This window comes from Gossypium arboreum, chromosome 6, assembly GCF_025698485.1.
Source record: "Gossypium arboreum isolate Shixiya-1 chromosome 6, ASM2569848v2, whole genome shotgun sequence".
In the NCBI taxonomy this organism is placed as follows: Eukaryota; Viridiplantae; Streptophyta; class Magnoliopsida; order Malvales; family Malvaceae; genus Gossypium; species Gossypium arboreum.
The window spans coordinates 65385727-65457815 of record NC_069075.1 but is presented as its reverse complement, the minus strand read 5'-3'; the positions used below and the strand labels follow the sequence as shown (position 1 = coordinate 65457815).

At 32.1% G+C, this 72089-nt stretch overlaps 1 protein-coding gene across 2 annotated transcripts; it reads right to left on the bottom strand.

Annotated features, from left to right (window-relative positions):
• Nucleotides 1-14933: 14933 nt before the first annotated feature.
• On the bottom strand, nt 14934-54561 carry LOC108486066 (uncharacterized). 2 transcript variants are annotated; one of them, XM_017789879.2, is made up of 15 exons: nt 54096-54561; nt 53981-54021; nt 53210-53247; nt 52258-52348; nt 51661-51766; nt 51525-51592; nt 41427-41496; nt 40836-40898; nt 34028-34099; nt 33830-33931; nt 32223-32297; nt 29571-29690; nt 24304-24420; nt 24078-24134; nt 14934-15319 (listed from the first exon to the last, which is right to left on the bottom strand). In XM_017789879.2, exons 1-15 carry the CDS (start codon nt 54204-54206, stop codon nt 15269-15271), a joined length of 1182 nt encoding a protein of 393 aa, XP_017645368.1. In that variant the 5' UTR covers nt 54207-54561; the 3' UTR covers nt 14934-15268. The 2 variants fall into 2 exon arrangements, with proteins under 2 accessions (XP_017645368.1, XP_017645367.1); XM_017789878.2 differs by having other exon boundaries at nt 14934-15297; nt 54096-54556.
• Between the last annotated feature and the right edge of the window lie 17528 nt (nt 54562-72089).

Genomic DNA, 72089 nt, shown 5'->3' with positions numbered 1-72089 from the left:
ATCCATACATATATAGTATGACTCCTAATTAATTGTTTACAATTTTTAATGATTTTTACAAATCAGAACAGGGGAGTTCAAAATCACTCTGACCTTGTCTCACAAAAATTCAAATATCTCCTGATATGAAAGCCTTTTGCTTACACTGTTTCTTCTATGTGAAACTAGATTCAATAAGATTTAATTTCATATTTTATTCAACCTCTAATTAGATTTTCATGATTTATGGTAAATTTTCAAACTCAAACTACTGCTACTAACCAAAAACTGTTTTAGTACAAAATGTTGTTAACTAGTTTATAACATCTTTTCTTCACTTCATTTAAACTCTATACATGCCATATAAATCTTCAAACATAAAACAAAAGCTACCGGAATTGATCTGGATAGTGTGCTTTGTTGTGTTGATTCGATCTACCCACTTCACTTCAAGTCAATCTACATAAAAATATTAAACACACACAAGTAAGCTTATTGAAGCTTAGTAAGTTCATAGGTTAAAAGTAATGCTTACCAAACATAATATTTCCAAACAATACCAAAACATTTACTAAAGTTTCTGCGATTCACAACCATTGTTATAATAATTCACATAGTTGAGCTCAACAAGAATAACTACTCAATCTCTTTCATTTGGATCACTTCTCTTTATTTCTTATAATCAAATTAGGAAACGGCTTACGAAATTGAGTACGTCGTTGCTCAATGCCACGATTCACAACTCAGTATGGTTTTCCTCATTGAAATACCATACCTACATTTTTCAACTCGGTATGGGAAATGCCATACCTACATTTCTTAACTCAAGATGGATTTGATAATACCATACCTACATTTCACACTCAAGATGGATAATACCATACCTACATTTCACAACTCAGTATGGATGATACCATACCTACATTTCACACTTTGCCATGGAACAACCATGGTCTTATCCGTCAATTCATCACACGTCACGATACTAACGTACTCAATCCTGCTTTTCCTAATTTGCATTTCTACATTTATTCTTTCATTAACAAAATTTACACAATTCCACAAAATTTCATATATAATAACACATTATATACTTCAATCATTCACAAATAAACATCTAAATTCAACCATATGAACTTACCGCTAATTTGTAGAAGATATTGAAATTTAGGGACTATTCGCAACTTTTTCTTTTCCTCGTTCTTCTTTGGATTCTTGATCTATAATATAAAATATTTCTACTCATTAGCATTTATTTGATTTCTATTTCACTTCAAAATTTATGCTGTTCAAATTTCGAAATTGCACTTTTACCCCAAAATTTACAGTTTTCACAATTTAGTCCCTGCTCAATTCACCCATCAATTGAACTAATTTTTCTCAATTAACACTTTATTTTATCATTATAAACTATTTCAAAACCTTTTATATTCTGAATTTCAACAGCAACCTTCAATTCACAACTTTTTCACAATTAGGTCCTAAATATCATTTCCTATCAAAATCACTTAATAAAACCACCTTAATATGAAATTAGAACTTAAATTTCATAATAATTCATCATAAAATTCCCTTATCCATCCATGGTAACTTCCAATTTCACCCATAAAATCAAAAACTAATGAATTCTACAAGTGGACCTAATTGTAAAAGTCATAAAAACATAAAAATTATCAAGAAAAAGCAAGAATTAAACTCACATGATGTAAAAATATGAAAACCAGCTTTCTCCAGACCTTCTATGGCGTTTTGGCTGAGAAAATATGAAGAAATGTCTGGATTTTTCAATTACATCATTATTTAACTATTAACTTTTATGCTATTTCCAATTTTGCCCCTTGTTCACATTGTTTTCTTGCTTATTTCATACCCAAACCGTCCAGACATTAACCTTTGGGTCTAATTTCTCTTTAAATCCATCTTTTAAATACTTAAGCTATTTACTCACAATTTAACAAATTTTATGCTATTTTCAATTTAGTCCTTTTAATTAATTAGCCATCCAAACGTTAAAATTTTCTAACTAAACTTTAATACTAACTCAATGACACTCCATAAATATTTATAAAAATATTTATAGCTCGATTTTCAACTTTGAGGTCTCGATACCTCGTTTTTGACCCGTTTGACCTAATAAATTCTTTTAATTCACTAATTTCACCATTTCACAAATTCTTCTAAATTCTTACTTGACTCATAAATATTAAATTACTATCTTGTTCAATATTATTTGTCGAATTTGGTGATCTCAAATCACCATTTCCGACACCACTGAAAATTAGGCCGTTACATAGAAGGTGCAATCTGAATCAAGTATCCATTCCTCGCTTACTTTAGAATCATTGATAGAAGCAACTAGAAGTTCACCATCGCTGTAATCTTCTACAACATCAGCTTTACTGGAATTTTCTGGTTGTTTTCCCTTTTGATTCGCAGCCTCCCTTTTAATCTTATTTTGTAGCTTATAGCACTCAGATTTAATGTGCCCTTTCTTATTGCAGAAGTTACAAGTTTTACCTCTGTTTGAAGACTTCGATCTACCTTTAGATTTACCACGAGGATTTTGTTCCTGTGTCCTACCACGATCATCATTAGCATTCCGATCTTGTCTCCCACGAACAATGAGACCCTCTCCCTGAGAGTCGGGTTTAACCACAAGATACTTCATCTTATCATACGAGGTTAAAGAATCATAAACCTCATCAACTGTGAGAGACTCGCAGCTATATAAAATCGTGTCTCTAAAGGTTGAATAAGACGGGGGCAACGAACATAGTAGAATCAACCCTAGATCTTCCTTATCATACTGAACCTCCATGGCCTCCAAGTTTGAGAGAATTTCTTTCAACACTATTAAGTGTTCGTGTACAGACGCACCTTCCTCCAAACGATGAGCATAAAGATGCTGCTTCATATGCAACTTGCTTGTTAGAGTTTTCGACATACATATTTGTTCTAGCCTCTTCCATAATGCAGCGGCAGTCTTCTCTTTCATCACATCCTGCAAAATTTCGTTGGACAAATGCAGATGTAATTGTGTTAACGCCTTTCGATCCTTACGCTTCTTTTCTTCATCTGTTAATGTCGAAGGCATCTTATCTATCCCTAACAGGCATCCTCCAGATCCATTTGTGCAAGAACTGCTTGCATCTTAATTTGTCACAACGCAAATCTGGTGTTGCAATCCAACAGCGAAATTTCATACTTCAAAGATGTCATTACCGTGATCGAGATGAATAACCCAGAAGCTCTGATACCAATTTGAGAAAAATAAAATAAAATAAAATAAAATAAAAAACACACAAATTTTACGTAAAAACTCTTTCGGGAAAAAACCATGGGCAGAGGAGAAGAAAATTCACTATGTCGAAAAATTGAATCGATACAAGAGGAATAGACTATGTCTATTTATAGGCTTGTAAAGCCACATTCTAGTAGGATTGAAACACCTTATCCTAATCAATATAAAATAGATGAAGTTTAATAAGGTTTAAAAACCTTATTCTAAAATAAAATAAAAGAAGTCTAGTTCTATATGGATTTTACTTTTATTTTATTTTTCATCGTATTTTATTTAAATAAGAATTTGGGTCACTTAATTCTAACATATTTCATTCCATCCAAATTGACCAAATAAAGTAATATGATATACCTAATTATGTGTTAAATAATCTTGCATTCCGTTAATTGTTTTACTAAAATGTAATCTAATAAAAGAATTATAGGATTAATGAAAATGAAACATTGCCACAAAAAATTTGACCACTTACTAGATGGATGATGATTTTCATGGAAGTATAATAAATCTTTAAAATAAAACGATGAAATTAGATAAACAAATAAAACTTTAAGAGTAAAAATTGGAAGTTCAATTTGGTTTTAGTAGTATGACTCCGACATTATTAACTATGTAATTAATATAATACACTTGCTCCCAGCTTAATCACATAAATTATTATAGCCAAAATTATGTCCAATTGATTTCCAATTATCTCAATACATAACTCTTCAATGCATTACATCCGATACGAACAAGTAGTTGAATTAGAAGTGGAATATTTGACACTCTTTATTAGAGTAGAGGATGATTTCGTGAATTAATGATTGAATATGAACTATGCTTATTTAATTATTTCAAAAATTATTTATATTAGTAAATATTTATTTTAAATTAAATAATTAATCCAAAGTCATTTATTAGTTCCTTCCTTATGTATTTTATGATCCATGTTTGAGATTTATAATTGTCCTCCGAAAAATATCATTTTCAAGGTTCAGTATCTATATTCTCTAATTGAGAATACAATTTACTTTATCACTACACTCAACACTTATAAGTTAATTCTAAGTGATTTTAAATTAAGTGATGATTTTACTTAAACCATTTTCGAACTTGAGAAGCACAAATTGAATAATAAAATTATATATTGAGTTTTATTTCACTAAACTTATGATGATTTTATTTGATTTAAAATTGAGTTATGTAAATTATTTAATTTAACATATTAAAATTAAATTTTGATTCAATAACACTAGTTAGAATACAGTAAGTTGGCTCCAATGATTCTATCCTAGGTAGGGTTGTAAATGAATCTTGCTTAAACGAACAAACCTCTGTTCATGTTCGTTTGCTTATTTTTAAGCTTGTTCATGTTCAGTTTGTGTTCGTTAAGAATTTTAAATTTTTGTTCATTTTCGTTTATTTAAAATTATGTTTGTTTGTTTATTTTTAAGCTTGTTCATGTTCAGTTTGTGTTCATTAAAAATTTCAAATTTTTGTTTATGTTCGTTTATTTAAATTTATGTGTATTTATGTTCATTTGTTTAATATTCACGAATATGTTCATTGAACTTAATCGAACATGTTCACGAACATTAAACGAACATGTACATGAATATATAATTGAATGATTCACGAACAATGTTAATAAATAATAAACAAACAATAAATACATACATGCATACATACATACATACATTATTTTATATTATAAATATTAATATATACTAATAAAAAATAAAAAATAAAAAATACTAATGAAACAATAAACGAGTTTTATTAATATTATAAATAATAGTATAAAATAGTCAAATATAAATTTAATAATTATATTATAAATGAAAAAATACAAACCAAGATAGTTTTATTAATATATACTAATGGAACAATAAAAGAATTTTGTTATGAATATCTTATTAAGTGGATGCCCATCAAGATCAAGATAAGTTTTGATATACTTCAAATTCTAATAGTCATTAGAAGTAGATCTCTACTTCATTTATACTTCCTATGTCTATAAATAGAAATTTTGGAGAAGCTTTGTAAATAATCCGATTGATCAATAAAATACGCTCTGTATTGCTTTCCATATTTTCTTTGTTCTTTACTCTTTACCTATTTATTTTATAACACGTTATAACCATGATTCTCTTTTAATTGTTTTTCTCAATAAGTCACAAAAAATTTTCCATTTCACCAAGCCTTAACCCTTTCAAGCAACAACCAATGCAATAGTTTGTCACTCAAATTTACTACTCAAGCTGTTCTCAATTGCCTTCTATAGCTACTATTATTTCAATATTCAATTAAGGTCTACGCATTATGGGTAATCATTATGAAAAGAAATTTATATAATCCTTACGTGGTATGTTTTTTATCCTTTGTTGAATGATTTTTGGTAAAATTATTTTATGAAAAATATTATTACTTTAAGGTTTCTTTTAAACTAAGATTCTTTTATTAAATTATAGTATGTATGATATTTGAATGATTAAAATTTTTATGATTAAATTATTTTATTAAATATGCTTGAAATTATTGTATTATATCTTTTAAATTAAATTTATAAACATTTGATTAGAGCATCATAAGATTTTATAACATATAAATTTGATACAATGTTTATCGGATAACTTTTAAGCATCGTATACGAAAATTTTAATTTTATTTATTAAATGATTTTTATACTATTAGATGTTATTATGAAAATAAAGTTGTTTTACTACTTGTAATAATGCTCGTGATAATCGCTGTGGTGATAACAATGATATTAAAGAATCTCGTATATTTTACTATGATTTATTTATTATATAATTTTTATTATAATTGGAGACTAATCATGACAACATGAATAGATAGATTTTGATTTGAAATCCACGCATGTTTTGTGATAGTGAGGATTAAATAATGAATCAATAGAGGCATTTAGAAGTCTATCCTACCAGATTTGTTGCAATCCCTGAAGTAAATGCAAATATAAAGAAAATAAAAGATATAATCATGGACCACTAAAAGTGGGAACATAGTAATAAATAAGAGAACAATGAGAGTTCTCAATATAACTCTTTAAAGGGTAAAAATAACATATGTTATTAATGTGATATGAAATATTATTGACCACATATGTGGCGTATGCCCAAAAATTTTTTTAATATTCTTTAAGGAAGGATATGATAATGTAGTAATGAATTCTATCATTACAGATAGAAAATATTTATCTTATTTGGTACTAAAACAAACAAATATTATTTCAATATTTGATAGTACAAAATTAGTTGAAAGCTCTAGAAGAGCTAATATATCAATATCCAAAAGCACAAAATTTATTATGGTTAATGCATTAGTTTTATAATATATTCATTATAATGAATATTATATTGGATTGTAAATGAGAAAAATTATATTTCATATGAATCAAAAGAGGATTGCATTATTGATTTATATTTATTACTCTTGTTATAAATTGAATTGATCGTGACTATATTTGTGATCTTCTTTTGTTATCATCCCCATTAAGGGGTTAAAAGCAAAATATTTGACTCTGAAAAATCTACTTATGAACAATAGAATATGGTAATTCTATCTAAAGCTCGTTATGGTTGGATGCACCTGAAGTTGCAAATTTTTTAAAACTGTGAGTATAACTTTACAGTATTCAGAATAAGTTCTCGATTAAAATTACATAAAAATATTACTAATGAGAGCCTTTCAAGAGAGAACTTATTCAACTTTTCATGATTCAAATGTTCTTCTATGATAGCAATATCATGAAAAAAATTTACTTATGATAGAACAAAAAATTTTAACCACGAAACCTAACCATTCCCTGAAGAGAATGTAACGATATATACTAATTTCGAAAGGCATAATCTTTAACGTGGATGGAGTAAATTAGACTATAATAATAGTCATGGGGAATTGTCGTAATAAATTTTCTCAGCACCAAAAGTGGAAAAATGAAAAAAAGTAAGAAAAGAACAAGAATTTTGTAACATCCTGAATTTGGGGCCTAGAAGAGTTGGGTTTTGAGTCTGGGATTCGAATAGAAGAAAACCTGAATATTTAGGAAGTTTTAAATATTATCGTTTCAGAAAAAAATTTATTTTATTAAATTACCACTAGAAAATTTTTACTTGTATTTATTATTACGGATATTTTAAATTTTATAAAATTTTAATTAGTATTATGAGATAAAATTATTATTATTAGAAAAATATTACTGTATGTATGTTTGAAAATTTTATGAAAATTATTATTATTTACTGTATTATTGATATTTGAAATTTTATTATTAGATATATTTATAAAATTATTATTATTATCGGAAAGGAAAAAAAATATTAGTTGTAACATACGATTTTCGGATTTTTTTGGGTTTTGTGATTTTAGTAAATCTTGAAATTTTCATATTCTAAATATTGGAATTATGTTTAAATGTGTTAGTAGACCTTTAGAAGGCCCAAGACTAAGCTAAACACGGTAAAATATCAAGGTGGGATTTTTAAGTGAATAGGAGATTTGGTTAAGTGGGCTTTTAAGAAGAACTTCGTAAGTTATGACACAAATAAGGCCTTGGTAAAGTGGCAAGGTGACGCCACTAAGTTCCTAAAAAAGTGGCGCTGGGAAGGAATTGGAGGTCCAGGTTCAAGTTGTAAGGTAGGCATATTGTTTTTCTTTTAATTTTAGGCATGTACTAGGCATGTGATCACACAAGTAAATTTCGACAAGGGCCTTAGAGAGATGGGCCGATTGCTCTAATTTAATATTAGGGTTAGGTTCTTTTCTTTTCTATCTTGGAGAATTAGGTTAGCCACCAAAGCTTTCTTTCATCTTTTCTCAATTCTCACAAAAGCCGAAAACACAAGTCTATTTCTCATTGTGCCGAATTTTCTTCTTCTCTTTTCCTCCATGTTTTCTCTTCCTTTATGCTTCTCCTTCTAGCGAAACCTTCGACCATCTTATTCACCTTCTTTGTCGATCCCATCTTCCATTAAACCTTCATCACCAATCGCCATTAAAAGGTCAAATCACGAAAACTCACTACTTGTGCCGATTTCTCCAAAGCCAAATCCTTCAGTATTTTTGTTCCTTGTGATCAACATTCATCTTCTCTAAACCCTTAATATCTGTCGACAACGTTACTCCAAGGTTATAGCCTCAAACCATCATCTTCTTCATCACCTAAAAAGCCAAATACCATAGATTTAGGGACTTATAGCGAAACTTCAGATCTTCTAGATTCGAGCTCTACCATCATTTAGAGGATAAATCGCATCGATCTGCGTAGAAATCAAAGAGGAACAAGTGGTAAGTGCTCATCACTTGATCTAGTCTTATTTTACAACTTCAAAAGCCAAGTCCCTAAAATCTAGGGAGGTCATCGATTTGGGCATGTGGCTCTAAAGGCTTTTAACTGATGTTTTCTGTCAATGATTAGTGTCTTCTTAAGTGTTGGATTGAAGGCGTGGGAGTTGGAGCAAACGGATTCGGAGCTAGCTATCGATTTTGGCATAAAGGTAAGGTTTCAAAGGCTTTTAGGGACATGGTTCGGTCATGGATAAGTAGGTTTTGGGTTTAGTGATTATGGTTTGTAAATAAGAACTGTGCTAATAAATTGTAGGACATCGAAAGAGATCTCAAGAGCGATCGTCATGAATCGTGTGTACCGAACACCCTTTCTTAGTTCAATTCGGCAAAAGCCGAAATGCCGAAATTCCGGCATTTCATGGTCATGTGAGTATGCGAATGCTCTCAAGGCATAGAGTAATTGTTAGATCTGGCACCGCAAAGTGGTAAGCAAGTTCGTGTGACGTTTTAGCATATTTCGGAAAAAGGGGCTCGATGGGCCAAAACTGGGCCCAATGGGCTTACGGACCAATATGGGTAAGAGATGGGCAAATTAGCCTGTTAGGTAGATGGTGGAATCAAATTGCATAAAACTGATAAAAATTATTGAATTAGCTTGTGTAGTAGCGTAGATCACGAAATTACCCCTAAAGAGTAAAATTACCGATATACCCCTAGGGTTTTAAATTGGCTGAACTGCTTGATTGATTACTATTTATTAATATCTGTTGCATGGGATTGGGGTATTAATGGAGGAAGTACTGAAAGTGGTTCATCCATATACTGGAGGCTTTGCCTCAATCGATCTGAATTTGAGTGCTGTTGTTTAACTGTGGTGTGTGTAAATTTGGGTGGGTTGAGATATTCCCACATGGTGTGTAGGGTTGGTGCAGGCGGGTAGCGGTTGGTGGGTTGAGTAGTCTCCCGGATGGGCTTGCATTCATTATTACTTGTTGTTACACATGTTATCGAATCGGGCCTATGGGCCACATGTTATGTAAAAAGGGGCTAAGGCCTTGCTATCAGATTCGGAAAGGGCTTCGCCATCTGTGTCTTCGTTATCTGAATAGGGCTTAGGCCCAATGGGCTCGAGCTGAATTGGGCTTTGGATGGGTTTCAGATACATTGAGTTTTCCCAAACTCACCCCTTCCTCTTTCATCCTTGCAGTGAGCCCTAGAATTGGTGGACTTGGAGTCAAGGGATTCAGAGTGGCCATGAAGATTGATTGCCGATTTTAAATAAGTTTAGCATTTATTTTGGATTATTTTTATTATGCTTAAAGTTGTAATAAGGTCGCTCTTTTTAATTACTTATATTTTGGGGATTATTAAACTGGCTAGCACTAGGGTTCGTTTTATAAAATCTACTTGTTTTAAAAAGAATCACGATGACGCGCAAAGTTTCCGCAAAGTAAATGTTTTCCCAAGAAAAATAAATATTTTTAAGCAAACGATTTGCAACCTTAATCATTTTCTTAAGCTGGTCATAATCAAACGGTTTTCTCAAAATTATACGAGATGTTAGAGTGTGGCAATGGCGGTGTGCATGTCTAGGATTGGATCCGAAGAGAGCTTGGTACTTAAGCAGTCCGACGGACTCACCTCCTCTTCTTCCTGGTTTTCCTACCTGGTGCGCAGCTTCCATTCACTTTAACTTACTTTTAAAAGTGTCTTTTACAAAACCAACTCAGCTTTTCCAAACTAAGTGTTTTGAACGCATCAATGTGGCGCATCAGATCCGGTCATAACATCCAGGCCGAGTTTGGGGTGTTACAACCAAGAACTTTTTAAGAGAGATAATTTATTTATGAAGAGTCATTGGTTATGTACATATTACACACTTGAAAAATAAGATCTAGTCTTAAAGTTTGTTATTAATAGCTTTTGATTAGATTCGACGTCTACTACTGAAATTTAATTTGCTTATTTCTTATCGTCAAGATTCAACGTAGAACAAAAAAAAAATGTACATCTTTAAATATTAAATCAAGTTTATATATGATCTAAATATTTTAAGATGGCCTTCTTTTAAGTTTTGATTACATGTGTTACATCTAGCATACAAATTTATGTTAACAAACCAATGAGTTTTATGGTTATTTGGATTTTATATAGTTCAAAGAATTGTTAAAGCTAATATTCTTATGTTTTATATTATCCCATTTGTTAATTGTTTAGAGAAATGACATGAGCAATTGTAAATGAAAAATTCTATGAGCTTCAATGGTTGGATTTTGAATTAAATTTCATGCATATTTGTAATAATGATTAAGAAAAAAATAACTAGTTTTTTCATTATGTCATAATTTTATATTTGAGATGTGACGTTTATTGATATATTTAATATAGGCTTGTTTCTATACATGACCTAGGCAGTTATTCTTGATCGTTAACTAATTATGCAAAACTCTTGTTAAAAGAGTAAAAAGTATTTTGAATCGAATTTGGGACTTCTCGCATTTGAAGCGAGACCCAATGCCCTGCATTTGAAGATTTTGGTATATTTTCTGAAGCGAATATTGCATATAATTATTTAGAAATTATATGTATTGACTTAGTAGCATTATAGGCTTCGCATTGATTTAGACATTTTCAACAGTAAATATTACAATAGTACTTATATGTGGATACAAAGTAAAATGACTAATAGTAAAATTATCAATTTAGTACAATTGAAATACATGTTAAAATAAACTAGAAGTTTACTGATACAAATGCATTTACTACTTGGTGTGACCAGTTAAACCGTCATGGATCATATAGACTTTCATTAAAAAACCAGAAGATTATTTAATTTAAAAAATTCTCATTTGTTACTTGTTCTCAATGAAAATTGATTGTTAGAAACCCACTAGCTAAAGTTGAGATTTAATGTCTTACATTTTTGAAATAAATATGGACTCAGTCATCCAACATGTGGATGGTTTTGACATTATATGATTTTGATAGATACATCTACAAAATAATCACGTATGTGTTATCAACATGTAACTTGTCGTTTGCAAGATTGCCTGTTTAAATAATTAATTTCAGATCATACAATTAAGACAATTCATCTTGCTAATACTGATAAGTCTATATCTCAATTTTTTATTGATTGAGTTTGAAAAACTTTTAACTTTTGTAAAGGTTTATTATTTATGCACGTAATGGTTTAGAGAAATTATTGATTGAACGCCTCTAATTAATGTCTAAATCATTACTTATGAGAACTAACTTCCTATTTCAACATGAGATTATGTTGATTTATGTGTTGTACGTATCAAGCCAATAAGTTATAAATACTCCCCATTACAATTGATTTTTGATCAAGTGTTAAATATTTCTCATCTTGAAATTTTTGTTTATGCGTATATGTTCCAATTGCTCCACCACAATGCACAAAGATGAGTGAATCCTCAAATAAAATTGGGAATATATATCAATTAAAGTCTCTTTGTATTATTAGATGTTTTGAATGTATTGGAGATTCAATTATAACATGATTTGTGATCACAATTTTGATTTGGTAGTTTTCCCGACATTAGGGGAGAGAAATAATAACTTGTAATGAATTAAAGGGATAGTAATTTGAACCAGAAGTTCAATAAGGATAATTTTATTAGATGTATTTACAAATTTAATGAGAATAACCAAGGTAGTATTTTAATTTGAATCAAAGTCCCAGTAGGACAATCAATTAGAATAAATAAAAGATTAATCGGTTTCAATGATGAAAACTCTTCTAGATAGTCATATAGTGGAGGCGGATGCTCAAGAATAAACTCAAGACGTAACTAATAAGTAAAATTCCAGAAGAGATTCAGGTACTTGAAACTGAATTTTAAAATAATAAAAATAAGAGATCTCGATAAGTTATGTCAATTCAAAAAAATATGGAACCGAATAATAAAAGTGGTCGACAATGATTTTGCATGCAATATTATTATTGAAATAATGAAATAAAGGAGGATCTTGAATAAATCTATTGAGAAATATATATATATATATATATATATATATATGACAAATTGATCAAAACAGAAAGATACAACTCAAGTACAATTAAATTCGTAGAGTTTTTGGACCAATAATCTAAATATCTAAAGGTATAAAGACAATGAGAGTGCAAATGAAGTAGTTTTGCAAAAGCGAAATAAAATATGAAAATTTTTGCTAATTCCTGGCATTAATTATGAAAAGATATAATATTCTTTTGTGGTAGATGTAATAACTTTTAGATATATTATTTTGACAATTCATAAAATATTTAACTTGAGTCTAATGGTTGTTGTTACAACCTTTTATGAACCACTATATTGTAAAGTGCATATTAAAATCCTTGGGGATTTAGTATGCTAGAAGCATATTGAAATTCTCGAGAAATTGTTCATTTATATTAATTGAAATAATTTGAACATATGTAGTAAATGGTAGTTGAAGGAAGATTATAAAATAATCCAAAATACCTATTTGTGTTTCTATAGAAGACTCATGATTAAAGTTTATAATTATTGTTGAAACTCCTGAAGAAATCAAAATATATTTCCCCAAATTTTCCCTCACTCATGATTTTCAGTAGAATGGCGATATAAATGCTTAGTAAATACATTTAAATAGTCATTTGAAAAACTAGTATTCATGATTGAATACATAGAATATGAGAAAGTATGTGATATTTTCATGAGAGAGAGTACATACGTACTGTACTCTTTTTCCGTTAACTGAGGTTTGTCCCATTGGATTTTTCTAGTAAGGTTTTGAATGAGGCAACATATTATGCGTATTATAGATATATGTACTATTTTTCCTTCATTAGGATTTTTTTCCCATAGAGTTTTTATCTTAGTAAAGTTTTAACGAGACACATTATCTACCAATAAGCATCCAAGAGGAGTGTTATGAATATCTTATTAAGTAAGTGTCTATCAAGATCAAGATAAGTTTTGATCCACTTTAAATTCTAATAGTCATTAGAAGTAAATCTCTACTTCATTTATACTTCTTATGTCTATAAATTAAGATTTTGGAGAAGCTTTATCAATATTTCGATTAATCAATAAAATACGCTCTCTATTGCTTCCCATATTTTCTTTGTTCTTTACTCTTTGTCTATTGAACTTAATCAAATATGTTCATGAACATTAAACTAACATGTTAATAAATAATAAACAAACAATAAATAAATAAATACATACATACACACATATATTGTTGAGATATAAAATAGTCAAATATAAATATTAATAATCATATTATAAATGAAAAAATACAAACTAAGATATTTTATTAATATATACTAATGGAATAATAAACAAGTTTTAAGATAATTTTATTAATATATACTAAGGGAATTTTTATAAGAAAATATTATTAATAAATAAACGAGTCATAAACGAATCAATAAACGGGTCAATAAATGAACTTTTAAACGAGCTTGTTCATGAACATAAATGAACCAAATACACCTCTGTTCGTGTTCGTTTATTAAACAAGCATAAAAATTTTGTTTATACTCGTTTATTTAGCTTAATAAACGAACGTTATACGAACGATTCACGAACAGTTCATCGAAGGTTCTATTCATTGACACCCCTAACCCTAGGTGGCATGTGAGTTTAGTATTTTGGTGGAATTATTCTTAAAGCTGGAAAAAAAAGCCCGAGCTTGAAAGTCTATCAATGTCGAGTCGAGTTCATAACGATTCAAGTTCAAGAAAACTAGAGCCAATAACAGATTCAAGTTCGAGAAAATTCGAGTTCGAAAAAGCTTGAGCTTGAGAAACCCAAGCTCAAGAAAACCCAAGCCCAAAATAAATCCGACTCAAAGCCCAAAAAAACCGGACTTTATAACTAAACAATCATAATAGACAAAATTAATATAAATAAATGATAATTATTTATTTTTCTTGAAAATGTATTTGTAAGCATTACATATTTATATTGAAATTTTATTAATAGAAAAATAATTAATACTTTTTATGTTAAATTATAAAGTGAAGTAAACTTTTAAAACATTAATTTAAAATAAAATATTTTTAGTATTATTTATATATGTATAATAAATATATAAAATTAATAATTATTAAAATCTATAAAATTAAACTTTTATGGTAATATAATATTATATTATATAACTATTACCAAAATCAAAACCGATTACTTAACCTAACCTTATATACTAAATTAGTATATTACTAATACATAAAAGAATACTATAATATATAACTATAACTTAAAATATTAATACAAACTATTATAATATAGATTACAATAAAAGCTATACGTCCACCGACTTTTAATATCCTTCTTCTCTTCACAGAGATGAATTAGTATGTGATTTGGTTCGGTTTTGTGAAAATTTCACTGCTTATGATTTCCGGTTTTTCCAACATACAACAGCTACTTGAAAGCGCTGGGCAACACATAACTTCTTTTAGGAGTGCTAAGTCATTCTAAATTAGCTAGAAGAAAGCTATGTGTACAAACTATTTGCTATGAATGTGGCTGTCACCTATCCTACATTGTTTGCCTATGAAATGTTGATGTGGATATAAGAGAATGAAACATGTCGGTCCTACGATTGAAAGTGGAAAAAAAGAAAAATCTTTAAACCAAAAACTCCATCATATCATAAGACTGCCACATGAACTTTCATTGTCTTGAATAGCGATCTACAAGTGCTTTAGCTTTCTCCGGGGCAAAAAATCGAGCCTGCACAACACCGACGTTTTGCCTAAAAAGATGTTTGATTCATAACCATCTTCAAAATGATATGGAAACAAAGACAATGGCTTCTCAAACAGATAAATAATGTTCAAATATGCAACTCTTTTTATTTTTTTCAACCAATAACATGGGTTTAGACTACTCCAAGTTGGGATAATTTTAAATTCAGATATAAACATTTGAACATAGTTTTCAAGGATATCAAATCCATTCAACAATTTTGGATTCCAACTTGTCACCTTTAACCAAAATAACTAGCCACTGAAAATGAAAATTTTCAAAATTAATTTTTAATATGTTTGATAAACCTACTAATTTTTATCACTAAGAATTGTGAAAATGTTTAAGTTATTTTTATTTAAAATAAATTATCTCCCTTTTTTGTTAAAAGTTAGATATCTAAGTTATTATATTTTAACTTTTATCCAAAATTATCCAAAATAAAATTATATATCATATTAATAAGATTAAATTTAAGAGAAATATTTTTTAAAATTAATTTTAATTTATCAAACAACATAATTACATTCAATACTTAATTTTCTTAATACACTAAACAACTTTCTAATATCAATTCAATACTTGTAAAATTTAGCACTCAACTTTTTTTTTTAATTTATCAAACATCTTAGTAACTGTATTTTACATCTTTTAAAATTTATATTACATGTTAAAATTATTATTTATGCCCTCCTTGAAAATAATTTTTTTGATTTAGTTCTAAATTTGTAAAGCAAAGCAAAGAGTAGAAAGATATAAGTAGATAGGAAAAAGAAATATTTTGCTTTCATAGATCCGAACTGTTTGCTAATTTTGGTTTTATTATAATATTTGATGCATCATGGCTGTATATTTCATGCATCATCATTAAATTAATAACATTACATTAAATAATTAAATTAAATAAAAATATAGAAGACTTATAAATAAATACTAATAATTTTATTTAAACATAATTATATGTTAATTGTAACTATTATAAATAGAATAGATTTAGAATCTTGAGTTTAGTGTCTAAGGTCTTTGGTTTAGAATATAGGGTTTTAACATTTATTTATAATTAATTATTATAAAGTTATTAATATTTATTTATAAGTTCCCAACTTTTTTTGTTTTATTTAATGATAAGGTGTCATGTTATCATTAATCAATGCCGCATGAGACTAATCATCAGTGTTTAATTATATTTTTAATAAATACTATGAAGTAATATATTGTTGTTTTATTAATAACAAATTTCTTTTCCACTCGATTCTTCGTGCGATTAAAGCAGGAAGAAAATTTCTCGCTGTTTATGGTTGAATCGGTTGTTTCTAAAAGTAGTAGACTAGCGGCAACAAAAGAGAGCACCATGAGTCAGAAAGGAGATTCATTTCATCAATTATTGCAGCTGACCCTTCATAAGCTTGATGGAACAAGCGACCTAGAATGGGCACGAACCATGAAGTTGGCCATTGAAGGAAGGGGGAAGCTATCTGACCAGAGATATGAAGAAACTGGAAGATGACAAACGGCTAGGTGTATGATAGTCTAAGAGTTCTATGATCATTGCTTGGCTAATTAACTCCATGGGAGGCTGTGAGAAACCTATTTAGATGTTCAAATTTTATCTCAAATATTTGGATTAAATACCAAGCTATTGAAGGCTAGACAAGGAGATAGCGAAGTAATGCAACGACGTTGTGTCACTATTGCAAAAATTGGATCATTATTATAATGATAAATGGGACTAGTCATCCGATAGTGTAAAGTTCATGAATAAAGAAGAAAATGATAGTCTATAAGTTCTTAGCAAGGTTAAATCAAGAATTTAATGAAGTGAGAGCCAGGATCCTTGGAAAAAAAACTGTTACTGTTTATTAGAAAAGCCTTATCTGAAATTAGAAGACAAGAATCTAGGAGAAAAGTCGCGTTAAAACATGATCTTGATCAAAATTCTGCACTAGCTATAGTGAGAAATGACTCTAAATATGATAGGGAAAAAATGCCATGGTGTGACCATTATTAAAAACCGTGGCATACACGTGAAACTTGATGAAATATTCATGGAAAACCACCAAATTTAAGGAAAATGCTAAAAACAGATCTGCTCCAAGTACTGACATCCAAGCCCACCAAAAGGCAGGGGCAAAATAGGAGCAACAATCTACTCGGGAGATGCCTCCCTTTACGAAGGATTAGTTAGAACTCCCATATAGACTTTTCCAAACTCCACAATTTCGAGTTGTGAATCCTCCAAACCAACCAACTCCCTTTAGCTCTTTTGCTCAAGCAAGTAACGTTGCTTCAGTTTTCCTCAGTGAGTATAAGCCCGATTGCTATTAGATAATCAGTTCAAGTGCATCTGATCATATGAAAAGTTGTTCTCAATTCCTTTAACTTACGCACATTATGCAGGAAATAAAAAATTTTGAATTGCAGATGGTTCATTCTCGGCAATGCCGGAATAGAAACTATTAAACTCTAAGAGAAGATCATGAACGGATGATCGTGGAAGGACACATGAACGAAATCCTCGCGGTAAATCTAATGGTAGATCAAAGTCTTTAAATAGAGGTAAAACTTGCAACTTCTGTAAGAAAAAAGGGCACTTAAATCTGAGTGCTTTAAGCTACAGAACAAGATTAAAAGGGGGCTGCGAATCAAAAGGGAAAACAACCAGAAAATTCCGGTGAAACTAATGTTGTAGAAGACTACAGCGATGGTCAACTTCTAATCGCTTCAGTCAACAATTCTAAAATGAGCGAGGAGTAGATACTTGATTCAAGTTGCACCTTTCACATGAATCCCAATCGGGATTGGTTTACAACTTACGAAACAGTGTCTGAAGGTGTTGTTTTGATGTGAAATAATGCTTCGTGTAAAATCACAGGTGTTGGAACAATTAAAGTTAAGATGTTTGATGGAGTTGTCAGAACACTTAGTGACGTGCGACATGTTCCAGAATTGAAGAGAAATTTAATTTCGTTTAGTACTCTTGATTCAAAAAAGTACAGATACACAGCTGAAAGTGGGGTTTTAAATATTTCCAAATGTTCCCTTATTGTAATGAAAGGGCAAAGAAAAACTGTTAAGTTATATGTTTTACAGGATTCTACTACTACTGGTGATGCAGATGCAGCTGTCGCTTCCTCTTCCTTGTCAGATGATATTACTAAACTTTGGCATATGCGCCTAGGGCATATGAGTGAGAATGACATGGCAGAATTGAGCAAAAGAAGACTTCTTAATGGGTAAGAAATTCGCAAACTGAATTTTTGTGAGTACTGTATTTTTGGGAAGCAAAAAAGAGTTCGATTCACCAGAGGAATCCATAACACGAAGGAAATATTAGAATATATTCATTCTGATATGATCTGTGAGGGCCATCTAGAGTGCCTTCGAGAGGTAGAGTTAATTATATGCTAATATTTACTGATGATTTTTTCAGAAAATTTTGGGCGTTCTTCCTGAAACAGAAAAGCGATATGTTTTTCGCATTTAAGTCTTGAAAAATTATGATTGAAAAATAGATGAAAAAATAAATAAAATACCTTCGCACAGACAATGACTTAGAGTTCTGTTCTGATGAGTTTAATAGATTATGCAAGTCAGAAGGGATCGTGAGACGCTTGACAGTTCGCCATACTCCACAGCAAAATGGCGTTACAGAATGAATAAACAGAACGATTATGGAGATGGTTCGATTTATGTTGTCAAATGCCAACTTACCAAAGTCGTTTTGGGCAGAAGCAGCCTCTACTGCATGTTTTTTGATCAATCAATCTCCATCTATTTCCATTAAGAAAAAGACTTCACAAGAGGTATAGTCTGGTAATCCTGCTAATTATTCTAATTTAAAGATCTTTGAGTGTCCTACGTATGCTCATGTTGATAATGGAAAATTGGAACCGAGATCCATCAAATTTGTTTTTCTTGGTTATAAAGCTGGTGTAAAAAGGTATAAGTTATGGTGTCTTGCAAATAGAAAAGTTATGATTAGCAGAGATGTTTTTGATGAAACTACTATGCTATCTAACTTATCTCTTAAAAACTCTTCCAATAAAGAAAATCAAAAGCAGGTGGAGCATCAGATTAATACAAAATCGAATCCTCAAGCCAGTACAAAAATTGAGAATAGAGTTGTTTCTTCACCGCAATACTCTATCATCAAAAACAGATCTAGAACAGAAATTAAACATCCAAAGAAGTATGCCGAGGATGATCTAGTTGCTTATGTTTTAAATGTAGTTGAAGATATAGATGCGAAATCAAGAACCATCTAATTATTCTGAGGCGATTAGTTGTGAAGACTCAAAAAAATGGATGTTTACTATGCAAGAGGAGATAGAATCACTTCATAAAAACAAAACATGGAATCTTGTGAAACTTCCTAAAGGTAAGAAGACTGTTCGTTGTAAATGGGTATTTAAAAAGAAAGAAGGGACTCTAGGAGTTGAAGAACCCAAATATAAAGCAAGGCTTGTTACAAAGGCTTACAGTCAAATTCCAAGAGTGGACTTCACAAATGTATTCTCCCCAGTTGAAAAGCATAGTTCGATTCGAGCTTTGCTTGGTATTGTAGCCATGCATGATTTGGAGCTTGAGCAGTTAGATGTAAAAACTGCATTTTTGCATGGAGAGCTTGAAGAAGATATTTACATGCAACAACTAGAGGGTTTTACAGTCTAAAAAAAAAAGACTATGTTTGCTTGCTGAAAAAGTCCCTTTACGGTTTGAAACAGTCACCAAGACAGTAGTATAAGAGGTTTGATTCCTTTATGACTTCTTATGATTTCAAAAGAAATATTTTTGACAGTTGTGTTTACTTTAAGAAAAATAGTAATGGTTCTTTTGTGTTTCTACTTTTTTATGTTGATGACATTTTGATAGCAACAAAAGATAAAGGAGATATAAGAAAGGTTAAAGCCCAACTAAGTGAAGAATTTGAGATGAAAGATTTAAGACCAGTAAAAAAGATACATGGTATGAAGATTCTCAGAGATAGAAAAACAAGTAAATTGTACCTAAGTCAGAAGGGGTACATTGAGAAAGTTCTTTGCAGGTTCAATATGTAGAGTGCTCAGCCTGTTAATACTCCTTTAGCAGCCTATTTCAGAATTTCATCGGCTTTGTCTCCACAATCAGATGATGAGATTGAGTACATGTCATATATTTCATACTCTAGTGCAGTGGGATCTCTTATGTATGTTATGGTTTGTTCACGTCCAGATTTATCATATGCAGTTAGTGTAGTTAACAGATATATGTCGAATCCCGGTAAAGAACATTGGAAAGCAATTCAGTGGATTTTAAAATACTTACGAGGTACTACTGATGTTTGCTTACAGTTTGGAAGAACTAGAAATAGAGTTATTGGGTATGTTGATACTGATTTTGCTGGAGACCTTGATAGAAGAAGATCTCTCACAGGTTATGTCTTTACAATCGGAGGTTGTACAATTAGTTGGAAAGACACTTTGCAAACTACAATCACTTTATCTACCACTGAAGCTGAGTACATGGCGATTACTAAGGCTTGTAAAAAAGCTATTTGGTTGAAGGGGGCTCTTTAGTGAACTCAATGAAGACCTTCAAATCAGCACAGTATTTTGTGACAGTCAGAGTGCCATTTTTCTTACAAAAGATCAAATGTTTCATGAGAGAACAAAACACATTGATGTGCGGTATCGTTTTGTTCGTGATATTATTGCTCGTAGTGATATTGTTGTGAGCAAAATTAGTATTCGTTGGTGTTCATTATTGAAGTTAAACCCTTAAGGGGTTTTATGGAAGAGGTGGAGAACTTATTCGTTGAGAATTCGCGATGAAGAACTTGTTCATTGAGAATTCGTGTCAAGGTGGAGATTGTTAGTATTAAGTGACCCGAATCCTTATTTAAATAAAATACAGTGGTAAAATAAAAAAAAAAGAAAAATCCATATAAAATTACACTTCTTTTATTTTATTTTAGAATAAAGTTTTTTAAACCTTATTAAATTCTATCTATTTGATATTGATTAAAATAAGGTGTTTTAGTCTTACTAGAATATGGCTTTACAAGCCTATATAAATAGACATAGTCTATTCCTCTTGTAATTAATTCGAATTCGACATAGTAAATTTTCTTCTCCTCTGCCCGTGATTTTTTCCCGAAAGGGTTTCCACGTAAATCTTTGTGTCTTATTTTTTATTTTATTTTTTTTCATATAAACATTTGATTCCAAGTTTATTTTTTAATAAATATTTACCTTCTTTCCTATGTGAGTTTTGCAAATTAGCTAAGCATCATTGCTCTTCTTTTCCATATAGGCCTTACCAAACATAAAAATCTCTCTTAATGATTCATAGCAATGTTTGGGGACAATCTAGGACACCAACTTTGTTTGGAAAAAAATGGTTTGTTATTTTTATTGATGATCACACATAGGTTAGTTGGGTTTATCTATTAAGGGAAAGATCTGAGGTTTAGTATTTAGAATCTTTTAAAGAATGATTGAGACAATTTCAAGAATTCAGATTTTTCGAAATGATAATGGTAGAGAGTATTTTAATGAAATATTAGGAGATTTTTCAATGAAAATGGCATCATCATCCACCAAAGCACATGTCCTGCAATCCCAACAAAATGGGCTAGTTGAGAAAAATACGCATATTTTAGAGATTACGAGGGCTTTACTTTTTATTTCTAATGTACCTAAGCACCCTTATGGAGAGGCTTTTTTAACATAAACCTACCTAATAAATCAAATTCTTGCAAAAACTTTAAATTTTAAGACACTTCTAAGTGTTCTATGAGTTCCATACCCTATGCTTAGGATAAAAAATGATTTACCTTTGAGGGTATTTGGGTGTAGTGCCTTTGTTCATGTCCATGATAAAAATTGTTCAAAGTTAGATCCTAGGGCTCAAAAATTTGCTTTTGTAGGATATGCACCAACACAAAAGGGATAGAAGTGGTATGATCCACAAACAAAGAGAATACTCGTCTTGAGACTTATATGAAAAATAATTGTTGGAAAACTAAACGTCTTAAGACCTAATAGGGGAGTATCGGGACTTCATGAACATGTCTCAAAACTTGATGAATAGATCTCGAGATTATGCTCCCTGAAGCAAACTTTGGTTACTAACTTCGCTAGTCTCCAAGACTTATAGTCCTTATCTCCAGCTAAGTCTCGAGACTTGGTTACTAAAATATCTTAAAAACATTTTAAGATCTTAGAACACTTTGGTATTAACTAAAAAACATTTGGACAAGTTGAAACATATATTAAACATGTTTTTAAGTACTTTGAATTATTTCAAAATGCGACTTAAGAAATAAATAACTAAAATTTATCTTACATGTTTTTATATCACTTGAGAAATAAATAACATTTGGACATCAGAACTAATATAAGAATTACAATGCATCTAAAAAGCATTCACTTGAAGCTTCATCAGGTTCACAAAGTGATTTGGGTTCAATGAAAGATACAACTCCAGTTAATGAGACTGATACTTTTAGATAAACTTTGATTGACTATTGTAATTTGGAATTTGGTAGCAGTGAAGTTAAATGGGACTCTATATTGCAATATGTTCTCTCTATTACAACCAAATCTACAAATATAAAGCTTGTTCCCCAAGATGTGGGGTCATGTAAGACCAGTGTGGTTAAAGATGGGGAAGGTAATGTTATAAAGATTCACGATATGGTAGTAGAGACCTTTGGGATAGGATTGTGTTCTTTGTAAGATTGTAAAGCTGAATCGCCCAATAGGATTCATGATTAGAGATCTTCATGGGTTGGGTCGGGTTAAGGCAGGGACTAAGTATGATATTATCACACTTTATGTTTGCCCAAGTTTGGCTTGACCCGAAATATGAGTCTAAAAATTTGTCCAAGCCCACTCATATTTGTAAATAGCTAGTCTAAACCCATTTTCGCCCGTATTATTTTTTGAAAATATATTTTATATTTATTTTTAATTAATATTTAATAATTTTATATATTTTTATTTATTATAGTTTATATATAGTCATCTTAAATATTTTTTAATGTTTACATTATATTATTATATATTACTATAGATTCCATTTTTATGTGTTATAATTATATAAAAATAGTATAATATTAAACATTACAAACTTGAAAAACGAGTCGGGTCAAGCTCGAGCCTTAAATGTTCAAGCCCGAGCCCAATCCATATTTTAAATGGGCCTAATATTTTTTCCTGAACCCTACTAAATTCTGAGCAAGCCTTTGAGTCTAGACAGATTGCTCGACCCATGAACAGGTTTATTCATGATCTAGATATTATGTTAAAGTGGTAAAAGTTTTCTCTCCGAAGTCGAATTTTCCAAGCCAAGGAGAATGACGAGAGAGCTTTGTTTATTTTATAATATTTCATTACTTCAATTTTATTTTATAATACTTATTTTATGTATTAGATATATTTAGGACGTCTAAGATGATTAGTTATCTTTCGGGTTTAAATTTAAGGCTATGAATAAAACTTTGTTTACAAGAAAACCTAGTAATAAGAAAGTTTATATAAATAAGTTGCAAGCTTATTTGTCAACATTATTATTCTTATTATATCTTTTGATTAATATAAAGTATTTAGATGTTTTTACAACTCTACATTTTCTTGAGTTCCAACTTTTTCTTACTCATTTGTTCAACCCTACTCTATTGATTGTTATTGCTTTCTCCTTTAAACAATACCAACCAAGCCAATCACATTCTTTAAGTCAAGAAAGTAAAAATTTAAGTAAGCTATTAGACATGATAGACTTACTTGTATAAACATCCTCTCTGCATCACCAACATTGCCATTTTCTTTCAAAATAATTCCCTATAAAAACATAATTATCGGCCAACAAAAAGTAAACAAAAAAATGAAAATAGATGAAAAATCATGGAGAAGACATCTAAAGAAAATATATAACAAAAATACAAAATATATATATAAATGTTTCACCACTAAATGAACAAGAGGGAAAGGAGAGAAGAATAAATAGAACCTTGGCTAAGTAACCTCGGAAGTCATTCGGATTGCTAGAAATTAGTTGATCATAAATAGCTACTGCATCGCTAACATGGCCCCAGTCTGAATAAGCTTTCCCAAGAAGTAAATCAACCTGAGAGAAATCTCATAAACAAAGTCAAAGAATCAAATGTTATCTGTTAAGATCAAGAAGAAACATATCTATCAACAACTCTAATCCATCAAAATTGATAAAGTGAATGATCCAAACCAAAGTTATTTGACTCAACATGCTAATGTCACATACCGCATTTAAAACCCATGTTGAATACGCAAAGAGCGTCGCATGGAGGTTAATTAATGAAATAAGGCTCATTCGACCTACTTGAACTGATCCAATTCATGGAACATGTGGAGAAACCCATATACTTGAAGTTTTGGTGGCCCAATGAAACACTTGAGGAATTAAGATTGTCATGAATATGGAAACTTATCTTAACAGATGTGTAATCTTAAACATTTGATTGTATAATCTTAGAGAATTGTGTCAACTTCTTATAAATCTTAATTTTAGATTGATTTAATCCCATTGAGTCTTATTACATCTCATTGTACTCCATAGTACTCCATATTAATTGAATACTATTGAGGCCATTTACTTAAACACTTGGCGTGCTTTTGCTTTCTTGTGGCTTCTTTTGGTTTTTCGTTTTATTTTTGATGCCTTAAAGAATTTCTATCGAGAATTATCACTTTATTATAGTTAGGTAGATTTTAAACCAAGAAATCTTCAAAGGGCACACGATTGCGACACTAAAATTTTAGCCTTGTGACAGTTTGTATTCGAGCTAAGGTTCAAAAGCGTCGATCGAGATGAAAAATAGATTAGAAGATCAGATTAATCCAATAGAGACCCACGAAAGGGCCAAGAAAGCTAGTCGATTGAGGGAAATGCTGTTAGCTATAAAAAATCGAATGGCCAATCTTAAAGAATCCATGAGAGATGTGAAAGAGACGCTTGAGGTAGACGAAGGACGCATCGCAGAGTTGGACTTGATGGAAGAGCAACTCAGGGAATTTGTGGTGTAGTCTCTCAATTCCAATGTGGAAGCGATGCGACGAGTGCTCAATTCCATTGTAGATAAGCTAACAGTAAGAGACTACACTCGAGGTCATGATGATAACTTTGAATGAGGAAAATAAAACTATGACAAGTGCTTTAAGAAAAGAATTGAGAAGCAAAGAAGGAGAGCTCGTTGTGTGCCAAGCCGCCATAGGTAAAAAGGTGTTGGCTGCAACACTAAACCACAAGTTGAATGTCTCCAAACCAAAGAAGTTTAAGGGGTAAGGTACACGAGGGATGTGTACAATTCGTGTGGGATAAAATAATACTTCTTTGTCATGGGCATCAAGGATAAATACTACTGCTAGATATTTTACTGATTTTGCTCTATCATAGTATTAACGTAGGTCCACAGATGAAAGACATGGCTAGGCCAGAATTGAGACTTGGGAAGAGTTCCAAAAGAAGTTTCAAAAAGTAGTTTTACCCACAATATGCCAATGAGGCTTGGGCTAAATTGCGTTGATTCTCACAACAAGACACAATTCGAGAATATGTGAAGGAGTTCAACGAATTAATACTCCAAATCATGGATTTGAATGAGAAAGAAACATTCTTCCATTTTATGGATGGGTTGAAGTCCTAGGTTAAACATAAATGGGAACATTGAGGGTCCAAGAACTGTTGGAAGTCATGATCGTGCTAAAGCCCTTAATCAAGCTTGTTCTGAAGCAAGACAAGTTCAAGTCTCTCAAGCTCAAGGAGAAAAGCAATGGTGAGAGAGATGAACATGTTGAGTATAGCAACGACGATTGTGGCAATGCGAAACCATGAAATGTCAGATACAATGCTTCTTATGTTGAGGTCTGCATAGGGTGCGAGACTACTAAAGGCGATCCGAGTTCACCACGATCAACAAAGAAAAGAATGCAGAGCCCAATAAAGATAGGCTATTGAAGCTTAGATTGATGATACTCATTTCTGCTATTGCAAGCAGAAATGGTTGATGTTTGTAAACATCAACATCACAGGCTAAAGGTGGAGTGTTGTTATTGATACAGGAGCATCTAACTTGTTTATATCGAAGAAAGTCATGGTAAAGTTGGTCTCTCAATTAGCAAATCAACTAAGAGGATCAAAACAGTTAATTCCTAAAAGGTTCCAATTGTAGGAGTATCACAAAGAGTGAAACTACAAATCGATGAATGGGAAGATAAGGAAAACTTTGAGGTAATTCACTTAAACAATTACGACTTTGTTCTTGGCTTGAACATCCTCAACCAAATTAATGCTCTTCTGGTTCATTTTGTTGATTGTATATGTATGTTGGATATTGGACAAAAACAATGCATTATGCCGGTGATTCGAGACATGAAGGGTGGAACCAATGTATTATTGGCAATCCAACTAGCTAAAAATGGTTATGAATGAAAGATGATTGCCAAAAAAAAAAAAAAGTTGCAACAATGAAGGCCACAAAAAATGTTGTTATTGGAGCAAGAGAAAAACTGATGGAAGAAGAAAAAAGCGTGGCAATTAAGGCCACAAGCAAGCTGTCTTATATATTCCCTTAGTTACACATCTATTTTATAGACTAAAGAGTGCAAAAGATAAATGGAAGGAAATAAAATCTACCTAAAAATCAATGATCTAATCCCTAAATTTCAAGAACAAGATATTTACAAAATATATTCGATAAATAAAAAAGTATTTTCCACAAAAGATAACTTCCTCGAGAGTGATTAGCATTAATATGATGCTAGCATATCCATCAATCATCATTGTAGTTGAACCAAAGGCCATTTTATTAGATAAAGTGACCAATATCACACCATTATTCATTCTTATTACCAAGAATCGAAACCTGTAGTGATCATACTTCTCACTAGTAGTAACAATTTTAGGCTTTGTTCAGCATTGCTTCTCAAAATTACTTTTGGGGTCAAAAGCACTTTTGAAACCATAAACAACACTAAATAGACATCTTTTGGAATCCGAGGTGCTTTTGAACCCAAAAGCAAAAGCAATTTTTTTTAGCTTCCACTTTTGGCAAAAACGCTTTTTAGAATAAAAGACAATTAGCCCTTATAAAGTATTTTATATAATATATATATTGGATATGTAATTACTTTCCTATTGAAATTTATTTTAAATATATAATATTATATATTTAAATTTTATTGGTTATATTTTAATATTTAAAATATAGTTTATATATTCAATTAAATTTTATAAATAATTAATATTAATCGCTTAAAATATTTAAAATTTATATTTTATATATTAAAATATTAACAAATTCTAATAAATTATTTTTGTATTCTTACTAAAATATCATAATATTAACTAATTTGAACATTATTTAAATACATATTTGTTACTTTATAACATCATGTCTAAAATGAATATTTTATTTCTCAAAAGCATTTTTTTGACAGTAATACTAAACACTTCAATCTTAAACCAAACTTTTTAAAAATACTTCCCAAAAACACTTTTCCGTTGCACCTTTTAAAAGTATTTCTCAAAAGTAATGGTAAACTAACCCTTAGAAAATGACCAAACTAAGCTTTTGTTAAAACCAGAGGTCAACAAAAAAGAGAATTAGAAAAAAATTGAACTTTTCACTTGTATAAAAAATTAGAAATTCACAAGTCTAAGGAAAGGACATTGTAAAATCCTAAAAATTAGTCATTATTAATAATCTAATCCCATAAAATCAGTTTTGGAGATCATGCTAAACTATTACTATCATAAGCTATCAACAATCCCCCTTAGTTTGATGTACAAATATCACAAATGTTCAACTTACAAACCAAATAATGACTAGTCTTGTAGCTCAATCTTTTGGTGAATAAATGCCTAGTAGGTCCCCATACATCCAAATGAATAGTCATGAATGGAATGCTACTTCTATTATTTCTCAAAGGATAAGAGTTTCTAGTATGCTAAGCATACTCACAAGCTTAACAAAACAACAATCAAATTGATTCTTTATTAATGAAAAAACTCACATTTGTAGCAATAAAGTGACCAACAACAGGGTATACTTTTCATATATAAAGTTGGAGGTCTTTTGGGTAGTGAAAAGGACAGGTTGTGGGATATGAGTTTAAAAAGAGTTAATGAATAAGACAAAGGAGGAAGTTGGTAGTGATTGCCATGGTTTTTGTCGATATGGGCTTAGGAGGGTTTGATATATAGGATAGGGAAGGTTGATCAACAGAGGTTGCAATGGTTTTGTTTTCTTCAATTAAAGGGTCTACCTTCATATCTATCATAACGTTACCAAACTGTATACTAACAATGTTTTATCCATTAATTGATGCATTTGATCGAACACTTGGGTTTTGTTTTCTACAATAATTCCATGAAAATGCTACAACATACAATCAAGCATCTATTCTATCTTTGTTCACATATGCTCAAGCTCCTTGCGTATTTTTGCTTGCCACTCTATTGACCACTGTTCTGACATTGCAAAAGACCATTGGATATAATGCCAAATTGTTACCAATACATGAATAGGATAATGTCATTGAGTAATTGACAAGGAGAATGAAATCGTCTTTCCTTTACCTTGGTTCCTAAAACGACCTATTGTAATTGATAGCTTAGTTCGTCAAAAGGAGACTAAACCCTTAGGACTCATTTGAGAGAGACCCAAATCCTTTAGGGTTTTGGTAAAATTCCACTTGCCTTTGTTTTATTCATCATCCCTTTAAACAGAATTATAAAAATTAAAGTATATCAAACTAAATATAGTCCTACCAGACTATTTAATTTTAAGAGTCCTAAAACAACTTCCTTTATTCTAAGAGTCCTACTTAACAACTACTGACATCCATAACAAGGACATTTTATGAAAAATGCCATGTATCTTTAGCGAGCAAGATTGTTATGTTGAAAGCAGTATTCCATTAAAAAATTGGCAGCATATCCAACAGCCAAGCAATTGTAAAGTCCATTTCCAAACAATTCCTTTAGCTGGGTACATAAGCCCAAAAGTGGAATGAGTTGAAAAGATATTTCCTTAAATCTAGAAAACCTAGGAAAAAGAACATGATTTAGTCAAATGGCTATACTTGACCATTTCTCCTTTATTCCACATAAGAGTTAACCACTATCTAAAAAATTAAATAGTATATTTATTTATCTTCATTTTGGTTGTAAATACTTCAAGAAAAAACACTCATTTTGCTTTGCTTGATATGCAATTGATAATGAAGAGGCCAACTGACCTGAATAGGATCCAGATTCTGTGCTTCTGTTTCCATTTTACTGCTTTCAGCCATGGGATCAGGCCTAGTTGATCTTTCCATATTCAGGCATTCACGAGAGGACAGAAGGAACTGAACTGCCTGCATTTAGAAGTTTTGTAGGAAACTGTATTTCAATATTGCAGCATAATAATTTGATATGCAAATTACTTTCCAGAGTACTAGTTTCTTGACTTTTAAATTCCATCCAGACCAAAAAGAAAGGAAAACAAAAATTGCAGTGTACACAAACTTAGTCCTCTATACTGAGAAACCATCCATTATAGAATTTAAAAAGTAATCAAGTTTCTCTACAGCACAAAATGGCTTATTCGATGCATTGCAAAAGAGACAGTTAAAAGAAAATTAACATAAACATCATGAAGTCAAACACTTTGTTGTGAAGCACATGAGACACATCACATGAGGAAGAGCAGAGCAGTTTGTAGCACTCGAAACATTAATCTACCTAGGGAACCTAAGTAGTAACAAAATTCCTGGTAACACTATACTTCTAAATATTATAGCAAAAACTTATTTTAATTCCTCTACTAAAAACCACTGCAAACCAGTCTTTATAAGTTAAAGAAAATGACGCAAAAGAAGAAATTTTATAATGCCCTTAAAGATTTTGTTGTTAAATGGGTGATGTGTACATGTTATGACTTTTTTATGTCATAAACTATTTGTCTTATATGTCATGTTTGCATATATTTAAAACTTAATATATATACATATATTTATTAAAAAACTTAATATCTATATATATAATATGTATAAATTCTATAAATTCTATAAATTTGCAAAAATAAAAAATACAATTCTTAAAAATTCAAAACAAAAACTCAAAATATAGATAACAATTGCCCCAAAAGATTTTTAAAAATCATATAAAATTTTAAAAATTCAAAATTTCAAAGCATTGAATATATGGATATATATTAATACAGGTTTTTTATTCTTTTTTTTTACAGATGAAGATGAGTTTCTTTTAGTCTCTTACCTTCAAAAATACGGCCATGCAAATTCGCGTGCTTTACCAAAGTAGGCTAGTAAAATATTTTTAGAAAGTATCTGATCTTTGGGTTTCATTTTCATTGAATTTTTAAGCCAGATGGATCAAAACTATAAAATTATATTTTAATATTTTGATTTCATTTCCAACCCATTTCTTTTGTTTTGGGGAGGGGTGATTTTTTGATGTTTTATTTATTTTTCATATTTTTGGAAAATTTTATCAATTTTTGAATTCCTTGTACTTTTAGATTTATATATTCCTCCCAATTATAATATTAAACTTTATATATATATTTAGATTTTTAGAAAATTTTTAGAGCGCTTTACTATTTTTCTCCTTTTATTATTTTTATAGATTTTGGGGTTTGAAGTTTTTATAATTATTTGTTTTAAATTTGAATTTTTATATATTTCAATTTTAAATATTTGTTAACATAGATATGATCCGTGCTATCAAAAGTCAACATCAACATTCCATGTTATAAGAATAATACGATAAATTTATAATTCATTAAAATTTTCTCATTTGCACCATTTCTTAACACAAATTGGTTTGTAGCATTTTTTATTTAAGGGATTAAAATGAAATTTCACTAATATACGACCCTTAGTATACTTTAACTAAAATTCCTCCACAGCACTATATTGCTCATTAGATGCATTGCACTGTCAAAGATGGCTCCAACATTAAATGCCAAACTAAAAAAAACATGTTTCAAAGAGCATAAGATGTATCATAAGAAGAAAAGCAGACTAGGGAGAGAAAAAAGGAAATGAATGATGGAGAAAAAAAAAAGGACAGCAGAAGAGAAAAGAGAGACAATAGGAAAACAAAGAGAAATTATGCACATATATTCCGAAGTATTAATAATAACAATGGATAAAATAACATTTAGTCATTAAACAAGGTAAATTTTCCTTAATCTCTGAATTTCTTTTTTGTTCACATTAGTCTTAGGACTTAGCAACATTTTTCAATGTTGGTCCCTATAATGATGTGGCACTCTGACATTGTGTCACGTCATTGCCTAAAATTTTTTATTAAAAATATAATATTTTAGTTGATGTGTAGCACAATATCAAAGTGTCACATTATCACAAGAACTAAAATGTAAATAGTTGTCAAGTTCTATGACTAATATAAATAAAAAAAATTCAAGAACCAAGTTAAGAAGTTGTTTAGGAGCTATATGTTACTTTATCCTTGATAAGCATAAATACTGGTAACCCAAAATAATCCATAAACAAGAATACCTAAATGTTTTAAACTAGGGGAAAAAATGATAAACCCACAGAAGGAAAAGCTATGATGAGAGAAAGACATTGATAGCTAGTACAAAAGAAACTATGTGGTCACTTATTCAACAAGATCAGACTATATGCCGTATAATTTAATGGGGTCTGTTATGATAGATTCTTGCAGGTAATAAACAAAAATAGGAAAGTAACCTTATAATTCAACTTTTGAATCATTTTACAGTACTGAAACCAAATAAAAAAAATTAGGCCGTGATAAGCTATCATTTTATAACCTCGAATATTATTTTACTTGGGATGCTAAAATGAGGATGATAACCAGAAGATCAACAAATTTCAGAATCTTAGACAGATACTAACCTCAGCTGGCCTTTTAGCAGCAAGCAATGCATTTGTGTAGCCACGTAAAACCTCAAAATCGACATCTTTGGATACCTATAATGCAAGAACAGAGTATTTATGGAGAGTACAAACAAATTTTATTTAACTATGTAAATGAAATTTAGTAAAGGATGAAGAACAACAGAATTATTTGACTGAAAAACTGTATATTCCTTTCTGCCCTGAGATACATATGTATACATGTTATAACCTAACAAAAAAAGGAAGAGAATAAAATAAAAAATAAACTACACCTAATGTCACTAAACTATTAGTAAGTTGACGTTTTGGTCACTCGACTTTAAAAAGTTACGAATTGATAATTGAGTTATTTGAAAGTTTTCATCTAAGCCTTTGAACTATTCAAAGTTTTTATTTAAGTCATCGGACTGCTAATTTTTTTTTTTTTTAATCTAGCTATCAAGCTCCAAGCAACAATTCGACAATCGGTATGAATTATCATTATCCATCAATGAGTAAAAGAACATATACTACATCCAAATCAATTTGACAATCAGTGTCAGAGTTCAAAGAAGAAAACTGTTTGGATTTTAGTTTGCATATACGTTATATCCAGCTAAATTCTTTGTATAAATAATATTTTTATAGCTATACATACATTAACTAACAAATTAAGAGACAATCATCTAGTGTAAAAGAAAATATTGTTGTAAATGTCATTCAAAGCTTTATACAAGTCAACTAAAATTTGCATTATACAACTTATGTTTAAGAAAAAAATACTCTTAACCATCTCTAGAATAAATCATTACTAGAATTGGATCCAAAAACATGCTAAGGTAGGATTAGGAACTACAAAGGCCTGAAGATCATCAATCTTTATCCTTAAAATGCTTTCAAATATAAATTTGAAAAAATAGAGACAAAGATAGAGGAGCTTCGTTTGAACATTCATGCACTATAATTCGTGTAAATGATAACAACACAATTATACATGTAGCATCCAATTCAATGTTTCATGAATGAACAAATTACATTGAATTTGAATGTAATAAAGTTAAACGAGAAACTCTTGAAGACTAAGAATTGCACAAGATAACTAGAATTAATAATTAGTTGGCAAATGTATAAACCAATTCAAGAGTGATTATATCTGAAACACGCTAACCATAGATGCTTTATATGTGCAACAAACATGGGAGGGGGGAGTGTTATTCAATATATTGTGTACACAAGATATTATGACAAATTTTAGATTTACTTTTAGGTAAATACAGGAAGCCACCTTGGTGGTAAGTAGTTCTGCTTTAGCAAAGTTTCCTTCTCTCCTAACAAAAGTTTTCCATTTTGTACATGAAATCACACCTCGCCGCCCAACATTATATTTGAAATAATCTAATAGAAGATTATTTATGTCCAAACAAGGGTGGGAAAAGTGTTATGCAATACATTGTGCACAATGGTACGAAAAATTTAACATTTACTTTTAGGTGAATACAAGATACCTCAACCACCCTTAGACCAATATTACAAAAGAAAGTTGCATACAACTACTGGTGCCTAAAGGTTATCATGCATTGCATTGGGTCACAATCAAATGGAAAACCTTAACAACAGAAAGTTACCGCAGCAGAAAGTTTATATGCAGCAGCACTGCCATCATAATCCTTAAGTTCATATTTAACTTCTCCAAGCAAACGAAAAACCTCCGGGTCGCTTGTTTTCACCTATAGAACATAAATATTACTTAGAATAGAGCGTTAGTTGATTTATTATAACAAAACTAAAAACTCATAAGTTCCATTCATCCAATATTAATAAACCTTCGCCAACTCTTGAAGCAGAGAAGTTGCCCGTGCATAGTCCCCTAATCCTGTTAATGTAACTGCTGCTCCCTGTAGGCCATCTTAAATTTTTAATTGTCACAGGTTCATAGATGCTGAAGTAGAGATGCATTTATTTGTCTACTTAATAATAAGTATATATATGCACCTATATATGTTTAGATCTGAACATCAATAAAGTACTATAAAATCAGAGTATTTCAACAAGCATTTTGAAATTGAGAAGAAATTGAAAGATGAAATTATTCTTATTTATGTAATGAGATGAAAGAATACATAAGTACTTATACAAGCAATATAGGTTTATTTGAGGAAATTAATAAATTGTACATAATCCAAAAATCCCTAATAATAATCAATTCAGTCCCTAATAATTAGTAACTCCTAAGATCATGTCGTTTGGTTGAGCATAAGTTGTCAGCAATTAATTTGCATAAGTTATCAACACTCTCCCTCAATTTGTTGCATAAATATGACATGCCAACTTGCAAACCAAATTCTATAAATTCTATTGCTAATGTAATGACCTGATTTTTTGGATGGTTCAATTTAGTAGGTTTAGGGCCAAATTAGTGTTTCGAGTTGATCTGGGAGTTCAATTTGAGTGATTTTTTAGAATTAATCGGGTTGAATAGAATAATAAAAATTAGTGGTCGAGTTTTCAAGAGGTTTAATTAGGTAATTGAGCAATTAGGATTAAATTGTAAAGTTCTCAAAAGTACTAAGCAAAATCATAATTTTCTAAATGTTGATTTTTTTTTTTAAAGATGGGGGTTTTAATTTGTAAACTACCCAAGGGACCCATTAGCAGGACGTTTAATGGTTTTTTGGAGGGATGGACGGTTACAAGAAAACATTAAAAAAGCCTTTTCATCTATTTTCATTTCAATTAGTTTTCTTTTCTAAATTCTCTAATTTTTTTTTTTTCATTTTCTTTGAGGTTTTCATTGCAGAAACTTTCATGAAAGGTAACATCATTTCCAACAAAAATTAGAAGAGCTTTTAAGTTCACAATCATGTTTCTTAAGTTCAGATAGAAATAAGTGTTTTTTAAGTTCTTTGATGTTTCCATGTTATTTTGAGGTTAAGAATGAGACTAGGAAGATGAATGAATGCTGAGAATGGTTAGAGTTTGTTTTCAAGTGCCATTGATGAGTGCTTAAGAGAAAGTGTGGTTTGTATGAGTGATCAACGAGTTTCTTAATGGTTTCGGAATAGATTTGTGTCCCTAAATGAATCTATAGGTTTTGGATAGTTTCTCGAAAGTGGGCATCAAAAGCAAGAAAATGTCTACATGAACGAATTGAGTGATTGAATTTTAATTTAGGTGTTTTGATTTTATTATGTTGTTGTACTGACCTTAATTATATTGTGGATTTTGATTCTGAAGCGAGAGAAGTTGGTGAAAGCTTGAAATCAAAGGGCAAGGAAAAGGTGATCCAGCGGTAATGGAAGTTGTCAATTTGTGCTTGCATTTTTATTTTGTTTTATGCTAAATTCTACTGCTGTAAGTGCAATTATGAATGTTAATTGGTGGCATGAGTTTATGCATTAGTGATTATGAGTGAAATTGGTTACTTATTGTTGAATTTTTTTTGATAATGTTATCGACTTTGTGTTGCTATGCTGCTGCCATATTGAATTATGTTAACTTGGAGTACAAAATATGTTAATAAGTCCGTTAAATGATTTTGAGATAGCTTTGTGCACCCGAGAGATTTGATTTTGTGACACTTTGTGCAACTTTATTCGGGAAATTCGTTGGAAGTCATATTATACACACAACGGAGATTCAATATTTGGTGTACCTAAAAAGCACTACTTCGTCAAAGAATGGTTGGATATCTGTGTATCCAATTATGTGTCTAATTTTGGTTAATGGGCTTTAACATTATGTTATAAAATGAAATTGATGCAAGTAAGGTTATACTTTGTGATTCGGATTTTGTATATGAAATTTCAGATATTTCGATAGATTTGGCATTATTGTGAAATATGGTATTTGTGTGCAGTGTTGTATGTTGTTAAATGTTACTTGTATTTCAACTTAGTTTATGTTGTTGGTTATTAATTGAACAAATGATTACACAATTATTGTTGTTTAACATACCACATATTCGGAAATGTTATTCATCACTAAGCTTTGTGGCCCAGTATGTGGTTTGTTACCATGTGTAAATAATACAAGAAGTTTCAAAAGGTTGCTAGGGAGTCAAGCTACGTTTCTAGAGTTGCTTGTTTGCTTAAAATCTATTGTTGTAATAAGGTCTTTCTTTAGTAGTTGTTATGGGCATGTAATAGGACCTTATGGTGTTATTTGGTTTAACATTGATGTATTGTTAGTTTTTGTATTGGTATTTTGACATATTTGGCATGTTGGACATGTGTTTTGATTGGTAGTTGAATTTTGAATCTAATTTGCATGTTGAGTGGTAGTTGTTAAATGGTAAATTTTACTTAGGGATCACATTTTGATCCATTTGGTAGTTTTAGACTTGATTTAGTATGTAAAATGTGTTAGATATGCCTTGGTACATGTTTGGTATTGGTTAGTGGTTTAGAATGACTTTTCTACAAAATTTCTTGGAATGTGAAACCTAGATAAGAGGTATAGATACCATTGCTATGATGTATTGGTATATACATGTCTATGCATTGAAACATGTGACCTTGTAACTATCTATTTGAAATTCTAGCATTGGTATTGATACCAAAGGCTAGGTATCAACACTTAATCTCTATTTTCAATATTTTGAGTCTCGAATGTTGTTTTTAGCTCGTTTTTGTTGTGCATTTGATCTACAATTATATTAGATTCATAATACCTTTTTTAAATGAAATTAAATGCAACATGTGTTTGTATGTCTGATTGTTTGGTTTTGTTTTGTTCGAGGTTACTTCGGTAGTTAATGTGAAATCGATCATCCAATCGTCTTTCGGGTTGGGAGTATGATGTTACATTTATTAGTATCAAAGCTCTAGTTTAATTGATTCTGGACTATTCCAAGCAAAAATTTAACGAGTATGAATGGTTTAGGATTAAAACATGCTTAGACAAGATTATGTTGTATTGATAGTATGCTATAATGTTTGGTGAAAAATGACGTTTTTATTATACTGTGTTTGATGTTGTCTTGACTCGTGATTTTCAGCCAAGGCCCTAGAGCACTTGAATTGTAGTGGTTGTAGAACAAAGTCAGATGATTTGAGGCATGTGGGGAATGAAAAGATGGAGAACCGTGCACCTCAAACTCTTCCTAAACCACGAGCTCCTCAAGAGGAGGCACGTGATGAGAATCACCCAAACGCACCCAGAGTTGGTATGGTGGATGTGGCTAGAGGGTCGGATGCTCCTTGTGATGAGGCCATGTGGCAGACCATCGTTGATGTTCTGCGCGATCATTGGTGTGGCCCTACCAATTCAACCTGCAGTCTCTGACAAATTTTAATGCTTTGTTTTGGGGATTGTGTGGTGTAGATCCCTTTGTTGCTGAGTATTGGTTGGAATCCGAGAGAGTTTTGGATCAACTAGAGTGCACATCAAGTGAGAAGTTACAAGTGCTATTTCCCTCCTGAAAGAAGAGGCTTACTAGTGGTGGACCACTATAGAGAAAAAGGTCTCGACAGATAGATTGACTTGGGTTTTCTTTAAAACCAAGTTTAAGAGGAAATACATGGGTGAGCTCTATCTGGAATGAAGTTTTTATGCTAGCTCAGGGGGAGTGGTTCATGGCTGACTACAACCATGAGTTTCTCCAAAATGATTCCCACGGGGATAAGAGGTATTTCTACGAGGTTTGAGGGAGGAGATCCAAATACAATAAATGGCACGTCGACTCAGGGGGATTGCTAACCTAGCAGAAAAGGTTAAGATGGTCGAATGGGTAGTGGGATCTTAGAGAAAGGTTTCCATTAATGTCGATAACTTAGGTAAAAGGGGATCAAGATTTGCTAGTTGTCATCCGGCAACAAAACAAGCTAAGAATGCTCATGATACCTCAAGTTCTAGGAGATCAACTCCTATTCAATTTCAAAGGTCTGACGGTGATCCCTAACAATCAATTTCTATGGCCAATTTGTTGGCTCTGTTCGCTGCATTACGATGCTAGTTTGTGACCACTATGGATGGGAAACATGGAGGGAAGTGTTGGAGGTCAATCAGCGCTTGAACTGGCTGTGGCTCGACAAAGCATTTATTTTATGACTATCCACTTAATTCGAGAATTGCTCAAACACAGTCGTAGTGGTCAATTCCTTATAGATGTGGCTGGGGTGTTGCTAGAGAAGATTCAACCAAAGGTGGAGCTAATACTAACTCTAGGCAGAGTAAAGATGCTGAGGTTGTTTTGGGTTCTGAGGTGAGGACCCTTGCTCGGGCTTATGTTGTTCGGGGTCATGCTGCTACTAACATGGTCTCAGGTTTGCTTTTTTTTAATTTGATTTTCCTATGCATGCATTAATTGATTTTGTTTCTTCACATTTATATACTCGTAGGTTAATTATTTTAGGGAGTGTTCTAATAGAGAGGTCTGGGAGGTACTTGTTTGGAGTCCATTGGGACAGCATGTCATTGTTAGCGAAGAGCATCAATGTTGCCTAATTGAGATCAAGAAGCTACTTTCCATGCTGATTTGTGTTGAAATCTAATGTCTTTTGTGTATTATTTTCATCTATATATAATTGTATTTTTCAATAAATTGATTTAATAAAATATCTATCAGTTACATTAATATCTATTATATATTATCCTTAACGATTTATACAAGCAAAGGAAAATCAAAATAAATATTTTACTTAATAAATATTTAATGTTTAACTAATATTAAGCATATTACGTGTTCAGGTTGTAATACGAAAGGACGGCTTATATTAATAGATAATCTAAACATATCCTTAGTCTAATTGAAAATAAGTCACCTAGCTGGACCAAGAAGTAGAATTAGACATTGATGTTTTTCTAGACACAACTCCTATGTCCATTGCACCATATTGTATGAATCCGACCGAGCTTAAGAAATTAAAGATCTAGCTGCAAAAGTTGTTATATCGAGGATTCATTCGATCAAGTGTCTCTCCTCGAAGAGAATTGGTGTTGCTTGTTAAGAAAAAAGACATTATGTTGCGATTGTATATTGACTATCGACAATTAAATAAGGTGATCATTAAGAACAAGTATTTGTTGCCGCATATTGATAATTTGTTTAATCGGTTTAGGAGAGTTTCTGCTTTTTTTAAAATTGACTTGAAATTAAGGTATTATCAGCTAAAAGTGAAAAAAGTGGATATACCAAAAGATTAGACAACCAAATCTTATCAAATTATAATCTTTTACAATCTTTTAAGATTACTTTTCAAATTTACCAAGTTAATCCTAATTTTTTGTAAGTGTTTCATTGGACGATCAAGACTTCAAGTAAATGGGCTTTGCCACTTGTTTTTCGAATCGAGTCAATTCACGCGGATCAAATAAGCACCATATAATAGATTAACTTCCATGGGACACTCTTTGTGCAACAGTCACAGGCTTTAAACTATGGCCTGTGACATATAGAGTCTAATCTAAAACTTATGAAGAAAGATAATGATTTATTTGAAGATCTGAGAGGTATAGAAAATTGGAAAGTTGAATAACATTACAATGACTCACCCTCGTATTGCATATTTTATTTTTGTTATAAGTCAATTCATGTCCTCACCAATGGTGAAACATTTAGGCAACTTTAGAACACATTCTTAGCTATCTAAAGGGGGCTCCTAGACATAAGACTTTCATATAAGAATTTATGAACACATTAATATTGAATGTTTTTTAAATGCAAATTGATCTGGATCTAAGATGCATAAGAGATTTACTACCAAATTTTTATTTTTGTGGGACGAAATCTAATTTCTTAGAGAAGTAGGAAACAAAATGTAGTATTCTAATCAAGTGCAGAATCTGTATCTGAAGTTGTATGGTTGTATCAACTATTAAATGAATTAGGTTTCACGACATCGTTACAAGCAGAGTTATAGTGCGATAACCAAGTTGCTCTTTACATAAATTCTAATACTATATTTCATGAACGAAATAACAAAAGTTCATCTTCAAATTATGTTAAAACTGAAGGACAATTGGGAGATATCTTTACCAAAGCTTTAAATGGAGCTCGAGTTAATCATATTGTAACAAGTTAAGCATGATTAATATCTATACTCCAACTTGAGCAAAAGTGTTAGAGAATATATTGTATAGCTATAAATATATAGATGATTTATATGGATTTTTTTTCTTTTCTTTTATATAAAGGTGCAGAGCTTTTAAAAAGAATGTACTTTAAGATTGAATGAAATTTATAATTTTTCACCCAAACCAAATCTTCTTCAATTTTTTAAATTCATGAATTCATTTACAAATACTATGTTTTTTAGTTTTGATTAGGTTATTGGATTGTGGATATTTCAGATTTTAAGATGTTGAGTATTTAATTCTCTCTGATTCATTTTGGATTCTCTCCACTAGTTTATCTCTTTCTCCCTTGATTTCCTACTTGCTTCTTTATATTTTTGTTTCTCCCACTAGATTTAATTTTCTTTCCCTACTTGTTCTACATCAACTTCCTATTTGGTTTAAATTATAGCACTTAAAACTTCAACTTTCCAAAGTTAAATAAGATAAGGAAGCCAAAAACATAAAAGTGAAATTGAAAATGAGAAGTGAATCATCTTGAGAAGAAATTTAATATTCAAAGAATAGCAGCATATAATATTAAACAAATATTAATCACAAAAATATTCCAAAACTTACTTCAAGTGCAGTTTCATCTTTTGGAGACGTACTTAGTGTTGCCTCAAACTGTGCCAGCCTAGTCTGTTGTACATAATAGCAAGGTGTTAAATATTTCCATGATACAAAATCCAAGAGGCAACAAAAAGAAACTGATCACCCATACCAGAGGATTAATGAAAATAAATTTAAAAAAAGAATAATTGACAAGAACCATTATGCCAATACTTACAAAAAAACAATAAAAACAGAAAACTAAAATGAGCATTCATCCATGGATATGGTGTTCCTCAAATAAACGTACCCAAAATAAAAATAGCATCTGCCTTAAGTAATTTTGAGCCCAAATAAAGATAGAAGCAAAGAAACCCTGTAAATATCATAAATGTATATACCCTTCTAAAGGCACTTAAATAAGCCAGCTTTTCTTCCTATTGCTTAAAGGCAGAAAGCAACAAGCAGTGGGTTAAAACACTTGAAAGCTTGCATGTATAATGGTCTTTTAAACTATCTTAAACATTGCACTATCTAGAAGATACGTCATAACAAGCTATTTCTCAAATCAAAGGCAAGAAATTCCTAAACTTAACAACGATGTTCCACTACCAGTACCTCAAGAATAGCTTTCTGTTCTCGTGACAGTTTCTTGTCAATCACTGCAGCTTCCTCAGGTGGATTGACACTGGAGAGTCATGTCAAGATATGATAATCATCAACACAAACTGATAGTAATAACTAAGCAAAAACGAAAGAGAAAAAAATTAAAATAAACAAATAACTAAATATTTTGAATTTGAAGCTTATATAACATGTATACATAGACATACAAAAAACTTCAAACAATTTCATTACACACAGGTAAATCAACTTCCCTCTGAAAGGTACCTTTTTCCTTGATGACAGTTGACAGCCACATTTTGTGCAAAAAAAGGCTTAAGCAAAATGGCTTAATAACCATGCTAGATTCAACCCAATAGTATAGCACCTAATAAACATATGGGTGGATGTATAGTGCTTATTAAGGATAAATTTATGCGTACAATAACTAGAATGCTGTAAATAAGGACTGTATCTCAAATAAAAAACAAATTAGTAAGGGGAAATTTCAAACAATAAATGGTTAAAGACTAAAAAATAATTCATGTGTTTCAAATGGCTTTATCATATTTTTGTGAAGTTGTAAGTTAACTATAACTTAGGCTAATATTAGATGTGTTTAAGAGCTAGACTACGCTGGTTCGGGTTCAGGTTGAGTTTAGACATGATATTAAAGAAATTTATGCTTGCCAAAATTAGACCAACCCAAAATAGGGGCAAAATTTTTATCTAAGTCCACCCATATTTGTAAATACCTAACTCAAGCCCAATTTTAACCCGTCAATATTTTTAAAATTTTGAATATTATTTATATTATTTACAGTTTAATAGTTAATCATTTTTTCATTTATTGAAATTTTATATATGAACAAAAACATTTTTAATGTTTATATTAAAGTATTATATATTAGTAATTATCTAATTTTTGTGTTATAAATTATATAATATATAAACATAACATAATATAATATAATATACTACAAACTTGGAAAATAGGTCAAGCTAAGCTTTCACCTTGACTATTTTGACTCAAACCCAGCCCATATTTTAAACGGGTATAATTTTTTTCCCAAACCCATTTTTCGAACCTAATATTTTGGTCAAAATCCTCCAAAATTTCTAGCAGGCTTATATGCTAAATCTTAGAAATATGATTTGTTTAGATTTTTTAGGGATTTTATTCTCTTTAATTACTTTTCTTTGTTTAATACTTGTAACTAGTATAATACAAGCTAACATGAAAATACACAAGTTTCCTATTACAATTTCTTTTCTCAATTTCCTACTTTTCTTACGTTATTTCAGAGCTTTTTAACTCATTTTCGAGTTTGGGTTACCGTTTCATCATCAGGTTAGAGTGACTTTTAGTGTCAGCATCGACACAGGGAAGCACAACAACCATCTAGTCAATCCCCAAAGACATCCAAATAATCAGTACAAAGGGCTCACTTGCCACCTGAAAACTTTGCCTCCCGCATCATATGGCATATCATGGGGGCTTGTTGAAGGTGCCAAACTTACCAGAATTTTCCTCTAGTGTGACTTGCTACTCCAACCAATCTCTAGGGGTTGGGAGTTCGACTGGAGTTGTTGTTTGGTTACAACTTCTTGCTATTTTTGCTATTATTTGGATGCTGTTTGGTTACAAATTTTTCCAATCAAATTGGGCGATAATTGATTGTTGTTATTTACTTTCATCCCTTTTTCTTCTTTGCATTATTAAGAAATAGATATGATGAATATATCTAAAAAGTTCCATTAGAGAAATGATTCCAATGATGTCCTAGATTATTCAGCACAAGTTGAATGGTTTCAATTATATAGATTGGAGTACGACGATCCAATTTATTTGCAAAGATGAGAGCTGGCCATGAACAAAGTTGTTACCTTAACCGCAAGGAGGAGGGTGCCGAGGGCAAGGCTAGTGAATGGAGTGAAGTTGTAACAAGGTAGCCATACTGGAAGGTGAGCTAGATCACCTCCTTTTCAAGGAGAGCTAATGGTTGTTGGGTATTTTGGTTTGACACTGCTTCACACCCAAAAAGAAGCAAGTTACGTCTGAATTAAACTTGGAGATGAAAGTCATCTTTCGTTCTTAATGGTGAAGTAAGACCACACCCATGAGCTTATTATCCTAGGTCAAAACAAGTTGATAGGATCCGCTTTTACGCCCCACGGTCCTTCCCATGTGGCGAGATGGGACTTGAACAATAATCCATCTACTAATGAGATCGGGCTTAGAAGTAAATGTGAATATTCAAAATTCTATTGAAAATGAGGTAATAGCTTTGATGAATCAATGTAAACTTCTTAGGGCACTGTTGGATTATTTGGATTTTCTATATTCAAGGAAAAGGAATATTTCTTGTATGTACAAGGTATGTCGACCATTCTACCGTCCAAACAAACAAGATAAATCACAACATATTTTATGGATTTTAGAATAGGTTTGGACTTTAGAGACTGCAATCGGCTAATGTTTAAGCATCTAATACATTAGCTCGATAAGCAAAAGAGGGGGTGAATTGGTGATTAAATTGACAAAATAAAAGCTTAAAAATCAACAAAATTATTTTAATAGTTTAACCACAATTGCCTACTTCCACTAACTTAACATTTTCTTAACTAAGGATTTTCTCACTTCATTAACTTAGAATTGATAACTTTCAAGAACAAGGTATAACATTTTACAAGTCTAAATTTTACAAGTCTTAACATTTTACTTAATCCTATTTGTAAATATAAACATATAAACAAATAAACTATTACAAGTATTAGTGGTAAGATACCACCACTAATACTTGCAAACATATAAACTATTACAAGTGTATAAATTTTAGAGAAAATGATAAGCAAACAAGGAAAATCTCTCAAAGGTAATAGTTTATATGTTTACAAATAGGATCAATAAAAGATGAATAAAATAATGAAATCTTTGATTATCATTGATCTTTTGAACTTGTTTCTTAGAAGACAATATTTTATACCTGCAATTGATTTCTAGCTGTTTGAGGTTGTTGGAAAGAATTAGTAGCCGATTGAAGCATTAATTGCAAGCTTTAAAAACTCACTGCATGTTGTGGTATCAATACCCATAAAAGAGGTAAAACTGACATTAAAGGTAAGGGGAGGTGAAATATATTTTTAAAAATGACAAAAGAGTGAGAATCAAAAATGAATTGCTAGTTAAGTTGCTTAGAAAGTTCACTAATGAAAATCAAGTTATAAGAGCATTCTAGAGTATCTAAAACTAACATTAAAGGTAAGGGGAGGTGAAATATATTTTTTCAACACTTTCAACCAATGTTTGAGAGGTAAGGGTAGAAAAAGATTTTTGTTATCAAAGATATGATCGAAATGTGAAGTAGTCAAGTAGTCACTTGTTGAAATATGTATATATTTTAAATTTATTTAGGTAAATAAATCTTATTTGGGTAGATAAATTTTATTCATATTTTAGAAATATTTTTATTTTATATTTTAGTAGTTTACTAGAATAAGGGAACTATTTTCTTTTTATGTTTTAGTAGTTTATTAATAAGGGAACTATTTTCCCAATTAGGATTAGGACTTCTTTTCTCTATTTAAGTTCAATTTTTTAGTTAATAAGAGAAGTACAATTTTATTCAAAGCTCTCTTGAAATCTTTCATGGCATCTGAGCTAGGTTAAAATCTCTAGTAACATCATGGTTAAAACAGCCTTCACTGAAGATAAGAGATCCAGCAATCAAACAGAGGAAGAAAGTTCTACAGTTGAAACAACTACCGAGAGTACAATGACTCAAGGGACAGAGGCGTGTCACCTTTCTTTTCAACTAACATCTCACAAGTTGAATGGCAAGAATTATCTGGAATGGTCGCAGCCCGTAAAATTAGCAATTGATGGGCGCGACAAGCTAGGTCATTTAAATGGAGAAGTTGAGCAACCACAGGTGGGTGATCCAAAGATGAGCAAGTGGAGGTTAGAAAATTCTATGGTAATTGCGTGGCTTATTAATTCCATGGAAGCTTCCATAGGTAAACCTTTTCTTTTTCTCCCAACTGCTAAAGATGTTTGGGACGCTGTGAAAGAAACCTATTCAGATTTAGAAAACGCTTCACAGATTTTTGAGTTAAAAATAAAACCGTGGAAAGCTAGGCAAGGGGAAAAAGAAGTTACTCTTTATTATAATGAGATGATGTCTCTTTGGCAAGAACTGGATCAGTGTTATAATGATGAATGGGAGTGTCCCGGAGATGGTGTAAAAGCTATGAAAAAAAGAAGAGAATGAAAGAGCTTATTTGTTTCTGGCTGGTTTAAATAAAGAATTTGATGAAGTGAGATCTCGGATCCTAAGGAAAAAACCGCTTCCAAAACTTCGTGAGATTTTTTCTGAGGTTAGAAGAGAGGAGACAAGGGAGAAAAGTAATGTTAAAGCCAGAGTTTGAAGCTAATGATGATAATTCTGCTCTTGTAACTATTAAAAATAATGATGATAGTGAAAAAAAGAAAAAACCTTGGTGCGATCACTGCAAAAAATATTGGCACACTCGTGAAACATGTTGGAAGCTCCATGGGAAACCGACAAATGGAAGGAAAAAGAATGGCAATGGTCATGGTTCACAATCAGGGGATAGCAGAGCTTTCCAAACAACTAATGGAAATTATGAGGGCCAAAGTTCTCTGGAAGGGTCTCCATTCACTAAGGAACAATTAAAGCATCTACACAAGTTTTTTCAATCACCACAATTTCGGATGAATACTTCTATTCCTAACTCATCCAATAATCCTTCTTCCTCTTTTGCCCAATCAGTCTCGATTTTTACATTTTTCAAAGGTCAAGCCTTGTAAAACAAACACATGGATCGTTGATTCGAGCTAATGATCACATGACTAGCGTCATTTTCTTTTTCAACTTACACACCTTGCGCAGGAAACAAAAAGATCAAAGTAGCAGATGGGTCCTTCTCGGCAATAGCCGGGAAATGCACTGTTAAAATTTCATCTTCCTTGGTTTTACATGATGTTTTACATGTGCCAAATCTAGCTTGTAATCTCATATCGGTTGGTAAATTATCCCAGTCCTCAAATTGTCATGTTATATTTGACTCCTCTATGTGTAAGTTTCAGGACATGGTCTCGGGGAGGATGATTGGCAAATGCTAAAGAATTTGGTGGAATTTACTTTCTTGAAGACGACCATCTAAGTCAACCAACAACTACTTTATGTTTAAATTCATTTCGATTTTGATAAGGTTATGATTTGGCATTATAGGCTTGGACATCCTAATTTTTATTATTTAAGATATTTGTTACCTAATCTATTTAAAAATAAAAGTCCTTCTTCATATCATTGTGAATTTTGTGAATTGGCTAAACATCATCGGTCATTCTTTCCACCTCAAAATATAAAGCCTCCAAACCTTTTTCGTTAATTCATAGTGATGTTTGGGGACCTTCAAGAGTCTCGACTTTTTCAGAAAACGTTGGTTTGTCACATGTATTGATGATCATACTCGACTTTGTTGGGCGTTTTATTAAAAGATAAGTCCGAAGTTAAAATGTGTTTCAGTCTTTTTATGCTATGGTGAAAACACAATTTGGTGTGAAAATAGAAGTATTTCGAATCGACAATGGTGGGGAATTTTTAGCGACCAATTAGGTATTTTCTTAACCAAACATGGAATAGTCCACCAAAGTTCTTGTACAAATACACCACAACAAAATGGGATTGCAGAAAGAAAAAACCGACATCTTTTGAAAGTAACTAGAGCCTTGATGTTCACTAGTCAAGTACCACGTTATCTTTGGGGCGAAACCTTGTTAACAGCTACATATCTTATTAATAGAATGCTCAGTAAAATTCGAAATTATAGAACTCCTTTTAGTCTCTTTAAAGATAACTTTCCTAACTCTAAATTGATTACAGATTTATCCCTCCGAGTTTTTGGGTGTAGTGTTTTTGTTCATCTTCACAACCAAGGTAAACTAGATCCTAAAGCAAAAAAATGTGTCTTTGTTGGTTATGCTTCTAATAAAAAGGGTTACAAATGTTATGATCCAATTGATAGGAAGATTATAGTTACCATGGATGTCACATTTGTTGAAACACAATCTTATTTTGATTCTAATCTTCAGGGAGGGAATTATACTAAATAAAGATTCTATAATTGATCAAGAAGAGACTAGGAATATACAACATAGGGATTCTAATAATGGGGAAGGCGAATTTATAATTAACACAAAAATTAATAATGTTAATGTTAATGAAAAAGAGGATGAAGGTGTAGAGTCTGATAATGAAAATAAAGAACAAACAAAGGAGTTAATTGTTTACTCAAGAAGAAATAGAAATCAAGAAAGTGGAATCCACCAGATTCATCAACAAGAATCCGACCCGCAAGATCCTGTCAAAAGTCCAGGTAAAGCTCATAATCCAGCCAATGAATTTTTTGATTTAGATATTCCAATTGCCAAAAGAAAAGGTGTTAGAAATATTGTCAAATATCCCATGTCTAACTTTGTATCCTATAAAGCCTTATCTTCGACATTCTCAATCTTTGTTTCGTGTCTCGACATCTTGTCCAAATACCAAAAAATGTGAAAGATGCTTTACGGTGTTCTGAGTGGAAGGAGGCTATTTTAGAGGAGATGCGTGCTCTTGAAAAAATAGGTACATGGGAAACAATGGAATTACTCAGAGGAAAAAAATTGGTAAATGTAAATGGGTGTTCACAACCAAATTCAAACCAGATGGATCTTTAGATAGATACAAAGCCGGTTGGTAGCAAAAGGGTACACTCAAACATACGAGATAGATTATCTTGAAACATTTGCTCCAAAGGCCAAATTAAATTCCGTCGAGTTCTTTTATCAATTGTCATTAATCTTGATTGGTCTTTACAGACTAGATGTGAAGAATGCTTTCCTAAATGGAAAACTTGAAGAAGAAGTTTACATGGATCCTCCTCCGTGTTTTGAAGAAAATTTGGAACTCGAGTATGTAAACTCAAGAAATCTTTATATGGTCTCAAGCGGTCTCCTCGAGCTTGGTTTGAACGATTCACTCAAGTTGTTAAAAACAAGGTTACTCACAAGGGCAAGTGATCACACAATGTTCTATCGACATTCACAAAAAGGTAGAATAGTGTTATTATAGTTTATGTCGATGATATCATTCTTACAGAGAGATGATGTGGATGAAATAAGACGTCTCAAGGAGCATCTAGCATTGGAGTTTGAGATCAAAGACTTGGGTCCTTTGAAATACTTTCTTGGAATGGAAGTTGCTCGATCAAAGAAAGGTCTTGTGGTCTCTTAGAAAAAATATGTGATTGATCTTTTAAAAGAGGCTGGGATGAGTGGTTGCCGCTCAGCTGACACACCAATTGATCCAAATGTAAAATTTGAAAATAAAGAAGGTCGATTAGTTGATAAAGGGCAATACCAAAGATTAGTTGGTAAGTTAATTTACTTATCACATACAAGGCCAGACATAGTTTTTGCAGTAAGCTTAGTGGGTCAATTTATGCACTCCCCAATGGAGGAACATGAAGAAGCAGTGTTTCGAATTTTAAGATACTCGAAGAGTTCACCGGGAAAGGGCTTATTCTTCAAGAAATCCGAACAAAGAGGAATTGAAGCTTATCAGATGCAGATTGGGCAAGCTCAATAACAGACAGAAGATCTACATCAAGATACTGTACATTTGTTTGGGGAAACCTTGTGACTTGGAGAAGCAAAGAACAAACTGTTGTAGCAAGAAGTAGTGCAGAGGCTGAGTTTAGATCAATGGCTCAAGAAATTTGTGAAATGGTGTGGTTAAAAAGAATTATGGAAGAGCTGAGGAAACCAATAACTTCACCAATGAAGTTGTACTGTGATAGCAAAGCTGCCATTAGCATCGCTCCCAACCCAGTCCAACATGACAAAACTAAACATGTTGAGATTGATAAACACTTTATCAAGTAGGAGATTGAAGAAGGCCAAGTGTGCATGCCGTTTGTTCCTTCAAAACAATAGATTGCTGACATACTCACCAAAGGACTTTCCAAGACAAGCTTTGATTTTCTTGTAAGCAAGTTGGGCATGATTGATATATATGCACCAACTTGAGGGAGGGTGTTGAAATATGTATATATTTTAAATTTATTTAGGTAGATAAATCTTATTTGGGTAGATAAGTTTTATTCATATTCTAGAAATATTTTTATTTTATCTTTTAGTAGTTTACTAGAATAAGGGAAATATTTTCTTTTTATGTTTTAGTAGTTTATTAGAATAAGGAAACTATTTTCTCAATTAGAATTAGGACTTTTTTTCTCTATTTAAGTTCAATTCTTTAGTTAATAAGAGAAGTACAATTTTATTCAAAGCTCTCTTGAAATCTTTCAATCACCTCATCAAGAGTAAGAATGGTTGGGCTCGTAAGATTTCTCATATCTCACCAAAGCTAAATCTGCTCACAATCCAATTAGAGAAAGAACCATAAAGAATTTATCCCTCTGCTTCTTTTGATCCGCAACATTCTCAGGTAAGAGACATAAGAACATTAAACTCATCCAACAACGATTCAACTTGACCCAAATAACTAGTCATGTCTTGCTAATTTTGTTATAAACGGACAAAATCTGAAACAACTTTAAGATACACAAAATATCATTAGTATATATAGGTATTTTGCCTTAGCCCAAACTTTGTAACAAGTTTGCAAGACTAAAACAAAGTTCAAGGGAATGTCACAACAAGCTACATAATTGGGTATCAAGTTTAACCAAAGAACTTTACCAATTTCATCAACAACAGTAACTTTTGTTTCCAAAATGTTTTTATAACCTTTCCCCCATAAACCACAATCCAACAAAAACAGCCTAAGAAACATAATTAATATTGTCCTAGAGTTGGACAATAAAAATAATAGGAGATTAAAAAGCACCAAGAAGAAGGGTCTGGTAGAATTTGAAGGATCCATATCAAGGGAGAACAAAAATAATTAAAAATAGAGTTCACGATCGAATCAATACAAGGATAGCACCATTGTAGTAAGACAAACGACAGGAAGAATTACAAACAATGGCTGGAGGGAGCCCTACATGCTCTCACGCAAAGGCGAGTGAGACAAATTTTGCATGGCACATGTGGCCCACATGCACTATTCTTGGTTAAACTTTTTTGATCGAAGGGTCAATGGGGACTAGGCTTTTCAATGGAAGGGGTAGTGAGAACAAGTATTGATATTTTGCCCTTCTAGATAGTGTTATGGCTACTAACTCTTGTCCCAAATGAAATATACTCTAGACTTGTTAGTTGAAACTTGAAAGTCGAAGATGTGTAGATAGTTATTTAAACATCCTGTGAAAGTATAGGAGGTTAGTTGAGAAACAAAACAATCTTTTTGTTCATGAAAAGATATAACAAAAATTCATCTCTATAGGCTATGTCAAAACTGGATATCAACTAAGAGATATATTCACAAAAGCCTTAAACGGAGCTCGAATGGATTTGTAAGTTAGTCATAAATTCACAAAAGCCTTAAGAGATATATTCATGCTCCAGGTTGAGTCATAAATTTACAATAAAGAGAAAGATGATTTGTAGAATTTTTTATGGATTTTATTCTTTTTAACTACTTCCCTTAGTTTTATAAATAGGCTAACTTATGATGTGAAAAAATAAAATTTCTCTTTTATCTCAATTTCATATTTTCATTAAAAACAAAATTAAAAAATAAAATAAGAAAATAACTCTAGTAAAAGCTACATGACATGTTAGTATCAATTTAGGTTCAAACTCTATTGAAGAAAAAAATTGTCCGCATAGAGCATCACATCCTCAAATTCAGTGACAAGAAAGAACTTATAATAGAGAGAAAGAGAAGTTTTCTTCAGCCTTTACTATCTGCCACAAAACAAGATAGGTCTAAATGACAAACTTATGCTCAGCCATGAAGAACAAGATCCCTTTTTCAATTTTCCTTTAATCATACTAGTATTGCATAGAAGAGTTCATGTGTAATTAAGCACTCTCAATAGTAGAAGAAAGGAAAAGCAAAGCAAAACTGAGAAATGATATGACAGGTCAACTGATCTCATAATTTGAGATGAAGAGAGAAACATTTAATGCTCTAAGCGCACCTTCCTGGTAGGAAGTCGCCAAGGGTAAAAACTAGACCAAAGACCGCAACAGCTATTCCTACTCCAATCTGTTAGGAAAAGAGAGTAGGTCAAGATGGGAAAAGGTTTAAAATAAAAATTATCATGATGTTCCTACCTTAGTGCCCAGACCAATTGTTTTCTTCTCTGATTCAACAGGTGCATCATAGTCAATTGGTCCATATTCTTTTTGTTCCTCTACCTTTTTTTGTTCAAGTGCAGCCCTGCGTAGCATGCACAAACAATGATTATTGTCAAAGAAACTCAAGTATGATGCATACATAAGAAAAACTTATTGAACTATACTGCAATCACAATTCCCAAAGAAACTTATCACTTTACAAGACAGTTATATAACAGATATGGAAGATCAAAGATGAATACAATTATCTCTCAAGATCTAACCAGCATCCACAAACTTTAGGTGACCGGATAGACCAACCAGCATTGAGAATCTAAGTATCAAAGATGATAAATTGATATAAAACGTAAAGTAGTATAGCTTATATATTTGTTATGATGTACAATTGGCACATGATATAAATTATTGAGTCTTGAAAGAAGAACATGAACATAACAGTAAGCACATGAACAGAAAGTGGTACATTAGTAATTACTGTGTGTAATTTGATAAAGATCAGTAACAATTTATTACATTTTAATGCGAAGATATTTCTAGCAATTGTGAACTATGAGAAAAACATAACACGTGTACCTTCTAATTGCTTCCAGCCTTTCCTCAAAGTCGATGTCCAAGGAATGGCTATTAGATTTTCCATCAAATTGAACACTTAAACCAGGTGCCGCTGCAAGGAAAAATAATAGTTAGGTGAATAACCTGAAAGAATTATAAAAGTAGAACAAAAAAAAAATAGAAAAAGAAATAATAAGCCAATATATGTTGAAGGCAACCCTATGTAAATGGGGCATAAAAACTTAGGAATCGCTTCTAGGGCTGACAGTTTCCTCTTATGATATACTTGTGTTCAACTTTTAAGATCATAAAGCATATTTTATAGAAAAAAGTAGTTGTAAAGGTTTAAACAACAAGACAAAAAAATAAGTATGTAAATTTGAGAAGAGAAGAAAGAGAGAGAGAGAAAGGCTGCCGCCGTGGAAGAGAAAAGGGAGAAAGAATGAGATAAAAAAAAAGAGAGATTAATCTGAAAAATCTGCTTCATTATCCCTCTAATTTAGAGGGTATTTATACACTTTAAGAGTATACAAAATAAAGAAAATAATCGCTAAAATCCTATTTAACAGCCAATCATACACAATTACAATCCCTAATGTTCAGCCTAAAATCAAGCATATCTTAACAGCCTGAGATGCCTCAACTTAGAGAAGAAAGTTACAACAGCTCCCACTTCCAGGGGATATATCCCCCAATCCATTTGCCAACTCCCCATCCCTCACACACCCCTTTAAAAGAAGACAAGAAGAAATTATTCCTTTTTCATTTAAAATTTTCCCCATTCATGGGATAATTAGACAACAAAAAAGGAAACAAAAGATACCCACCAGTAAACCTAACAACTCAGAACCAAATGGAAATAGAAAGCAGATTACAAAAGGGGGCTGTTAGAAATCTTGTTAATCAAGTATTGCCACATCAGTAATAAGTCAAATGAACTTTTTTTGCTGGAAAAGAAACATATCTTACTTACGAGCAGGTGAAGGACCGGACTGCTTACTAGCTGATTTCCTGCACAAGGCAATGTTATTTTATTATTTATTACTATAAACTGAAAAATGATCATATTAATGATCAGCATATTTCAAAACTTTTACAACTAAAAAACAATCTCATACAGGTTTCTTTTTTTTTTTTTTTAATCAAGTGTCTCATACAGTTTATTCATGTCCACATATCTTAAGGAAGATGAGAAAAAAAGAGAAAAACAAGAATTAGAGGGAGATCTATCAACCTTGATCATAAAACACACTATATGAATAAATACATAGTCAAGGGAAAGAATGAATACAAGGAAGCCTTACGCACATTCCATTAGGGGTCTTAACCAAACCAAATTCGTTCATACAAAAACTACATTTATGTAACCAAAATATGTAAAACAAAAATGAGCTGTCTATCACGAGTTATAAGTTTGTGGTTATAGTAAAGCTACATAAAGATTGTAAAGGGATGACGTCCACAGAAGCAAGTCCATCTGATGAAAACAGGCCAACATAAACCAGTTATGGATGGAGAGGAAGACGAACTTTGATAATAAAGACTAAAGAAAACACTAACTTAATCAAATGGAAAGCACCACTTAGCACCCCCCCCCCCTCAGGCTTACGTGTAGTTGCAATAATAAAAATTGGAAACAGATGAAGATGTTCATTTTGTGCATTTTCAAAAGTAGAATAAAAAGAAACCAACAACTTTAGCATATCTTACAGCACAGACCATCAGCTAGCAAATTTTGAGATACCTTTGTTGTAAGTTAAAACCCTTCTCCTCCTTTGATGTAGCCTGAGTTTTCAGAGGGCAGTCGAAGTTAAAGAAGAGTGAAGTTAAAACAAAAGGAAAAGAGTGTGCAAGTTTACCTTTTGATTGGATTTTCTGGGACCGAAACCCCGTTTACGGTTAGAATCAGAGCATTGTATTTGAAAGAAAGACAAGGTTGAACTCGACGTTGATGTTGCTGCAATCCACATTGTAATAGTGGAGGAGTTCTTAATCTCTTAAGTAACGAAAGTTTTTATCTCCGAATTAATAAATTAACATGAAATTAAACTCCAATTTATCATCCAAAGAATTGTTTTGTTCATTGATCTTAAGAAATGGAAGAGCGTACTGCCTTTTTTTGTTTTTCGGTTGATTCAGTAACGGGAGAGAAGGATAAGGTTACCCGACAATGAACCGTTTGGTTGGATCCGTATGTGGATTCCAACCCGATTTCTTATTTTATGCTCTGCTAAATTTGTAGGGTCAGAAACTGACCACCCGAGTGAATTTGTATGCTCACCTTTTTCCTAGTTTTTAAATGGTAAAAGCTTTGGGGATTACATTCAAAGTAACCAAATAATTATAAGAGAGAAAAACAATAAATACGAATTTCTAAGTGGAAAATAAACCCACTTCTTATATATTATAATAGTCTAAATGGCTCAAGTAGACACTAAAATCTATTATCATGTATGATCTATAATCTGATTTATAGTCAAAAGCACCAAACCCCTTCCAATCATCATTGTTTCTTGCCTTTTATTTTTTGCTCCACTAAGAGTTGTTGTCGTCGGGCTTGAACCCATCATTAAACTCAAAGGAGGCAGTTGTGTTGAGTGTTTGCTACATTTTTTTTTGATAATCTACAATTGATCTTTACAAGCAATAACTTCTTCTTGACTCTCTAACATCATCAATGACAACAAGATTGGAGAGAATGAATATATACTGCTGAAATTAAGAGAGAGAAAAAAATGCAAAAGAGTTTTACTTTTCAAAAAAAAAGGTTTTAATGAGAGAGAGTATTTAGTGGATGCTGGCAAGTTCATCATGGAAGACAAGAAAAAGCAAAGAAGGAGAGAGGAAGAGAAAAGGAAAGAAAATTAAAAAAAATGTTGAAAGTGGAGAAGAAAGAAAGAAAACATAAAATTTTATGCAAGTCCTTCTATTTTGATTGTTTAGTATTTTTTTTCTTTAGCCCACAATGCCACATGGCATCCATTTGTTTGTTCATGTGTCAAAAATTGACAAAAATTAATGTCATCAAGCTGCGGTCTCAAAATGTTAAATAAAGAAAAAGTTGAGGTGCCAAATCAGACAAATTAAAAATATACATACCACATTAAAAATTTTGTTAAATTGTAAGGTGTTATAGAAAAATTAATAAACAATAAATAAAAGAGGATGAAAATACGAGAGAATTTCATTATTTTATTTTCACTTACAATGTGCTATTTATAAGTTCATTTACATTCAATTAATAAAGGTATTACATTTAATGAATTAAAGTTTCTTAGCTACTCTATTTAATAATCTCTTGATTATAAATTAAGTAAAGAGTTTTATCTCATTTCTTTAATATGCTTAAAGGGGGTTATGACATCCATTTAATTTACAACACTCTCCCTTGGATGTCTTTTAAATAAGAATGTGTCTCATTAAAACCTTTATTAGGAAAAACCCTGTGGGATAAAAACCTAATGAAGGAAAAAGAGTACACAATCTCCTATTACAAGTTGCCTCGTTAAAAACCTTTAACAGGAAAACCTAATGGGACAAAACCTTGGTTAAAGGAAAAGAGTACAACATGTTTTAGACTCCCCCTAATGGCAACATCACATTATATCTTTGAGTCGACGCATTCCAATCTTGTTTCGTAGTCTTTAAAATGTTGAAGTTGGCAATGCCTTGGTAAAAAGATCTACTAAATTCTCACTAGAACGAATTTGTTGAACTTCTATGTCACATTTCTTCTCAAGATCATGAGTGAAGAATAATTTTGGTGAAATATGTTTCGTTCTGTCACCTTTGATATAACTACCTTTTAATTGAGCTATACATGCTGCATTATCTTCGTATAAGATAGTTGGCATATTTTCCTGTAAAGGCAAATTACATATCTTCTGGATATGTTGGGTTAATAACCTTAGCCAAACACACTCTCGGCTTGTCTCATGCATTGCAATTATTTTAGCATGATTTGAAGAGGCAGCAGCTAATGTTTGCTTTGTCGAACGCCATGATATGGAAGTACCTCCACATGTAAATAAATATCCCGTTTGAGATCGACCTTTATGTGGATCCGATAAATATCCAAAGATCGAGATAACCAACTAATAGGATTTTGAATCATTTGAATAAAATAACCCCATATCAATGGTCCTCTAAGATATCTAAATACATGTTTAATTTCATTCCAATGTCTACGTGTTGGAGAAGAACTAAATCTTGCTAATAAGTTTATAGTAATGACTATATCGTGTCTTGTGTTATTTGCAAGATACATCAATGCTCCTATGGCACTTAGATATGGTACTTGAGACCAAGAAACTCTTCATCATTCTCACAAGAACGAAATTGATCTTTATTAACATCTAACGATCGTACAACCATCGGGGTACTCAATGGATGTGCTTTATCCATATAAAAGTTATTTAAGATCTTTTTCGTATAAGTTGACTGATGGACATGAATTCCATCTTTTAAATGCTCGATCTGCAGGCCAAGACAAAATTTTGTTTTTCCGAGATCTTTCATCTCAAATTCTTTCTTTAAATAATTTACTGCATTTTGAAGCTCTTCAGGAGTTCCAATAATATTTAGATCATCAACATAAATAGCAATTATCACAAAGTTTGATTCAGACCTTTTTATAAAAACACATGGGCAGATTGGATCGTTTTTATAACCTTCTTTTAACAAATATTCACTAAGACGATTGTACCACATACGCCCAGATTGTTTTAATCCATATAAACTTTTCTTTAATCTGATTGAGAAATTTTCCCGAGAAACTCTATATCCTTCAGGGATTTTAAATCCTTCTGGGATTTTCATATAAATTTCACTATCAAATGTACCATACAAATAGGCTGTAATAACATCCATTAGACGCATGTCAAGTTTTTCACGTACTGCTAAACTAATAAGGTATCTAAATGTGATTGCATCCACCACAAGAGAATATGTCTCTTCATAATCAATGCCGGGCCATTGCGAAAATCCTTGTGCTACAAGTCGTGATTTATATGTTACGACTTCATTTTTCTCATTTCGTTTTCGAACAATATCCATTTATATCCTACTGGCTTTACATATTTAAGTGTTTGGACTATAGGTCCAAAAACCTCACTTTTAGAAAGTGAATTTAATTCTACTTGAATTGCGTCTTTCCATTTTGGCCAATCTTTTCTATTTCTACATTCCTCAATAGATTTAGGCTCAGGATCCTCAATTTCTTTTGCTATTTCAATAGCAACATTATAAGCAAAATTGTTGTTGGCAACTATATTTTTTCGGTTTCTTCTTTTTCCTGAAGTAACATAACTTATTGAGATTTCTTTGTTATCACCATTTTTAGGTACCTGAACCTCTTTTGGGGTTTTTTGATTAGTTATATCTTTGGACTCTTCTAGGGCACTTGCCTCCACAATATTACCATCTTAAATAATTGATTCTTTCCTTTTACGAGGATTTTTATCTTTGGAACCAATTGGCCTTCCACGCTTCAGGCGTGGATTACTTTCTTTTGCACTAACAATTTGCCTTATTGGGATATCAATTCGTATTGGAGCATTTTCAGTTGGTATGTGAGATTTTGTAATTCTCTTTAGGTCAGTAAATGAATCTGGCAGTTGATTGGCAATGTTTTGCAAATGTATAATCCTTTGAACTTCTTGTTCACATTGACTTGTACGAGGATCTAATTGAGATAATGATGATCCATTCCATGTAATTTCTTTGTCCAGTTGTATTTTCTCTCCCCCTAATATTGGGAATATTGTCTCATTAAAATGACAATCAATAAATCGTGCAGTAAATAAATCTCCAGTTAATGGTTCAACATATTTAATTATAGAAGGAGATTCATAACCAACGTATATTCCCAACCTCCTTTGAGGAACCATCTTTGTGCGTTGTGGTGGAGCAATTGGAACATATACTGCACATCCAAAAATTCTAATATGGGAAATATTTGGCTTCTGACCAAAAGCCGATTGTAATGGGAAGTATTTATTATAACTTGTTGGCCTTAAGCGCACAAGTGCTGCTGCATGCAAAATAGCATATCCCCAAGCTGTAACAGGGAGTTTTGTTCTCATAAGCAATGGTCAAGCTATTAGTTGGAGGTGTTTGATAAATGATTCAGCTAAACCATTTTGTGTATGAACAGGAGCTACAGGATGTTCAACTTTTATCCCAATTGACATACAATAATCATTAAAAGCTTGGGATGTTAACTCACCAGCATTATCAAGACGAATAGTTTTGATTGGATAATCTGGAAATTGTGCTTTTAATCGAATTATTTGAGCAAATAGCTCACAAATGCCAGGTTGCGAGTCGATAATAAGCATACATGTGACCACCTACTAGATGCATCTATTAATACCATAAAATATCTGAATGGTCCACATGGTGGATGAATGGGCCCACATATATCACCTTGAATACGTTCCAGAAATGTTGGAGATTCAATCCCAACCTTAGCTGGTGATGGTCTAATAATCAATTTTCCTTGAGAACAAGTGACACAAGATAAATCCTTGAATTCAAGAATCTTTTGGTTCTTTAATGGGTGTCCAATTGAATTCTCGATGATTTTTCGCATCATAATAGATCCGGGATGGCCTAATCGGTCATGCCAAATAGTAAAAGTATGTAGTTCTACAAACTTCTGGTTTGTAGTAACATATGATTCAATTGCACTAATATGTGCATAATATAAACCTGATGAAAAAGCAGGTAGCCTTTCCAAAATATATTTCTTTCCACATTCAACATTTGTAATATATAGATATTAAAGATTTTTCTCATTCATAGTCTCAATATGATATCCATTAAGACGAATATCTTTAAAACTCAATAAATTTCTTTGAGACTTGGTGGAATATAAAGCATCATCAATGATAAATTTTGTACCATTAGGTAATAATATATAGCTCTTCCAGAGCCTTCAATAAGTTTTGAACTACCTGATATTGTATTAACATGGGCATTACTCATTGTCAAATGAGAAAAATATTTTTTATCTTTGAGTATCGTATGTGTTGTAGCACTATCTGCAAGACACATGTCTTCATTGATTTTGGGTCTATCAAAATTTTGTTGAATATTCATATTCTTCATAAAAACAAACAAAATATAATATGAGAAACATTACAAATATTTATTAAATATATAAATTATTTTTTATGCAAGAAAACAAAATATACTTAAAAAAATGTCAAAATAACATCAATTTTTCTAATGACTCAAAGAAATCTGCCACATCTAGGTGAGTTATATTATTAAGGTCATTAAATTTATCATCCTCGTAGGCATGATCAGTTTTATTATTATAGTGAATATCTTCATCTTTTGCCTCTATTTCATTATTTTGGGATATAAAATTTGTCTCCATATGCTTTCCCTTCCTTTTAATGGATCCTTGATAAAGTTTCACTAAATGCTCAGACGTACGATAGGTACGTGACCAATGGCCCTTCATACCACATCGGTAGCATATATTCTCAACAATCTTTGAAGGATTATTTTGACCACTTCTTTCTTGTCTTTCATTGTTATTCTTTTTCTGGTGGTTAGAAGTATCATTGTTATGACCACCATGATAACGATTACTAATACGTCCTCGACCACGTCCCCCACTACGTCCACGACCACTGCCGCGACTTCTATATATTCTATTTTCATAATTATTGTGTACTGCTACATTCACTTCAGGGAATGGTGCAAAACCAGTGGGACGAATTCCATGATTTTTCATCAATAGCTCATTATTTTGTTCAGCCACCAAAAGGCATGAAATCAATTCAGAATACCTTTTAAAACCTTTTTCACGGTATTACTTTCTGAGGAGCACATTAGTAGCGTGAAAGGTTGAAAATGTTTTCTCTAACAAGTCCTCATCGCTTATATTTTCTCTACATAATTTTAGTTGAGAACTAATTTTGAAAGTTCGAATTGTATTCACTTACGTCTTAAAATCTTGCAACCGTAAGTGCATCCAATCATAACGAGCTTTAGGGAGTATCACAGTTTCGATGGTCAAATCGTTCTTTCAAATTTTTCCACAACTCAATAGGGTCTTTCACAGTGAGATATTCCACTTTTAATCCTTCATGCAGATGATGACGGATGAAAATCATTGCTTTTGCCTTGTCTTGATTAGATGCTTCTTTATCTGCTAATATAGTATTTCCTAGACCTTTAGCATCTAGGTGAATTTCAAAGATCTAACACCCATGACAAATAGTTCTTGCCCGAGATGTCTAAGGCCGCAAATTTAAGTTTGGCAAGATTTGACATTATAATCACTTGAATCAAAATAAAAAAATTAGTAAATTAATAAGTATTCTCAATCGTAAAATAATTCAATTATATATATCAAATTTGCTAAATAATAATATATATGTCAAATATTGGCATAAAGAGGAATAGTCATAATTATAACTTAACACAAATTAAATTAATTGAAATTTCTTTAAATAAAAAAATATGTATATAAAATTATCATTATTAGATTTTAGTTGTAAAAATAAATGTGCAAATGTTACCCAAAGCAAATATTTCATCTAGAAAATAAAATAAAAGAATTATGAAAATACGTATACCGTATATATTTTAACGGGAGTTATACGGGCAAATTATATAAAGTCGAAATGACGTGAACTTCACTATGAACTTGTAGAAGCTCGTATTGATAACGTGTTATAAAAAATTAATAAAACAATAAATAAAAGAGGATGAAAATACGAGAGAATTTCATTATTTTATTTTCACTTACAATGTGCTATTTATAAGTTCATTTACATTCAATTAATAAAGGTATTACATTTAATGAATTAAAGTTTCTTAATTACTCTATTTAATAATCTCTTGATTATAAATTAAGTAAAGAGTTTTATCTCATTACTTTAATATGCTTAAAGGGGGTTATGACATCCATTTAATTTACAACATAAGGGGATTTTTTGTCATATTCTCTACCAAAAAATAAAAACTCAAGAGTAAAAATAAAAAATAAATTCAATGGAAAAATACACCAACAATCCCTAAACTTTGTTTAAAATTATGTTTCAGTCATCCAATATTCAAAAGTTACATAATAGTCACTAATGTTATAGAGTTATTTCATTTTAGTAATTGATCCATCAATTTTCGATGAGGGGATGATGTGGTACATTAATTTTAAGGGTTAATAACTAATTTTTTCCTCTGAACTATAACAAAAATATCATTTTGATACTTTTACAATATTTCTTAACAATAACTCTTTAAAAACCTTAAAAAAGTAAAATATTCAAATTTATAAAAAATTAAAAATTCTTAAAATATTAAAATTTATAAACAATTTTAAAATATATATTTTACCTTCTCTTTTCCCATCATAAACCTATCATCTACTTTGTTATTCCTCTCATCTTTGCCTCGTTGTGGTTCAATGGCCTTCATGTACCATTAACAAATAGGATCAAAGTGTTTTTAATTAATAATAATAACTATAACATCTCTCACCTGCCCTGACCACCAATATGGATGGGAGATGTCACCGAAAAACACACAACAAAAATCTCAAAAAATTTTGACACGAGTTTTTGTCTGTCTAGTTGACACGAGGTTTTCTGTTTTGTTCTTGTTCTATTAAAATTTTTCGTTCATCTGTTTTTCATTTTGAAGACTGGGATCCTAGTTTTCAGAGTAATAGAAGAGGGTTTGGCAAACTTGAATTTACTTGATGAGGAGGAGGAGGCATTTTACGAAGAGTAATCGGTAGTCGATCGGAGCTATCAATTTTGTCTGGTTGGTCGATGTTTAACAGATAGTGTTGTTCATTTCCGTCTTTGCGCAATACTATGGCTGATCTCTAGCATCCCATTGGTGGGATCTGCATATCGGATTTGAGGGATAAAAGGATCCTGTTTCAATTTTTTCATGAAGTGGACGTGCAACGGGTACTTGCTGGTACACCATGGTTTTTCAACAAGCATCTGATTGTTTTACATGAACTTAAGCAAGGGGAAGATTCGTTAGTAGTTCCACTATTTTCATCAGAGTTTTGGATCCAAGTTCACGACCTTCCGCCAGGGTTGATGACGAAATTAATGGTGAAGCAGTTTGGGAATTTTTTTGGGGACAGTTTCTGGAGTATGACACAACAATTCCGACTATGGGGATTGCTAAATTCATGCGCGTTCGTGTCAGATTAGACATGTCCCTACCATTAAAAAAGAGGAAAAAAATTCAAATTGGAAAAGAAAGAATTGTATATGCTCGATTTCAATATGAGAAATTGATTTTATTCTATTTTATTTGTGGTAATTGGGCCATGGTGAGAGTTTTTGTCCATTTTGTACTCGTATTGATCCGTCTAAAATAGTTTTTGGTTGGGATATTTCGTTAAGGGCGGAGCAGCGTCGTCAGAATTCCATGAAGTAGGTGGCTCAAAGATCCGGACGGTTCAGAGTGCAATCAGTTAATTATGGAAAGAAATTTCCCGAGCCAAAATTTTGGAGAAAAACACGATTCTGGGAGATACTCCAGGGGGAAATGGCAATTTTATCACGTAATCTCAATCTTAATAATTTGGAATCTGGCCAAAAGATCTCTTTGATGGGGGATCGTAATTGGCGTAATTTGGGCGGCAAAGATTTTAATGGGATTGAAAATGATAGTGGGCCCATGGATTTTGTAACACCCCGAACCCGAGACCGTCGCCGGAGTCGAACACGAGGTGTTAACAGACTTCAAACCACTTATTGAGAATTTCCCAGACAAGCTGCCAATCTGTGTACTAGTCGCTTCAAAAATCATAACTTGAGTTTTACAACTCGAAAATCAGTTTCGTAATTTTTCCCTAAAATTAGACTCATATGTCCATCTACAGATTTTTTTCTAGAATTTTTGGTCCAGCCAATTAGTACAGTTTATTAGTTAAAGTCTCCCCTGTTGCAGGGATCGACTACACTGACCTTTGTGCGTTACGAATTGGATATCTCCCTGTACAGGGCTTCAATACTGATTCCGTTTGTTTCTATAGAAACTAGACTCAGAGAGGAATCTACACATATATGGCATGACTCCTAATTATCTCTGGTTAATTTACAATGATTTTCCAAAGTCGGAATAGGGGATCCAGAAACCGTTCTGGCCCTGTTTCACGAGAACTTTAATATCTCTTAAAATAAAAGCTCATATGGTCATTTCGTTTCATCCATATGAAAATAGACCCATCAAGCTTCGAGTACGTAATTTTTTTTAGCTATTAATTCCACTTCTACTATTTTTAGTGATTTTTCGATCTCATATCACTGCTGCTGTCCGCAACAGTTACTGCAGTAGACTATGCCAATTTCATGAATCCTTCCTTAGCCTTACTACTCATCCATCATACGTGACACAAATTATGGCCACCTTATCAAAATTAAGGTTTCTAAGACTCGTGGCTATAGATTCTAGCATCCCACTCAAACGACCACATAGGCCATTTTCACATGGCTTAAAGTTTACAACCCAAAATTTAACAAAACAAAATAGCTCATACATGCCAAATGTTCTCCTAAGTCGACTAAGAAGACAATACCAAAAATTGCTTACCGGTGTGATGACTTCGTTGACGGTTACGAACACCCAAAAGGAGACGAGCCCAAGGAACCTAAAATGGGTGACAAGAAAACACCGAGTGAGTTTATAACTCAAGAAGTCATAAGCATTCCACAACCATCCATTAATAACATTATCATAAAATGAAATAATGAAACAAGGCCAAGTGTTCTAGCCGCATCGAACTATACCATAGTTCCTTAGATCCTTCGGATCAATCTCATACCAAGTCATACATTTACATTTCATATACTATTCAATAGGATATTTGAAGCAATTTCCATACATCATTTCATTTCATAACAATCATGCAATTGAAATCATCACATAGATTTAAATCTTACCAACTCCACCCGAGCATGAACATAGCATCTATTAGCCATGAACTCAAGGTACTTACTCTTTCCACTTGTCCATACTCATCTCGATAGAGTCACACCTCCATATAAATATTCCATCGGAGATATATGTAGAGTTCGCACACATAGTGCTTAATACTCAATCACGCACACTTAGTGCCACGTGATTCAAGCCCGCACATAGTGCCATATAGTCCAAACTCGCACACTTAGTGCCGTGCAAGACAAGCTCGCACACTCAAGGTGCCAATCTCGCCACCGTACACATCTATTTCTCGCACACTTAGTGCCAAGCAAACTTCCTACACATTTCACTATCTCTTTTACGCTCAACATTATCATCTTTTCATACACATACATTTGTATATATTTCATCTCAAGAAACACAATTGCATAGATATTACAATCATTTAAGCAATATCAAATATATGCTTAATGACTTACCTTGTGTTGGGTAAAATAGTCCAAGTCGGCTACTCAATGACCTTCGCCTTTCCCTTGCTTGATTCTCCTTCTTTAACTCCTTGAGCTTAATCAATAAATCAACTAGTTTAACCATCTTGCTAAACATTCATAATTCAATTACACATGCATATGTATGTTTGTATATTCGCAACCATCCTCACTTATTACCCATTTAGTCAACAATCTAAGCCAAGATAAGGCTTCAATATGGTTGCCTCTAACCGAATACATGCACACCAATTTCCCTTCATGTGGCCGAATATGCATGTCCTTGTTGAGGCCATTTATGCACTTATTACCACACAAAAACAGCATACATTTTACTAACTAATACCTTTCCATATTGTAACTCAATACACATCTATCATTTCCTTCATAACCAAAACATCATCATAAGTAAGTATATACCTTAAGATAGTATATACGTCATACCAATACATCATGCTCAAACATATATACATATATGTATGCTAGAGCCGAATCTCAAGTTGATTGTAACTAAACATGAACATGATTTGAAACACAAATCTTACTCTCCATGCAAAGAGCATAAATCACACTTGGGGATGTACCATGGCGAATACATCACGACACCATAATTTTGGTCACGATTACACAAAGAACTTAGTATATCATTCAAAAATGCTCAAAGAAAATCTAAGAGTCCTCAATCCACCATCACATGTATCATCATCAAGCTTCATATTTAACATGCAATGGCATTAACTCAAAATCCACCTTGGCCAAATACCATCCCCATGATATAACAAAGATTTGAACCATGGGCTAATAAGAACATCAAGTTAGCAACCAAAACATGCATGAATCTCATGGCACAACATCAAACATACCTTAATCTTGATGCAAATATAGCCAAACCTCTTCCTAATCCTCTTCCAACCCAAGCATGAAGCAAAATTCCTCCTTCCCTCTAGTATTTTCGGTCAAGAGAGAATGAAATGGATGAACAAAATTTTTTCTTTTCTTTTCTTCCATGTACTGGTAATGGGGGTTTCACTCACACACACATTTTTTTTTTTCTTTCTTTACTACCCATGCTTATTTGTTTATTGTTTCCCTAATGCACCAACAAAACATGTTTCATGACATGTTTAGCCCATACTCCTTGTCATGGCCGGCCATCACTTGTAAAAAGGGGGTATTTGACATGCAAGGCCATTGTTTTGCATGCATGCTTTAATTAGTCATCATACATTTCCCCATCATACTTTCAAAGTTTTCTACTAGGTCCTTTCTAGTGAAATTCACATTTATAACTCTAAATTAAAGCATCAAAATGTCACACATGAGTTAACACATATTATAGGCATCAAAATAAATATCAAATTATTTTTATGCCTCGGTTTTGTGGTCCCGAAACCACATTCCGACTAGGGTCGTTTTAAGGCTGTCACAGATTTGGTATTGTCTGAGGAGAATGATGTAACACCCCTATCCCGTAACCATCGCCAGAATAGGTAAGGGGCATTACCGGACTTGTAACTCACGTCAGAACAGTAAAATTTTGAACTTTTTCTTGAAATAAAGATCGTTCATTTAAATAAGTACTAAGCACAACCAGAGGTAAAATTTATACTTCACTAAGTAAACATTCAAAAGATACCATTTTCGCATGGCTTATATACATTAACCAAAAATATTCTTCCGCCACTAGTCTATTCTATACATGCCATAAAATAATTCTAAACATAACAGTAACAAGCGGTGGATAGTGATAGTGTGACTAGTTGCTGACGATCCCCGAGCCTGTAGCTTCACAATGAGATCTATAAAACAGAGGAAACTGTAACAGCCCGTACCCGAGACCGCTGCCGGAGTCGGACACGAGGGGTTAACGGGCTTAAACCACTCATTTTCACAGTCCATTTTAAAAATTTCCAGGCAGTTGGCTAACTGCGTCACTGTCACCTTAAAAATCATATCTTGAGTTCCAAAACTCGAAAATCAGTTTCGTAATTTTTCCCTGAAACTAGACTCATATTTCCATCTACAGATTTTTTTCTAGAATTTTTGGTCGGGCCAATTAGTACAGTTTATTAGTTAAAGTCTCCCCTGTTACAGGGTGCGACTACACTGACCTTCATGCATTATGACCTGGATATCTCCCTGTACAGGGCTTCAATACTGAGGCCGTTTGTTTTTACAGAAACTAGACTCAAAAAGGAATCTATACATATATGGCATGACTTCTAAATGTCTCTGGTTAATTTATAATGAATTTCCAAAGTCAAATCAAGGGATCTAGAAACCGTTCTGGCCCTGTCTCACAAAAACTTTAACATCTCATAATATACTGTTCATTGAATGTTTCGTTACCTTCCTATGAAAATAGATTCATCAAGGTTCGATTACATAATTTATTCACTATTTAATTCCATTCCTACTATTTTTAGTGATTTTTCACATCCACATCACTGCTGCTGCCAGCATCTATTTTTAAGGTAAACTTTACCTATTACATGATCCTTCATGGATCAACTAGAGTTTGTCATACATATAGCAAAAGTGATCATGAATAACCATTCCCATGGCTAACCGTTGCCAACATTTCCATACCTCTCGACGGACAACATACAAAACGATTATAATGCTATGATCAAAGTATATTTAAGCCATTTTCTCATGGCTATCCAAATTTACACAAAACCGAAGGGTTCATTACCAACAACAAAAGGGTGGTCCTATACATGCTATTTCAAAGTTCAACCAAAAGTATACCAAAAGGAGCTTTGATAGTGTGGGCGACTTCGACTTCAAAATCCCGAGTCCGATAGCTGAAGAACCAAAATCTATAAAACAGAGAATCAAGAAACGGAGTAAGCATTAAATGCTTAGTAAGTTTTGAGCAAAGAATTTAGACACAACCAAAGTATAGCATTCATGTAGCTAAAGATAATTTCATATGCACGAATTCTCAATATCATACTTACTTCACATTACAAACCCTTATATTCATACACAAAGATCAACTTAGCCAAAGGCGGTAGCTCATTTATCAACCGAGCGAATACTCATTTGTAAGGGCTCAACTAATTCAAAGCACATACTGAAACATACCTCATTGTTGGGATTTTACCCGTATTAACTGAAATTTTACAGCAAGATTATTCATTCCCGAATCACGTACCTTGAATTTAATCGGATATAGCTACTCGTTCAAATGCCTTGGGACATAGCCCTGTTATAGTAACTCGCACAAATGCCTTCGGACTTAACCCGGATTTAGTAACTCGCACTAATGCCTTCGGCTTAGCCCGAATTAGTAATTCGCACAAATGCCTTCGGATCTTAGTCCGGATTTAGTAACTCGCACAAATGCCTTGGATCTTAGTTCGGATATAGTCACTTAGCACAAAGCCTTCGGGACTTAGCCCGGACATCATTCAATAACCATGCACATTTATCAATAAATCATGACACATTCAGTATTTCATTTTCATTAGCAAAACTCAAACACAAGACACTTATCACACTTGCAATTTCGGCTCAATAGCCACACACAAAGAGCATGATTTTTGATTTGCTTAAAACATGATCTAATCAAATCATAATCTAAGTTCCATTACTCAAAAACTTACCTCGGATGTTGTCGAACGGCTTCAACGGCTATTCAATCACTTTTTCCTTCCCTTTATCCAACTTTGTTCCTCTAGGCTCTTGAGCTAGTTCACACAAGTTTAACTTATTAAAGTCTCATTATGCTAGCTTATGGTCGAATATGACAAGAAATTTAATAGGTCATATAGCCACCTTCTAGCTCAAATACACAATGGTCATACGTATTTTTAATCACCTTAGGCAATTTAATACAATTCATTCAAACATCAAAAGAGAAGCTCAAGGTACTTAGCCCATATATACATTAGATATTAAAGTCCCATATGTACGAAATCACGAATCGAATTTAACATATTAGCTAATATTCCCTTAGCGAATTTTCTAAGTCAAGATAAAGCCATCAATATGCTTACCTATGGCCGAACATACACATTAACTCATGCACTCATTCATGTGGCCGAACATACACATCTATGCTAAGGCCGATTGCAACACTTAATACGTTCTACAAGTATGTCACTTGTATTGACTAAACACCATTTTGTTTCAAGTTCAAAACTTGGCTAATACACATATATACACTATTAATCAAATACTAACATTTTGCATTTCATCTTACTACCATTTCACATCTACTTTCTACCATGGCCGAATGCATCAAGACACCACTTCAAAATACTTCATGGGTTTGAGGTAAAACCAAGAAAGAAACTCATGAATATCGAGATATAAGCACTAACATTGTTCATCTAGATTTAGCATGACACAACATCCATCACCCTTATATTTACCATAGCCGAAAACCTTACTCATTCCAACATTCAAATCTCAACTTGGGTCACAAAAATAATTTGATATCTCACCAACACAACATCAACACCAAGCAAGAATGATGCATCCATGGCCGAGTGTCATTTCCATCACATAGCAAGATTTAGACCATGGGCTAGGTAGAACTCAAGCTAACAACTAAAACATGCATGCATCTCATGGAACATCATCAAACATACCTTAGCCTAGTTACATGCATGGCCGAACCTCTTCAACCTTTCTCCTTCCTTCCTCCTTAAAATTTTCGCCAAGGATGAACCAAAGGATGAACACTTTTTTTTTTTGTTTTCTTTCCTTCAACTCACGGCAATGGGGGGCATGGATGAGACCATTTCCCTTTTTTTTTTCATCACTCCTCCCTTTCATTATTTAATTACCATGCTCATTATTTTATTTTTCCTTACATAATGCATTAAGCCAACATGTCTATGACATGTTTTTTTAGCCATAACATCTTGTCCACCCATGCTCATGGCCGGCCACTACATATTAGGGGGGAAAATTGACATGCAAGTCCTCCCTTTTGATTACATGCACTATTAGATCCTTATAGATTAGCCTATCACATTTCAAAAGTGTCACACAAGTCCTATGTACTCCATTCACATGCAATTAACTAAATCGAAGCTTAAAAATTTTCGCACATTCATATTCACATATTTTAGACAATAAATATCACATTCAAATAATTTGGTGACTCAGTTTAGCGGTCCCGAAATCGCTTTTCGACTAGGGTCACTTTAGGGCTGTCATAGAAACAGAGTAAACGGAGTAAGCATTACAATGCTTAGTAAGTTTTAAGCAGTGTCAACAGATAACAATCAAATTATAACATAGTTGTTCGTATATTTTATTTCACTCTTCCTTCGAGCATACCATCCCTTTACCGAATATGCACATCTCATCATATACGATAGGCAGATAAACTTTCACATAAAAGTGAGCTCATGTGACATAAATATATTGTATGATTTCACATAACCTCTCACACTGATCCGATGTCACATAATCATAGGAATAGTCTCATAGATTGCTCTCGTATGCATCACATAACTACCTTATGATTTAGTTCAAATCAAGCTCACATATAAACTTGGAGTACATACCTGTTTAACCTTTCGCATTGAATATATTTATAAGCAATTCTTATTACGAAGTCTTATAGCTTTAACCTCTACTCGGATTATCGGCGAGACCTTTAGCTCGATTTAAATCTCCACACGGTTATCGGGTCTTACCGGACAAAACTCCACACGTAGTCATCGGGTCTTACCCGAATATATTTCAAGTTTCATGTACATTTAATCACATGTTACAACATTCACATCGATCGTCATATTTGTAATTCATTTGCCTCATCAAATATCTAATAATACACACCTTTCACATTGGTCGTTCGTACAATATACGCACATCGCCTACATATTTCACACTAGCCATTCGGCTTTACCACATATACATATCTCATATATATATTTCACATTGACCATTCGGCTTTACCACATATATGCATGTTCATATTCACCACATTGGCCATTCGGCCTTATCACACATATGCATGGTCACATTCATCACATTGGCCATTCGGCCTTATCTCATATATACACATTCACATTCATCACATAAAATCCTAAATAAAAATATAAATTTTCATGTATTCACATCACAATTATCCAAATATACTTCACATACCACATATACTATCATGTATACACTTTGTCTTGGCCGAATCTACATCAATCATTTTCCAATGAATAATTCAATTTCACGCCATACTATCATTTCATATTCGAATACTCATAAACTTACAATTTCACAAATTTTAATATCAAAGATCCGTCTAACACTCATATATCGTTTTACAATATCACGATTTAGAATTCACGTATGGGTTTAATCAATAGCTTATGAGCAACTAAAACAAGTTTTATCCATGTTTACAACAAAATCACATATTCACTACGAGCTGTTTTCCTGAGCAATAGTCACTAAATTATTTATAACTGGAGCTACAAAACTCCAAATCACTTACCGTTAATTTTCCCTGAATATAGACTCGTATATATTCCATCCATAAAATTTCCAGAATTTTAGGTTTGGCCAATCAATACCAGATTTTTCTTAAAGTTTCCCCTATTTCACTGTTTGACTAATCTGACCACTCTTCATTACGAATCAAATTTTTCATTGTACAGAATTCATAATGTGTTCTATTTGATTTCATTTGAGACTAGACTCATTAAGGAGTCTAAGCATATAAATCTTATCTTATAACCATTTTTGTACAAATTATAATGATTTTCCAAAAATAGAACAGGGATTTTGAGTCATTCGACCTTTGTCCCACACAACTTTAAATATCTCTTTATAGGAAATTTCTTTGCTTCCACGGTCTCTTTTATAAGAAACTAGACTAACTAAGCTTTGATTACATATTTTATTTAGCCTATAATTCCACACCAACAATTTATAGTGATTTTCTAAAATCACGTTACTGTTGCTGTCCAAAGCAAATTATTACAATTTGCTCTTAAATTTCCAAGTCCAAACACTTATGAACTTACCATTTGAGTTTAAGACATATCATGGCCACATCATATCTTATTAAATCAACTCATTATGTCCTATTATGATTGAATTTACTCAACGTTTAATCACTTAAAACTTACCTCGAAGTGGTCGACGATTAGATGTCCACGGCTATTCGCTTACTTTCTCTTTTCCCTATCCGACTTTGATCCTCTTTGCTCTTAAGCTTAAGTAAAACAATAGATTGCTTAAGTACTTAACTAATATTATTCACTTAACAATCACATTTGGCAATCACATATCATCTAATCTTTGATTAACCAATTTAACACATACCAAAATCCAATCATACATCTAACCTTTATCTCAATACCAAACCGAGTTATAAGATCATACATTATACTAAGCATATCATTAAACATACCTATTCAATTTAGCTAATTTCATAGCCGATTAATCACCTTACCTCACATTACTCAATGCCGAATATTAACCCAACATCACAAG

Bases quoted from the DNA above. Each gene is read 5' to 3' on its own strand.
- LOC108486066 (XM_017789878.2), bottom strand. From the start codon at position 54,206: ATGTGGATTGCAGCAACATCAACGTCGAGTTCAACCTTGTCTTTCTTT. The intron at 40,899-41,426 runs GTACTGGTAGTG...TATGTACAACAG, and splicing joins AACAGAAAGCTATTCTTGAG to ACTAGGCTGGCACAGTTTGA. The intron at 34,100-40,835 runs GTAAGTTTTGGA...GATGGCCTACAG, and splicing joins AAGATGAAACTGCACTTGAA to GGAGCAGCAGTTACATTAAC.